This window comes from Rosa chinensis, chromosome 5 (genome assembly GCF_002994745.2).
Source record: "Rosa chinensis cultivar Old Blush chromosome 5, RchiOBHm-V2, whole genome shotgun sequence".
NCBI classification, from domain to species: domain Eukaryota; kingdom Viridiplantae; phylum Streptophyta; class Magnoliopsida; order Rosales; family Rosaceae; genus Rosa; species Rosa chinensis.
The window spans coordinates 87,488,120-87,557,920 of NC_037092.1; the positions used below are offsets into that span (position 1 = coordinate 87,488,120).

Genomic DNA, 69,801 nt, shown 5'->3' on the forward strand with positions numbered 1-69,801 from the left:
GAAGAATCTTGGCCAACACTTATGGAACTGTGTTTCTGATGAAGATGGATTTCAAAAGGAAAATGCTTTCAACGATGAAACTCCAATAAGTAAGTGACTTTTCTTTTCTGGTTATAAAGGCTGTGATATATAATGGAGGATGTCCGGGAGCAGCAAAGTCAATCACTTGGTATTTCATCCTATTTCGTTTTAGGCGTTTTAGGCCTTGCAAGGCTTGCAATCAATTTTTATATGAAAGATGATTTGCTGAGGTATGTGCTATGATCATCTTTGTATTCATATTTATCACTTGTAGTTGATGACAAAGGTAATTCCAGGACATATAATAATGTGATTGATTTTATGATTTAAGTTGCTGCTGAATTGTCATGTACGTTATAGGTACACGTGAAACATTGAACTAAAGGTTGCTAATGAACAATACACTTGTAGAAACCCTTTTTGTTAGTGAACTAATGATTACTTTACATATTGAACCAACTGTTTGCTCTTTTTGTTTACTGGAGTGGATCATTGATCAATACACTTCATGCTGTCAATTGTTGTGAATCTCTGGGTTACATTATCTTACTTGTAAAACCTTTTATTTCAGCAAGAGGAAGCCTGGAACGCATACCCAATATGCAAAACAGGTTTGGCACGCCTTTATCTTGTTATTTTCTGTGTATATCAATTGTTAAACAATCTTAAATAATTTATCTAACAAAGTTTTTGACTCTGGTTTCTCTGCAATGGATGCCCAATCATACAGTAATCAAGGTAACATTTCTTGTCTCTCTTGAAATAATAAGTATTCCATGACTCTGATTTCTTTGCAATGGATGCCCAAGTCATTTTGTTAACTTTGACTCATTGTCGTTTCAGGTTTTAGTTGAGAAGATGGGGCTTCCTGAAGCATCTCGAAGTGTGGGATCAAGTAATATGGATTTACTAGGTAAGCCAAACTCTAGACTTGAAATGGTTCATTTTATTTATGTGGTTACAACTTTGAACATTTAGAATTGACTGCTGCCTCTTTGGTTACTTTTGCTCTATTTGATCATCTATTGGCAGGACAACCCTCTAGGTTTTGGATTTGACACATTCTGGAACCTACATTATTTGCCAAAGTTGTGTGCCTAGATACAGTAACCAACCATGAGAGAATACCAGATTACTCTTCTATACTATATTTTCTAAAACCAAGAACTAATTTTCTCACCTTTACTAACCAAATAGATATATTTTATGACAGGAATCTGATTGATATATGATTTCTTGTTTGAGCAAATGTATGCTTAACTTATGAGAATGAATCTGCTTTGAAGAGGGAAGTACTAATTGGGAAGAAGGATGAGATATATGGTGGCAGGTTAGTAGTAGTACAAACTCCTCTTTCTATAGGCTTTCATGAAAAAGAAACAATTATTTTTTCTTTTCTCTTTCACATTCATACTGCATTGTTTTTTCTTTCTTTATTAGTGTTTTTATCAAATGGTTATAAGTGACTTGAATATTTACTTTACGGATTGGTGTTGATTGATGACTCGTAGTTATATTCCGAGATGGCATACCTAAATATCCAACTACTGGTGCAGTGGAGTGGGTTGATGCAGAGGATCCACTTTTTGTGCTCTATACTAGTGGCCGGGAGCACTGAGAAGCCCAAGGTATATTTGTTCTGTACTTCAATTTCAATTTTTTTTTCTTCTTCTTTTGGATTTTTCTAATTTTAATCTTATTAGCGAGTTCTGCACACAACTGGGGATATATGGTGCAGCTGCTACAACATTTAAATATGCTTTTGATTACAACCATCCGACATCTACTGGTACCCTTCACAACTAGAGGCTTATTATTAATTTGTTAATTTGACTTTTTCATGTTAAACTGCATACCAGAGATCAATGGAAACTTTGATTGATTGGATTAATAGTGAAGTCAACATGAGCAATACTTATGTACGTTTTCGAACTTATGCTCCTGTGCATTTCAGGTATGCTCTATCATTTAAGCTGCTGAGTCTCATTGGTAGATTACGATTTGCTTCTTTGTCTCATTAATTAAATGTGTATAATGTTCAAATGTACCTCTCTATCTTAGCTGATACAATCATCAGTCTGACTTATCTACCGACATTGAATTATTATGACATGTATTGGTAATTTAGTATTTGATTAGTGATGGGAAACCTTGTGCAGGATTTTGAATGGTGAAGATGTAGATATAGAGGAAACGGTTCTTCGCACTCCAATATCCAAATCCTAAAGAACCATTCAGATTTGTTCTACTCAACACCACAAACAAATAGGAACATTCCTTCTGGTGCTGCAATATGTGCTAACTTGTGAAGCTTCACAACAAGTTTGGAGGTGATGCAAATAAGAATATAGTGCACAAGATGCTTGATAAAGTGGCACATGAAGGTTTTGTTGAGGCGAAAAGATATTATATCAGCTTTTGATTCATGTGTAGCTAGTTAGGAATGCTTTTTTTCTTTTATTGTTGGCTTGAAATTTGAACAACTTTGTTTGGAAAATACTGCCTTCTGCAATTTTATGTATAGAATGTTAGATTATGATGGATTGCTTGAAAGATATAGTCACTGTTTATTAGGTAAAATGGACCAAATTAATGCACAAATCAATTCAGAGAATGGATATTTGAAGCAACCATACAACAGATTTTCAAAAATGTCAATCAACGTTGTCTCAACCAAAAAATTTTGGGTATTCACACAACGCATTGATAGGTATCACACAATGGATTTCAATAAGTAACGTCGTCTAGTTTTAAGCTCATACAACAGAAAATACTAGAACACAGTTGTCTTACTCTAAATCACACAATAGACAAACTACAAAACTGTTGTATGAAAATCTTAACCCACAACGGCATAAAAGCAAATTCTGTTATGTGAACTGCTGAGCATGGATGCGTCCGGTATCTGTCGAGTTTTGGGACAACGGTGTAAAGGAATATACGTCCACTGACTTTATATCATACAACATCGAGATAGACGACGGTGAGTCTCCAAATCACACAACGCTTTTTTGCAGTCGTGTGATGTAGTTTTTGGTGTAGTGGGGCGATTTGCCCTAGGAGCGTAGAGAGTTTCTGTGACAGTAATCAAGGTGTCATTTGGAAAGGAGAACTTGGGCTATTCCATGTCCTCGAATTAATACTGATGGCCCAGCCATCGGAGTCACAAAGTAATATGCTCAGAATCAAAATGAAGTCATAATGAAAAGAACCCGAAATTTTATTCATAAGCCAACAGAGTATATCATTGTCTCTTAACCATTAGGAGAATCTAATCCAAATGCTAGCTAATGCAAAACAATGGTAGTGGTCTAACTTCTTTCGGTTATTCCAAAATAAATGTGACCTGGTGAGTAGAGAGATGTCGATGGAGCAAGGCTCGCTTAAGTACCACTAATCTCAAAACCTTCCTAGACATCACACTTACTTTGGGTGAGCCTGCTTTGAAGAAAGACTAAACCATTGGCATTTACTACAAAGTATATGACAATTGCCTATTACATCTCTTGAAAAAATAAAGACTTAAACAGAATTGGCGATCTATTGATCACAGCTAGATTTGTTGTCTTCAACCCTTCACTCTAGATCATCTTCATGATCTTCTTGTTCCACACAGTGAGCTTCTCTTGCTTCACAATATGCTTTGTAGGCGGTGACAATTTCTTCACGAGCTTTACAAATGTGTGCCCAATGACCGGATTCTCCACATCGAGAACATACATTTCGTTGCTCAGACTTCATTGATTGAGGCGCTTTGAAAGCGTCATTTAGATGGCTCTTAGTATTGGTGGCGACACCAACATGGTCAGAGGCGTTGCCTCCCTCTCTCTTTGCACGTTGACCTCTTCGGTTCCGTGTTTGCCTATTTTGGCAGTTACCTTTCCAAGTAGAGCGATTATATGGACGAGAATGTCCAGAAGTATCCTTAAGATTACGGTTTTGCTCTTGGTGCCCTCTCTTAGGGGCGCGACTATAATGAGATTCCGGAATATGCTCTGTTTCCATGGATCTCGAATTATAATTCTTCACAAGGACATTGTCATGCTTTACAGCGACATTTATAGCTCCAATAAGCTCATGAAACCTTGTGATCCATCCTGCAGTAACATCTATTCGATAGTTCTTAGCAACCATCAATGCAGAGATGGGGAAGGTAGAGAGAGTCTTCTCAATCAACATTGCATTTGTGATCTCTTTACCACAAATTCCATTAAGGATTTAATGCGAAGTGCTTCCGAGTTGTAGTCAAGAACTAACTTGAAATCACAGAAGTGGAGGCTATGCCATCTCACTTCTAGGTCAGGAAGCAGGGAGTCACGGACGTTGCCAAATCTTTCTTCGAGTGAGGCCCATAGCCTTCTGGGGTCTTCTTCATTCATACACTCATATTGGAGCGAATTATCCATATGATGAGTCATTAGGATGATGGCTTTCGCCTTATTTGTCTCTAAGGCTGCTCTATTTGCTTCCAAAGCTGGAGTTTGCTCAACAGTTAGCACGTCCTGGCTAGGCTCGAGAATCATATCCATGATTCCATCGGCCTTGAGATGTTGGCGGACATCACGAATTGACCTGTGATATCTAGAGCCAGTTGTTCCCAATAGAGCAAAGTCTAATTTGTTCATGTTACTCATCCTGAAAGAGAACAAGAAAAAGGGTTAGTTTCGGAGCAGAAAAAGCTACCACGAAAACATATAAAATTCCTGAGCGTAATCGCTTCCAAGAAATTAGGAATTTCTGAGTGTAATCGCTTCCAAGAAATTTAATTCCAAGAGGTATTGGATTAGATCGAAACAATGACGTAAGTGGTCGATCCATAAATTCTCTACAAACTCTAAGTTTGGAGATCTCAACAAGCTCCAAGCTTAGAGTAAGCACAAACCCTCACAGTTCGGCTTAATTAGGTTTCCTCTATGATAAAGAAAGGGGGGGGGGGGGGGGGTAGAAGAATGGAATTTGCAAATCCTCGGGAAAAAGAAGAGAAATTGAATAAAAACTAAAAAAAAAAGGGAACTTTTAGTAAAAAAATACATCGAAATAGGTCGCAGGAAAAGTTGACGGGAAAAAGTGGTCGAAAAATGGCCTGAAAAGTCACCGGAAACGGTCAACAGACGTTGACCGTGCTGACGTGGGAGCTGACATGGCCCTGTTGCTGACATGGCAGATGACGTGGCCCTGTTGCTGATGGCGTGCTGATGTCAGCGGCTTGGGTTTCAGCTGCGACTTGGACTCCTGAGCTGCAGCTTGGGCTTTTGGCCTTCGGCTTGGGCTACTGGGCTGCGGCTTGGGCTTCCTTTTTTTTTTTTCTCTCTCTGCTGGTTTTTATGCATAATTTTTAGTCTGTCTGTTCACTGTCTTTTAGACCGGTTTTCACTGTTTTTCTTCCGGTTCCCACATTCTGGGATCAAAGCGCTGCTGGTGGCAAATTTTAGTAGCAATCGGAGGTCCGAAATGTGTTGAACTGGTTGAGTATTTGCTGCGGGTGGTTTGGAACTTCTGGTGGCCGGTTCGGTAGGTTTCTGGTGGTTCTGCCGCAGGTTCTGGACTTCTGCTGTGTAGGGCTTCAAGGTGTGAGGTGGAGGCAGAAAAGGATTCAAGGTTTTGTATTCGAATTTAGGGTTTTTGCTTATTGAATCAGGGTCTGACTATTTGTTTCAGGGTTAGGGCTTCGTGCTGATAACGTGTTTAAGGAAAACTGAAACTTTGAGAGAATTGAGTTGTGCTTTCATTGATATTAGGGGCCTCTTTATATAGAGGATTACAAAACATAGAATCAGAGTTGTACAAGGAAAGATAATCGTACAATTATTCGGATATCTCTGAATATCTCTAATTCCTAACCCTATTACAACTAGATCAAGTAACCTAAAGTTTGGGCCAGACACATATTATGAATTTACTTGAACAAACAATAAATTGTTAAATATACATATTTAATTATTCTAGATTGTTTAGATAAAATTAAAGAGGTGTACTTAGTTTTTTAAATATTTAAAAAAGTATATTAGAGATTTAATAAGAAGAGTGGTTCAAATAATAAGTAAGAGTGATTCAAATATCAAATTTAGAAGTTCAACTAGAACCACCGTCAATCTATTAAGTTATATGCAAGGCCCGACCCAAGTTTGCTTCTTTATTTTTTCTCATCGGAGAAAACCAAGATTTTGACTTGTAAAAATCTAATAACACCTCAAGTTTCCGGTGATTTTCTGGTGTCGTTTTCAACCTCAAACCGAGCTCCTTACTATTCTCTGCACTAATGTGTATCACTCCCTCGCGGGATTCACACAGAGCTTTCAGAACTTAGTGCTGTAATGGTGCCCTGGTTTCCTTAACAAAAGACCCACTTTTTTCTTAAATGGAAAACAATTCAGACTCGGATGAGCCAGAGAAGAAGAGACCTCATTTGAATTCGTTCTCGTCCGCCATGGCCCGAAGCTCCAACCCCTCGCCACCCAATGACCACCATAACGTAATCTATCTCTCTTTCTATTTTGAATTGCTTGGTTGCTCATGAAAACTTGCATTGGAATTGTAGTTTTGGGTTCGTGAAAAGGTTCGTTCTTGTTTGAATTGGTGTGATAGAATGGTGATTGGAGTTGTTGGGTTGTGTTTTCCTGGTTTGGATGTGGTTTTGGGATTGGTAGTATTGGGTTCTGCTAGAGCTGGAATTTTTGGGTTGGAAAAAGGTTTAATTTTTGCTTCAATTACTGTTATAGAATGGTGATTGCAGTCGTTGAGTTCTGTTTTTTTATTTATTTGATGTGGTTCTGTGACTGTTACTATTGGGTTTTGCTGTGTTTGGTTTTGGAAGTGTAGAAAAGGGTTTGAACAAAGGTTCATTCTTGTTTTAGTTGCTTTAGTTGCTGTGATAGAATGGTCATTGGAGTTATTGACTGTTTTTCCATTTTCTGATTTGGATGTGCTTCTGTGATTTTTGCTATCGTGTTTTGTCTGTGTGGTTGAGGAAGTGTAGGAAAAGGGAATAGGACTTGAATTTTTGGTATGTAGGTAAAAAGGGTTTCTTTTCGTTATGTGTGGTAGACCCAATTAGAGCACAGGGAAATGGTGAATTTCTAAGTAGATGAAAGCCTTTTCTGGAACGAACATGAAATTTATAAATATGCATGCAGTTAGGTTAGTGTATTGTTTATAGTTCAATGTACTTCATTTACACTTTAATTATGGTTTGCAATAGTATAAAGATTAAAAAATTTGTGAGATTGTGCATGTATGGGTGTCCAGGTTGATGCCGCAGTTCTCCAGTACCAGAACCAGATGATGCTTCAGCAGATAGACAAACAGAAGCATGAATTGCAAGATCTTGAAGCAAACATCAAAGAACTGAAGGCGAAGCAAGGTTCTTATGATGACATGCTAATTGCGGTGAATCAGCTGTGGAATCAGGTTATCATGAATGTTTTGTTTGGTATCTTTTCGATTCATGGACTCAATTTTCTATATCAGCAACATGTATTCTGATGGGGTTTCATTGTTTGCTATTTAGTTAGTTGGCGATGTAGCCCTTCTTGGAGTATGTGCTGGAGCAGGCCAAAATGCGTTGCAGGTTTTGGATTCTGCTGATTATTCTCGGGGTATATTTAGTTGTTTAATGCATCCCTATTAGTTTTTCTTCATTCTTTCTAATTACAAAATTGAAGTTTTAGTTGTTTTTAGATTGACCTGAAGTGCTTTTCAGGTTCAATTCCGTCATGCCCTGCAGAGGAGATGTTTCTTTGTAGAATCCTACAAAGAGATGCTATAGAAGCTAACAACGTTGATGAAGTTGTTAACTATGTTGAAGAATCTCTCACTTTGCGTCATACATCAACTAGGGAGTTGATGAAACTCTTGGAACATACAATTAATGTTGAGAGGGAAAAAACAGAGAACATAGCCCGAACTTTGAATGGAAAGATATCTTCAGAAGGTTAGAAGATGTGATATTCCATAAATTGATAACTCTACAAACTAATTTGTACAATTATGTTTCGCTTTCCAATCTAAGTTTTGCAGTAGCAAGTGCATCAGGAGACATATAGCTAATTTTTACATTTGTGTGATTCTCAGATGCTATTATCGAATTGTCCAAGATTGATGATATGATTGAAAAGGAGGCCAACAATCTACGTCAAGTGATTGATATCCTTCATTTGAAGCATAAAGAGTATGCTGATGTCATTCACACTCGCGCTAGTAGCGATTCAACAGATCAGTCTGAAATTAGACGAATTACAGGTTCCTGAGATGTTTATTCCCACATATCTGTGTGTTTTATGTGCGTTTAGTACTGTTAGAAATGTCTAGTTTTATACACTTGATAACTGATGCCACATGTTCTAATCGCTTTCTATTACATAGGAAATTGAAGATATGAAGCAAATATGTAGATTCAACACTAACTTTAATACCTGTAGATTTTAGGAATTATGCTGAATTTCTGAAAATATAGAAATTGCCAAATTTTAGTGATTGTAGGTGGGTGTTGTCTGTTGATGTGTACATGTGCTGTTATGGGTGACAGGTGATCTTGATGACAGCATGGCTGAACTAGAGGAGAGTAGGAGAAAACTAGTCAATCTAAAAATGCAAAAGGATGTTGCATCTGGGATGCATAACCTTACTTCTGGCGCCGTGAATGGGACTTTGTCACCTGAAAAATCAACAGAAAGGACAATAAGCTTGCAGGAACTTAAAACTTCAATTGAGGAAACAAAGGTATACATATGTTGCCAAAAACCTCTTTTGCACGGACCTCTCTTCTCTCTCTCTCTAACCAACTCCAGGAGATGTTTTTGTGCATATGTTGCAGATACTTGCAGCCAGCCGTCTTTCTGAATTTCAAGAAGCACAGAAAGAAAATCTAGCATTGTCAAAACAATTGCAAGACTTTCAGGTCTCTAATTTTGATTTTATTTTGATACTTAATAGTTATATTAGTCATGCATTTTCTTATTTAATAAAGCATCCTACTTGTGATATATTTACCGCAGAATGAAGTGAAGGATGAAAAATATGTACACTCATCTAGACTGTACACTATGCTAAATGATCAACTCCAGCATTGGAATGCTGAAGTGGAGAGATACAAAGCATTGACTGGTTCTTTACAGGTTAAGTTGCTTTGTTTTATGTGTAAGCAGATGCTTTGAAGATTTGTCCTGTGAGTTATGTTTTCTAAATGTGTGTTTTCAGGCTGACAGGGCTGTTGTCATGAGAAGGGAGAAGGAGTTAAATCTCAAACTAGAGTCAGCAGAGACATTCAGGACCATAAATGAAAATGACTCTAGGATTGAGGAACTAGAGCTCCAGCTGCAGAAGTGCTTAATTGAAAAAAATGACTTAGAGATAAGCATGGAGGCAGCTGTTCAGGATTCAGGTGAAATTACATAGTTCGATATCATTTCATATTAATTGTGTGTATGAGGCTATTTTTTTTTTTTTTCCTGAAGCTTTTGGTACTTAAAGATGTTCTATGCTGCAGGAAGAAAGGACATTACATCAGAGTTCCATGTGATGTCCTCATCTTTGTCGAAAGAGATGGAAATGATGGAAACTCAGTTGAAGCAGTGGAAGGAAACGGCTCACGGAACACTTTCCTTGCGTGAGAAATCCCAGTCTTTAAAAGCTTCATTAAGTACGAAGGTTTACTTCCATTCCCAGTTACTCTTGCTTGTATCAGTCATATTTTATTAGTTTCTGGTGTACTATTGATTGAGCATGCTCGTACTATTCCCATTCAGAAAGAATAGGGTACGGTGAAGTGTGTGTTTTTTTTAAGTGAATCAAGTTCACACACATGCACATTAAAAAATGCTGGCAAGTTTTGTTCTTTTTGTTGCTTCGTAATTAAGTGCAAGTTTGTATTTACAACTATGGTGTCAGTATACTCTCTGAACTTCAGAGGAAAGAATCTTATGATTAATGTCGTCTGCTTGGATTTTTTATGGTTCTTATCCTTTTAATCTTACTATTGATAAGTTTTGAATGCGGAATATTCTCTGAACTTCTCCAACTTTTTTTTTTTTTTAAGACAAATGAGCGGAACAGCTTAGCAAACAAATGTGCTGAACAGATGACAGAGATCAAGTCTCTCAAGGAATTGGTGAGACTCTCCTCTTGTCTTGATTATAGTTTCCTTTACTTCAGATGCATCATGTTTATGGATTTTTGTTGACCCTTTTAATGCAGGATTATATTTTTCCACTCCTGAGAATGCTCTTTAAATTTATGTGTCAGTTTTTATCAACTACAGTCTACATGCAAGTTCTTCATATATCAATACCTGCTGTTTAATTTTAAGTCTTATCCAATTTAAGAATTTAAGACTCAGTTTGACTTTAGTGTCCAGCTTGTGTTTCCCTGTCAAAGCAAATATGTGTAAATTTCTTTGCCTGTGTAGAGCTTAGTGAAATTATCCATATCCTCAGTGGCAATGCTGTAGAGTGATCTTCATAGCAATAAGGCTAAGCTCACAACAATGTCATGGAGGTCAAAAATATCTTTGAGGGTAGTTAGTTGGGGTCCAATTTAATCATGGTAGTAGTCCAGTAATATCATATGGTTTGGTAATAATGGCTATGTAATAAATTGAATATGTCTGGAGCTAAGAAGATGGGGAGAAAAGGATGTATATTGATATTGGTACTGAAACTGACTCACTAGTACATGTTGACCATTTAAAAAACATTGTGAATTTTAAGGGCGTAGACTTATCTTAACATATTGCAGATTGAGAAGTTGCAGAAGGAGAAACTGGAACTTCAGATCTTCTTGGACTTGTATGCTCAGGAAAGCTACGTAAACAGGTAATTCTGTTTGTTTGGGTGGTTGTACAGGCCTTGTGGTTAGAACATTGGCTACTATGTATAAACTATAAAGATTTGTTTTTAATTATTTAATTAGTTATTTTTTATTGCTCCAAACATTTGGAGGATGCCATTATGGTGTTTTGGGATAGAAGGAGTTGTGAGTAAATGCAGTAACCTATTATATAAAAGTGATATCTATGTCAAATAATCTATAAAATTATGCTCATAGATGCACAAACATTATCTATTTTGATGTAAAACGTGTAGGATCATTTTAAGGAACTGACAACTTACTGTTGTACTTCTGAACAATTTTACCTTGGGGAAAGTATGACTGGGTATTGTTACACAAAATTGTTCTCCTGAACTGCAATTTTTATATGGTTAAATCTTTGGTATCTTCTGGACAAAGACTAATCCCTGAGTCAAACAACTATTGCTTCCTGGACTTGTCTCACACGAATAGTGCATTTGTCACTTTATTTGGGTGTCCACAAAAATGTCGTGGTGGCCTTTAAAATTGGAAGAAATAATCAGCAACATGCTCTAAGATAGGAATAGGATGAATTTAGTTTATTTGCGTTATGGTAACTGACTGCAACAAACTCTGATTTGAATTAATTTAATATTACGAGTTGAGAGTAAATATGCAGCTCCCTGAATGTATAGTGGACTTTGGTTATGTGGTCTGGCATGTAATTAACATATAAAATGAGAATGGTAACCCACTTTGCTTGAAAATGTATAGTATAACATAAGCTGGGGAGTGCTACATTGTGATACATCTCTTTATCTTCTGGTGTTTTAGGATTAAGGATGTTGTTGTTTCTTATTTACTGTTGCATATACTTCATGCATCACATTTTAATAAAGTGAGTGAATGAAATAGCTGTTTTTTACAGTGAGTTGCTGTCTGCAATTCAAGGGTGCAATAAATTTGGCATTCTGAATTTCCAACCTTCATAACTTTGTGCACTGTGTTTGTTTGTCATCTGTACAATAATATTGGAATCCAGAATAAGATGATTTCTTCGTTTATATGATTCGTGGGTTCATCTCAATCTATGAATTTGGATCTAAATGTTTGTTTTCTATTTTTCATTTTATGAGTTTTTCTGTTGTATCTCATATAATTGGGCCTTTGCTATTTTCTCCCAGTACATTTAAGGTTTTCTTTTTGCAATTTAGAGACTTGTTGGAAATCAAAGAATCAGAACGCAGAGCTCACTCCCAAGCCGCTATGTTCAAAAATGCATTAGATGAACATAGTCTAGAGTTGAGGGTAAAAGCAGCCAATGAAGCTGAAGCTGCTTGTCAGCAAAGGCTTGCAGCCACTGAAGCTGAAATAACTGAATCAAGGGCCAAACTTGATGCATCTGAGAGGTGTGTTTTTTCATAGTTCAATTTTGCATATATGTAGCATAAGCATGCAAAACCAACTTAGCTTCTAGAGATCAATTTTATGAAGTATATGCGAAACTTGTGACTCCCTGCTTTCATTTTATTTGCAGGGATGTTCTGGAGCTTACCGAAGCTATTAAAATTAAAGACAAGGAGGCAGAGGCTTATATATCTGAAATTGAGGTCTCTTATTAATGCTCGTCTTCCAACTGATACCTTCAATTTCTGGGTCCTTGATAATTGAACCTATGATTTTTTTCTCACTTTTCTTCTTCTTCGGTTTTTTTTTTTTTTTACTTTTTACCTGCAGACCATTGGTCAGGCATATGAAGATATGCAGACACAAAACCAGCATCTGTTGCAGCAGGTGACTGAGAGGGATGATTATAATATCAAGCTTGTTTCTGAGAGTGTGAAGACAAAGCAAGCACAGAACTTTCTACTTTCAGAGAAGCAGGCATTGGCAAAACAACTTCAACAAGTAAATACATCAGTAGAATCTCTGAAAATGAGAATTTCTCAAGATGAAGAGCAGGTACGGCTTCTCCCATGCAGACAAAGTTACTGTGTATGTTAACATGTTCTCAACTACGATTTGGCCCTGCAGATGAAGGCTGTCTTAACAGAAGCCTTGAAATCTACCGAGGAAGACAGACACCTTTCAGTCAATCTAGAAGCTGGAAAATGGGAACTGGCTGATTCTGAGAAGGAGTTGCAGTGGCTTAAATATGCTGTTGCTTCTTCTGAAAAGGAATATGCACGTATTAAACAGGATATTGAGGATATCCAATTGGAATTAGACAACGAGAGGTAGTGTTTTCTCCTATTTAATTAGAATGGTTTATCTTATTTTTTTTATTTCATTTTCTTGTCATAAGAAAAAATTATTTTTGTTGTATGATTGTGCACTTACAGTTTTACTTATCTGGGATGTAGTATAACTTTCCCAGATGCAATTTATACTGTATACAGCTATCTTGCTAAAACTTTTCTCCAGCTCAATTTGATTTTGCTGGCGCTGAAGATTTCTTTTTTGCTTTATGATCTATTAATTGTAATACTCTGTTTTCTTAAATGTACTTCTGACAAGTTGGCTACTGGGTATGCAGGAGCTTGAGGAAGAATATTGAGGAAGAACTATGGGAATTAAACAGCAGGGTTGTTGAGATGAGTTCTGAAACTGGAGAGGCTGCAATACAGAAACTCCAATCAGAAATCAAATTCTATAAGAATATCTTGCAGTGTAGTGTTTGTACTGACAGACCGAAGGAGGTAAGGAAGAATATTTGTCTATCTTTTTGTTTGATCAGTGTTTGAGATCTTTGTTACCCTGGGCTAAATCTGGACTGATTGATTCTTGTGCTTAAATTCATTGCCAGGTGGTAATTGTGAAGTGCTTTCATCTATTTTGCAATTATTGCGTTCAAAAGAATTTAGAGATCCGTCACCGAAAGTGTCCTGCTTGTGGAACTCCGTTCGGTCAGAGTGACATACGCTTTGTAAAGATATGAAAGCACTATCCTGTATCATGATGCCTTGCCCTCCCCCATTTTTTCCATTGCAAAGCATTATCTTGTAGTGAATAGCACAGTATTGATTGTAGTAGTTGTGACAATAAATCCAAGCTGTGGTTTTGTATAGTGTTGGGGTTGGTTAGTTTGTTTCTTCTTTTGTTGTAAATGACTTTTTTTTATTAGAAAGAGGAAAAAGGAAAAACAATAAGTTAAAGAAAATATATTGACCATGTCTGCCTTGCATGCTGGACATATTCTCCTACCTTTTTGTTCATCTATTTTGGTACCAGTCAGCATCGTATTTATCATGCACCAAAATTTGATGAAAGGTGCCTCTGTCGAAAATTACTGTCTGAATAGACGAGTTTTTTGTTTTGTTTTTGATGACTGACAAGGTGTCATGTTGTGAACTCAGGTTATCCGGTTCAATTGAAATAGGAAGACTAAGTGGTTGATGATATTTGCAAGCAATTTGAGTACTAGTTTGAAAGTGCAAAACTAACTGATGCTTTGCTTGATGATACTCAGTGCAGGCTTCACCTCTGTAATTAAGTAAAGCAATCGCCACCCTGCTCACCTACTTCGTCGGACTCTTCGCTATAGAGTATAGACTGACAACCGCCGATCAGAGACTTCCTCCTCTGGTGATGGACGGTGGTTTTGGATTATTTATTATTTTCAATTTGTTTAGCATATAATCCTAGGTGAAAATCTTCATTTTTTCTTCAGTGTTTCATAAAAAATTAATTCCCAGTTATAAAAAAAAAAAGGAGGAATGACCCGAGCATCTCAAGTCTTAACCCAGCGTGATTCCAAGCATAAGAAGGATTTAAGAATCCTAATTTATATGGATTGGATTCCTGGTGTAGTTGGGAATCCTACTTTAGGATTGATTAGGCTTTCTATACAGCTATATTATCTTCCAATTGAAGATGAACCATTATTCTGTCTGATTTTTCAACAATGGCCGTCAGTGTCAAGAAGCTAGAGTACCTTTCCTTGATTTCAAAAGTCTGTTCGGAACTCGAAACCAATCTAGGGCAGCAGTATGGAGACAAAGCCCTAGCTGAGTTCATAACCGATATGGGACGGAACTCCAAGAACGTGGACGAATTCAATGCCAAGTTGAATGAATTTGGCGCCGAAATCCCTGATTACTTTGTCCGTAATCTTCTCACTATTATTCACGCAGTTCTTGCTCCCAACAAGAACCAGATCTCTTCTAAAGAAGAAAAAGAAGACAAGCCTAGAGATAGAAGTAGAGAAAGCAGAGGTAAGAATAAGGATCAAGAGTACAATTCCGGTGAGCCGGAGTTGTATGGAGTTTATAAGGGCAGGGTTTCGAAAGTGATGGATGCAGGTTGCTTTGTTGAGTTGAGTTGTTTTAGAGGGAAGGAGGGTTTGGTTCATGTTTCGCAGATTGCGAAGAGGCGAATTGGTAATGCTAAAGATGTGGTGAAGAGAGATCAGCAAGTTTATGTGAAGGTGGTTTCGATTTCGGGTCAGAAGTTGAGTCTTTCAATGAAGGATGTTGATCAGAAGACAGGGAAGGATTTACTTCCTTTGAAGAAGAGCTCAGATTATGATGCTACTAGGTCGAACCCGTCAATGTCAAAACATGGTTCTGTGAGTAGGACTAGTCTTTCTGGGATTAGGATTGTGGAGGAGGATAGTTTTGTCCAATCTCGTAGGCCAAGGAAGAGAATGAGCTCCCCAGAGAGGTGGGAAATCAAACAGTTGATTGCTTCAGGTGTTTTGAGTGCTAAAGAGTATCCAATGCTTTATCAAGATGAGGAAGCGGATGGCATAATGATGAAGCAGCTCTATAAAGATGAGGGACCTGAGGAAGAGCTTGAAATCGAGCTCAATGAGGAAGCACCGGTCTTTTTGCAAGGGCACAATATGTATTCTGTGGATATGTCGCCGGTGAAGATCTTTAAGAATCCAGAAGGGTCACTGAGCCGTGCAGCTGCACTTCAATCTGCGCTGATCAAGGAGCGCCGAGAAATGAGAGATCAGCAGCAAAGAGCAGTGCTGGATTCTATCCCGAAGGACCTGAATCGTCCGTGGGAAGATCCAATGGCACAGAATGGTGAGAGGCATCTTGCACAGGAACTTAGAGGTGTTGGTTTGTCAGCTTATGACATGCCTGAGTGGAAGAAGGATACTTATGCGAAAGCTATGAGTTTCGGGAAGAGGTCAAGCCTCTCGATTCAGGAGCAAAGGAAGAGCTTGCCTGTCTACAAGCTGAGGGAAGAACTGATTGAGGCAGTGAATGAGAATCAAGTGCTTATTGTCATTGGTGAGACTGGTTCTGGTAAGACAACTCAGCTAACACAGTATCTTGCAGAAGCCGGTTACACGACAAAGGGTAGGATTGGATGTACACAGCCTCGTAGGGTGGCGGCAATGTCAGTGGCGAAAAGGGTTGCTGAAGAGGTTGGTTGTCGGTTGGGGGAGGAAGTAGGTTATGCCATTCGTTTTGAGGATTGCACTGGACCAGATACTGTCATCAAGTACATGACAGATGGTATGCTTCTTAGGGAGATTTTGATGGATGAGAACCTTTCGCAATACTCTGTGATAATGCTCGATGAAGCTCATGAGAGGACAATCCACACGGATGTTCTTTTTGGATTACTGAAGCAACTTGTGAAGCGGAGACCAGACCTTCGTTTGATTGTTACCTCTGCTACTTTGGATGCAGAGAAGTTTTCAGGTTATTTCTTCAACTGCATGCTCTTCTCTATCCCTGGGAGAACTTTTCCATACAAGGTAAACTATGTCAAGGAGCCAGAAAGTGATTACCTTGATGCGGCTCTAATCACTGTTTTACAGATCCACTTGGAAGAACCTGAGGGTGACATCCTTCTCTTCCTGACTGGACAGGAAGAGATTGATTTTGCATGTCAGATTCTTTATGAGAGGATGAAAGCTCTTGGTAAAGATGTACCCGAGTTGATTATCCTACCAGTTTATAGTGCTCTTCCTAGTGAAATGCAGTCGAGGATATTTGATCCAGCCCCGCCGGGGAAGAGGAAAGTAGTTGTGGCTACTAACATTGCCGAGGCATCTCTGACAATTGATGGAATATTTTATGTCGTTGATCCTGGATTTGCAAAACAAAATGTTTATAACCCAAAGCTGGGGCTAGATTCACTGGTCATAACTCCGATTTCACAAGCATCAGCGAAGCAACGAGCTGGGCGTGCTGGGCGTACAGGCCCTGGGAAATGTTACCGTCTCTACACAGAGAGTGCATTCCGCAATGAGATGCCCCCGACTACAATTCCCGAAATCCAGAGGACAAATCTTGGGTCTACGGTGCTTGCAATGAAAGCAATGGGGATAAATGATCTCCTGTCTTTTGATTTTATGGATCCTCCTGCGCCGCAGGCACTCATTTCAGCAATGGAACAACTGTACAGCTTAGGAGCACTTGATGAAGAGGGTTTCCTAACCAGACTAGGAAGGAAAATGTCAGAGTTTCCTCTGGAGCCACCCCTCTCGAAGATGCTACTCGCCAGTGTGGACCTCGGATGCAGTGATGAGATCCTGACCATCATAGCAATGATTCAGACAGGCAATGTCTTTTACAGGCCTAGGGAGAAACAAGACCGGGCAGATCAGAAGAGAGCAAAGTTTTTCCAGCCAGAAGGAGACCATCTTACTTTACTTGAAGTCTACAAGGCTTGGAAGAGAACAAACTTTTCAGCTCCATGGTGTTTCGACAACTTTCTTCAGTCTCGATCCTTGAGGCGCGCACAGGATGTGAGAAAACAGCTCATGAGCATCATGGATAAGCACAAGCTGGATATTGTCAGTGCCGGAAAAAATTACACAAAGATCAGCAAGGCAATTACGGCCGGCTTTTTCTTCCATGTTGCTAAAAAGGATCCACAAGAAGGTTATAAGACCCTAGTTGAGAGCCAGCCAGTGTACATCCATCCAAGCAGTGCTCTCTTCCAGAAGCAACCAGATTGGGTCATCTACAATGAGCTGGTTATGACTACAAGGGAGTACATGCGCGAGGTGACAGCCATTGATCCCAAATGGCTTGTGGAATTGGCACCAAGGTTCTTCAAAGCTGCAGATCCTAACAAGATGACCAAGCGCAAGCGTCAACAACGTATTGAACCATTGTATGACAGATACAATGAACCCAACTCTTGGCGTCTTACTAGACGCCGTGGTTGATTTTTGTTGCATGTGATCTTACACCATGTATTAATTGATTTTGTACGTGTATTGGTTTGTAGTAAATGCAGTAAAATGTATCATCTTAAGGAAGTCAAATCCAATTTATAGTTGCTTGTTTCCCTGTTTTAGTAATGAAGTTCTGACAACTCGAAACAGAAACCGAACTGTTTCGGTTTACTTCGTTCAACCCCAACATTTTTTTTTCTTCTTCAATCCAACACTTTTACCAACAAAACGTCGTCGTTTGACACCCATAATGCTGGCCATATCATAACACGACGTGCCTAGTTCTGACCTCCCCTTGAACTGATCTCCATCACTGAATCACTTGGTTACTCCCAACACTGACCCAAGAAATGCTTCTTTCTGTTGTGCAGAGCACCATCACTTCCTCACCTTTCCAATCCTCCTCAACCCTCAAGATTCTGAGCCCCACTACTTCTTCTGATCTCCCCAAAAGTCTCTTTCTTGGCTTTGGAATTGAACCCACAACAAATGCCCTCCAAAGATTCCTCCTTTTCACCAAAATCTCACACTTTGCCAAACCCAGAAACCCCCCCTCACTCTCCATCAATGCTTCTCTGATTGAAGCACCAGTCTTATGGGCTGGTAGGCTTTGCATCTTCTATGCTCTCTTGAAGACTGGTTTGGCTGGATCTCAAGCTAACCCACTTGTCTCAGGTCTACTTAGTGTACCCATTTTTCTTTCAATTTGTTTCAAGCTAATCCAATAGTTGTTTTTGTTGATAAAGTTTTGATCTTTATTGGTTTTCAGATTTGGCTGAGAGTGAAGGTGGTGGTGTTGGTATTCAGTCAGATGATTTGGGGTTTTCCAAGTGGTTGAACAGCATACAGGGAAAACCAGGTGTGTTTGTGTTTCTTTGGTTTGTGCTTTTTTGGTTTGTGCTTTCCCATATTGAATATGTCAGCATAACAGCGTTTTTGTGCTTATCTCTACTTGGGCAAAGTTAGTTTGGAATGTTTAGATATGTTGAAATAGTTTATGCTGATTGGAGATAAGGTATTACTAAAGTTAATCCCTAGAGGCAATTGAATTCCATCTTTGGTATTCTTTTGCGCTTGTATGGCAGAATGTTAGAACGCCAAGTGTGTTATCATTATGCAGGTCTGTGTCTTTGCCTAGAATATGGAGCCAATGTTGGTTATTGTCATTATGACTAGAGTGAAGTTCCAATTCTTTGGTATCCTGAGGACTAAGAATTTCCGGGGGACATATGATCTAGTGAATTGACCTTTTAGTGGATGAGATATACTTAGCTTGATCGCCTAGTTTTACATCATTAGATGTATTTGTTTAACTGGGTTGTTGCATAAGTCCCCCATGGCAAGTTTCAGCTTCTGTTCTGTAGACGTTGCTTATTGAAAAAGGAAACAGATGGAATAAATGGAATTGATAGGGTGTTAATTATATTGGTATGTTAAAGGGGTGGTGTACATTTGTGTTTTATTGTGTTCGCATATCAAAGTGCAATGAATAGACAAGATTGATTATAGTGGTTTCTCTCCTCAAAGCTATTGAGGAACAGCAGTAAGAATACTGTTTGCATTTGTCGTGTTGCTATTGATGTTGATCAGTGTCCAAAGTACATCCGAAGAAATTAGTTGTCAATTGAGGTTTGCTGCGGACTCTACCCTTGAAAATATATTTTCTCTTTCTCTGAGGTTAGGACATGATGCAATTGATGGAACAGTTGGTTTGCTTCTATCACCTGCTGAATTCTTACTGGTTAACTTCTTGGCTATAACTCCAAAATCCAAAAGATCAACTACTTGATGGATATTTATGAAACAATTAACAAAACTTTATTGAATGAGGACCTTAAATGTTCTCGTGTTCTACATGTGTGTTAAGATAAAAGGCTTTCACAGATAAAATTATTTTACCATTGTAGTTAGTTGTATTCGCTTCACACATTTTTTCATTAGGGTGGCATTTTCGTTTTCTTTAATCATCATTATCATTATTAAAACCCTGGGTTTTGATTGTCTTATCAGTGAAAGACGCAGCTGATAGAAGGAAATTAGTCAGCAAATGGCATCCTACCACAAAGGGTACACTCAGAAGGAATTACAGGGTACCATCTAAATCTGAAGGGCGGCGTGTTCTAAAAGCCATTGCCTCTTTATTGTCGGATGATGATCACTTTGTAGATGCCAGCTCCCACAAGGTAATTACAACTCTGAGGATTAATTTTGAAGAAACTGTTTCCTTTTGCTTCCCATTTGTTTGATCATGTCTTTCCTCTTAGTTAAACTCTTAATAGCAGTAGTAGACAAGCTGTGTGATCTCACTCGTCAAACTTCTGGCATCAATAGGGTTGTCAGATTAGAAGGGAGACTGCTCATGGAGAAAGTGTGTGTTGCAACAATGTGAGGGCTCTGTTTGATGAGCTCCCAACTCCACACCTAGTTGTGGAAATCACTCCTTTTCCTGCTGGTTCTCTTACAGAAAAGGATTACACCAAAGCTGAGAAATTAGAGAAGGTGCTCAGATCCGGTCCTTCTGTTTGAGTAATGGACTTTTCAAGCTTTCACTTGTTTTGTATTCACTTCGACTTTGTACATAGCAAAATATCAAATGAAGTTTGGTTTCTTCCCTTGTTCTTAGCAATTTAGATGATGTCACAGCTGTCATTCCAAAGATAAGTAGGCAGATGATGTGAACTTGACCAGTTTACGTTTTGCTCTCAATCGGAGTTGATGAACTTAGCCGAGGATCACATAATATAGTCATCAATGCACTCACCAGATAAACGGGTGTAACCAGCACTTTCTTATTGTTGGTTGGAACTTGGAAGTAAAGACTTAAGTCCATGGTGATGATCACCTCGATCAGCCTGTTCCTGTATGCTCAGTATCTGCTTGCCGACACACCAGGCTACCGTTGTGGCCATCGGCGAGCAGATAATGAGCATATGGGAGCAGGACGATAATGCTCCAGAAAGCTCCTCCTTGATCAGCAGTTATATACTACATCAGAAGTGGTCACACGAGACTTGTGTACTAAAAACTAACAGAAAAGAAACACGATTATACCTCACTCTTTTCATGAGACCCTGACACATTTTTGTGGCACTAAATTTCCTCACGAACTTTGTTCACTCTTGACCTACTTTCACCCAAAATCTAATTGCATATGCGCTATACTAAAAGAAGAAAATACGAGAAACACTAACTCGTAGTCAGGTGAAAAAATATGGTTCAAACGAATTTCTATCCATCCAGAATTTAGATTACAGCTAAAGAGTAACAACACGTTAATATATGATTTGTGTACACTTCAAAACTTAAATTCTCGTTTGGGACATTCATGCTGAGACTATATCTGTTTTACAAAATCCTATAGGCTATCTGCTTCCAATACATTGATTAGTATGGATCATTCTCCTGCTTTCCCATCTGTGCTGGATTACCTCCTTGCTGTAGAGTCAGAAGTGGGCGAGAATGGATCATAAAGTTGGTGTCCTCCAGGATTAGACGACTTACCAGATGCAAATGGATTGCTGATGAACTGTTGATTTGGGGCCAATTGAGCAGGATAACTGTGCTGAATTTGAATATGACCTCGTGGCCTTGGAGGCAAAGGACTGGGCAAATTGGGCATTTGGTGAGCTTGATTAAAGTTCCCCTGTCTCATTGGCAGGAGTGACGTTCTAGGTGCAACAGGATTGATGTCCGGAAATGTTGCAAGTCTGGGAGGAACTGAAATGGCAGTTGAATTTCTAGCAAACTGGACAGCATTTATATGAGCTGAAGGTTGACTAATCTGGTCACCAACCTGTGGCCTTGATAACACCTGATTGCCTGGCTGAGGAGTCATCTGTCGCACAGGCAACTGCAAAGATGGTACCTGTGGTCGCACCATTGGTCCAGCTGGGTGAGCATTGTGAACTGAAAACTGATTGCTTTGTTGGGGAACTGCTTGAAAGGTTGGATTTTGTGGTCGGTGAGGCTGGAAAGTGAAATCACCAGGACTTGGAGTTGTCAGTGGTTTTATAGGACTGAAATTTGGTACATTTCCCGAAACAGAACTAGGGACTCTTGGTGGCTGAGGTGGATGTAAAGATGTAACTATGCCCGGTGAAGGAGCTGGAGTGGAACCTGACATAGGGCTCATATATGGTTTGGGTTGAGCAAGTGCTGGCATTGGTAAAGTAGAAGGAAGGCCAACTTGAGGTTGTGGCACAGCAGTAAAAGTTGGAGCTGCATTGAGATGATTTAGAGGATTAGGTGCCATGTGCATATTATTACTGAAACCCGCAGATGCCGGTGGTCTGCTCCATCCAGCAGAGCTTCCAGCAGGTGTCAGTTGCCAGTCAGGTATTGATTCAAGGGGATGATTACTTTGGCCTGTTGGGGGTCGATTTCCCAAGAATGTAACTGGAGCTGAAACATGAGTTTGAACTGATGATGGCTGGGAAGCCATCATAGAGAAGTTTCTTGGTGCGCCAAGAGAACCAGGACTGGTCTGAGGCATATATGTATGCTGCAAAACCGCTGGTGGTAGGTGTTGTGTCTGGGGAAAAAGAGCTGGTGGAGGCCCAAATAATGACGGCAGGTTTGTCGAGTTGAAAGGTGATGTTGATGGATGGGCAGCATTGTTGAGAATAGGCCTTTGAGAATTCATTGGTGTGAAGCCCGGTAGATTCATTGGACTGCCAGGTTGGCCCGTGGAGAAAAATGGACCAGGGTACTGAAACTGCACATGAGGTGGAGTTTGTGTAGGTCCTGTCGCTGGTTGCACCGGTCCTTGGTCTCCCATAGTAGTTGGAACCATATCTGTGGTGGTACTGTCCTGGCCTTGACTAGGAACTTGAGCATTATTATCACCCAAAGCTGTTTTGGCAACAGCCGACAGATTTCCCTATGTGGAAGGTAATGATTATATGAATACAACAATAGTAACTGTAGAAATGGTCACAACATGATACGGGAAATGCATAAGAAATTATATAAGGCTTCAAAATAAATATTGAAACTCACAGATACAGAGGTGACTAGTAGTTCGATTACAGCAACAGCTGCATCTACTTTCTCAAATGTGTCAGCTGATACATGAACATATAACTTTTCATATTCAGCCTGGATTTCACTCCCAGCATATTGTTTTATTTCAGCCTGCAAATAAGTTCAAGAATGAAAAGTCAATGGTAGCGATTTGCTGTATACATCTTGGCGCAACCAAGTCCATGGTAGAGATTTTCTGTATACATTAACATGTATAAGAAAACAATATGATGAAACTGAAATATGTTTTGGTTTTCACTCCTCATTATTTTATACTTGGGGAATAGTTACCTTCTCTCCCGTCTCTGCTTTGGTACCATAGACTTGAATCTTAGCTCCTGTTTCCTGAATTACATTGATCATTTAAAATATTATATACCAATAAACATATAACATCAACACATGGACCTAGTATTCATGAAAGTGGTAGATATTAGCCCACTTGAGCATTACCACAAACTGCTTACCTTCTCTAATTGCTTCTGATTATCACCTTCAGGCCCATATATCAGACCAAGAATATTGTATGTTGGGTATTCATTGACCTGAACAAGCATTTACCACATGTTAGCATCTGACACTAATACTAACTTGGGGGAAATTGTTTTAAAAAACAAGTACATACTATTATTACTACTCACAACAACCGGCCATTGAAACTTATTAATTCTAATCACAACAAAGACCATAAGGTGCTTACTAAACAAACTCATTTATGATGTTAATCTTCACAGGGATGAAACCAGATCCTTACAATTGTTCGATCCATAAATGGTCAGTAACAGAAGCAGCAAGACCTAGAAACTTAAAATGCCGCTCAATCTGTATATCATAATTACGGTTTGAAGTACATACCCAGGTTGCAGTCAGCTATATGACAACTTTTATTAAGGATATAGGTTAGGCCACATATCCATCATGTTAACTCCCAGGGAGTCATGTATCTTGGTGCTTTATATATAAATCCTCGTGTTCTTTGTCAAACCATTAACTAAACTTCCAACCCCAATTGATAAACCAACTATTCACATTTTGAGGTCTAAGACACTCTTATCATCTAAACCCAAACTGTATCACGTAGAAACCTTGGTTTACCAAGATCTATAAGATCCCTGCTCATCCTACAGGTAATCAGTCTAGATAGAACACATGGATAGTTCTTTTCTTGAAATTCTATTTTATCACAATAAAATATTGTATAATCTCTCACCTTTTGTACAGCTTAACCAAAGAACTAAACAGAGAAGTGTGACTTGAAATTGAAGACAAGATGATAAACTTACAGGAATAGGAACTGTTGCCTCTTTCAACAAAGGTTTATAATCAGCTGGAGCCTTGTAATTTGGATTCAACTTTAGTATTTCACCTGAATATACTCAAAAATTAATCAAGCAAGGCATAACATAAGAACCAGGAAGGAATAATCTGAGACAGCCATCAAGCATACCTATGGCTTCCCGCTTTTCCAGTTCCAATTGTTCTGCACCCTAAATCAATGTAATTTATAGTCAGTGCTTAGGAGTTAATAGTTCAAACATTAAAACATCACAACATAAAGCCACAAAATACACTAGTAATCAATGAACCAAATAAAAGGCAAGTTGTATGCAAATATGAAATTGAAGAAAATTGTACCTCCTTGTCAACTTGATATGTAGAGGATATGTGGTCTGGATCCTGAGATGGTGATGGCACGTTCTCATTGTTTCCAAACTCTGATATTCCAGATTTCAGCTGTTGTGTAATTTGATCCACCCGAGTCTGCTCAAAATTGTACCACCAAACAGGGCAGTAATATCACTTAGTGGCACCTGGAATGGGATGATTCTATGTGAACCATTCACACAGAACACACCGACCAACATTTTATTACCCAATGGGAAAAGCGAAAGCTTAAATTGCCACTAGCTGACCAATATTTACTCCCCCACAAACTGGGGCTACGATACAAATGCCTTAAATCCTTACTTTGAATTTCTTAAATCTAATCTAGTGTTTAGGGTAATAATTATAGATGGTTGGAATCATAGAATTATGAGAATAAATTAACATCAGAAGAAAGCTGACAAGAACAGGACTTGCAGAGAATCCATACAATACCTGATAAGCTAATGCTCTTCCCTTTCTAACAGAAGCATCTTGAGTCAGATCAGCACCCCATTTCGTTTTCCTCTGAACCTGTTTCTTACTTTCTCCACCACCATGATCACTGGCTCCAACATTTTTGTCTCCCCGAAAGATGGGCACGAGTGAACCTGATAACTTGTTTTTTGGTATAACAAATCCAGACTTAGCAGCAAACTTGGAGACCTTTTGGCCACCAGTTCCCGATGCAGACGTATCGACCTTTGCACTCATCCTACCATGCATAAATGAATCCACCAAACATAAATATCATTTCAGCTACTAACTTCAAGAATCAAGATTTCGTTTTTTCCACAAACTAAACTTCAAAACTGCACCAAATAGCTCAAATTGGCACATAACTACAAGACTTCCATATCACAAATGGAACTGAAAGACTAAAGCTTTGCTTCATTTTTTCACAAAGTGACTCCAAAAATCACTAACCCAGATAGAAATTCCAGTGCTTCACTAAACACACAAACCCCTCTACCCAATGCCCACTACAATTGAGTGGCCTTAATTCAAAGAACTTCTATAACTCTCAAAAAGGAGAAAGAACACATTTTTGATGCAACCCAAGAAGACCCAATTCTTTATTTTCCTTAAGCTTCCTCTAGAGCTAACTAAACGCAATGAAAAACTGTACGTCTATATAGAAAATGGTAATACCCAAGTCGCCTCAACCTACATATATAAATATATCTATATATATATACAAAGTATGAAGATAAAAGAGAGAACAAAAGAGAGAGAGAGAGAGTACCTGCGTTTGGAGTCAGACTGTTCTTAAGGTTTCTTCTAAACTAAAACCACAAAGAGTAGGCTTTCATGGAGTTTATATACCTTTATGAGAACCTAGTGAAAGTTACAACCGGGCAGATAAACATGGGCCGGGTCTCAGTCCAAGTATCCATTTAACTTTAGTCGGGTCAAGAAATGAAGGCTTTTTGCGTCAAATTGCAATTTTGTGGTGGGTCTTCGTAGTTGACAATGTGTAGATAACTAGATATGTTGTTTTGGGTGATGCACGGTTATCACTTATTATGGTATCAATTTCGTATTTTCTCTCGACTCTTGTAATCGAAAATGAATTTTCTCGTACATTAATCTACTATTTATGTTGTTTTAGACACTAAAGACAAACATGCTATTATCAAACATCAATTTCGCGTTATACCTCAACTTCAATGTCCATTATATCTTGTAACCAAAGATGGATCGTCTCTTCAATTATAATGAATGATGAAAGTAACCTATAAGGTGCAACTATAGAACACATGGATTAATATTGTGGAATGAAAAACACACAACAATCAACATTGCAATATGGCCAAAGCATGGACCAAATCCCTCATACTTTTAACCACTTTGGCATGTTAACTATGTTTCGTAAAATACAATTGTATCTGTCAACTTGTATGAAGTAACAGTTGCATTAGTGGGTTTCTACATTCATTCAGCGGGTAAAAGTGCGTAAATGAAATTAATGCAAAAATTGCTTTACATTAGTTCAGAAAGAGAACAAGGGTACCAAATCCTACATAATATCTCTACTACAACACCATTTGGGTTGATCAACAGTTAGAACAATATGTATATCAACACTAAAACCCTAAAACATCAAAGAGAGACTGTGTGAGTAACCAGTGGAGCTTCCCAACACTAAAACCCTATCTCCAACAAAGTATTTAGCTCCTTCAGCATGTGAACTCAATCTGGGGCAGGAAACGAGGCACAGACCCATCAATGGAAAAGCTCTCGGTTGAGACTGATTGCAAGACATTATCAAGTGAAAGGATAAAAATTTGAAAAGAGCAAACTGCCGAGAAGAATGTACGCAGCAGAGTATGTCCAAATCACATATCCCCATCTCTTATAAGTACCAGGAGATTTCATTATATACGAAGCAAACCAATAGAGAGGAGGGCTGAAAGATAGGAAGCGAGTAGCAACCTGTCAATCGTAAAGCATCAGAACTTGGAACTTTTAAACAATCTTAGAAAGATACATATCTTTCCAATAAGATCATAATGAGAACAGCTAAAACCATTTATTTTCACAGATTACGTTGATGCAATCAAAGAGAATTCCATTTTTTTTGGAAAATCAATCAAAGAGAATAAGTGGTGACCATAACTTCACAAAGCTGACATTTATAAAATATTTCCAACTTAGAAAAAGTTTAGTATGAAACTCAAACCTGCACATGCATGACAAAAAAAGCGGTGGCTGCCATAAATCCCAAATGAAAAATATATGGGAGAGCAGCAACAGACGAGTATCCTTGACTTGCTGGTAATTTAGATTCTTCTGGGGGTAGAGTAGGAGTTTGCTTGATCACTTGCTTTTTTGCTTTGAGATTGCGATTTTCTGCACATTTGCAAACCATTGCTAAATGCAAAATACTGGGAAAAGAACAATACAGTAAAGGAGAGATATTAACAGAGCATCAGAGTATCCTAAATGAATCAATCCTCTCAGCACACTTCAATTAAGCTTTTAGGTTATTAGATTGATACAAACATATGCAGGCCTTTTAGGTTTTTAGATTGATACAAACATATGCAGAACTCAAATAGGCAATAAAATTATAAAATGGTACAGTATGACAGTATGACTTTAGTAAGAGCCATTCATGATTTGAAGCCAGTATGATATGACAGTATAATTGTCAGCTAATGAATCACAAACAAGTGCACGTTTAAAAGTTACCATGACTCAAGGTAAACAGCACAGCAGCAGAATTTTTCTCCTCAGTAGGAGCATGGAAACCTAAAGAGAAGAAGTTTTCGGGATTTGACTTCGCGTAATGGACAATTGAGCAAAGTGCCAAAGACAATATCGGCGATGCCAGTAGAAAGTTTGGCAACTGTTTAACTTGGAAGTATTTCAGAAAACCTACTCCCCTGCATTAAGAGTAACCAGCAAGTGAGCTATTCCAATTACCATACCTTGCAGAATCAGATACATGAATCCCAGTTTCACCAATAAAAGATGGAAAGAAGTAATTGGCTGATGAAAACCATTAATAGTAAAAGATAAAATACCAGTAATGATTTTGAATATAATTATACAGCATAGGCACTCTTGCTTTGCACCAGGGGCTCATTTCATTTGGAAAATGCCCGAGACAGATATTGTGGTATCCGTATGCTTGAAATGCAACAAAAGGAACAAAAATACATATACAACGGAGAGCTCCACCAACAAGAACCTGCATTGCCAACTGGCATAGAAATGAAAACTTATTAAGTAACCATCTTCCTCATAAGAAAACAAGAAATCGCTTATGTTTCTGTTTTTTTTTTTTTTCTTTTTTCTTTTCGTTTTCATTTCAGAGAAAAACAAAAGAAGACCTAAAAATTTTGCATCTAGTATGCTGTCTACTTTTATGGAACTATGTAGATAACACAAATTCCGCTAGAGTAAAGTTGTAATTTTTCTCAGGTACTAATATACAGTAAAAGCACAAGAAAAAAAAAAGAATAAAAATTTGAAACCTACAAAAGCACGCTTTCTCAAGAAAACAGCATCGTAAGCCTGATGCATAGTCTGAAAACAGAAATAACCAGCATTAAGCATTCCATTGGACCTTGAAAATCCAGAGAGGGCAAGCCAAAGAACAGCAATAGCATTCTTTCCGGACATTAGATGGTACAATCCCCCAAGTGAAAATAGGGCGTACAGAGTCTCCGAATATCTGTAACAAGCAGCAGACAAAATAACTCATTTCATTCAATTTCATACTCATCAATTCAAAATTTAAAAGAAACGAAAGACAAATTACATTGATGAATAGAATATGGAAGCTGGATTGAAGCAAAACAAAATTGAAGCCCTCAATGCTGCTTCATGGTCCTTCAAAATAATAACTGAGAGCCTGTTAAAGCCACCAGAGAAACAACAGCAATCACATTTTATACCAAAAGAATCTCAATCAAATATGTTCAGGGCACTCAAATTTTAAGACCTTATTGGAAACAAAGTATATCAACAGAAAATATCAATGCAGTGAAGCAGTCGGCTAGTGCCTCTTTAAATTTCACAACATAGAGACGAGACATGCAAGTGTGATATTAGAGCCCTGACAACCAAACGAACATTAGTAATTCAATGCATCAAACATCAGATGAAACTGGCCAGCTAGTAACAATGCTTCTATCCCATACCCCAAATCGTGGAGCAGCATGAAGTATTAAGAATTGAATTATATCGTTATACCGAAAACCAAAGCCTATATGTATACTGATAAAGACCCTGCCAAGCATCTAAACATTGGAACTGAAAATTTCACAATGGTGCACCACCAGATAGCATGTAAACTCCACTCTTTCTTTTCAATTATCGATGAAAACTCAACTTTGGTGAATCAGGGTCTCAAGAACTAAAATTTCTTTACTTTCCTAACTATAGTGAGGCAAAGCAAAGCTAACAATTACTGAGGAAATAGCATAGTTGAAGCTACCAACTCACCTGTACAAATAAAGAGCCGCAAACACAAAGCCAACGTTATTGATCACATAGCCTGATAAACCCAACACAGCTCTATGCCCAATAACCGGAATCAATGGCGCCAAAACTGAAACATGAACCATCAAAAATTATATATAGCTTAAGAAAAGAACAAAGAATCTAAAATTTACGAATTTGATTGGTGGGAACCGAAACCTTTGCGAGACAACAATGAAATGCAGAGTGGGAGGAGTGGGAAGAAAGCATAGAACTGTTCGTACTCGTATCCACATTGTGCGATTCGAACGTAGTAGACACTGTCCCATACAATGCTGGCCTCGATGGCCAAGCCGAGGCGAGGGAACAGGACATGTTTCTGGGGTTGATCAACAACGTCAGGATGTTGAGATAGGCAAGTGGGGTTGATGGGTGCGGAGGTATCGTAGGGGCTGAGGAGGGTGCGCCATAGGATGATGAGAGAGAGGACTAGGAGTCTGGATCGGATTGCGTATTTGATAACTGTGGATTCGTGGTGGGATTTGGTCGGAGACATTTTCTGGGTTTGGTGTTTCAGAGGTCAAGATTTGAAGGCTTCTGTCGTTTAATGACAACGCAACTGTAAGTAGACCTTTCTTTAGCAATACCCGAGACACTTTAAATATCCGACATAAAAGAGTTCGGGATTTTGGTGTTGGGTTTGTAAGGTGAGAATTAGCTGATTTGTGAGTGTTTTGAGTTTGGGATTTTGGTTTTGGGTTTGAGATGATCAACCAGATCAAGTGTTTGTCTTGGTGAGAATTGGGATTCGCATTGATGTGATGTGTATTGTTGTTTTAAAACCTTTCAGCTTTCTACTTCAAAAAAATGTAAAATTTCAATATCTTTCGATTTCCTTATATTTAGATCTCATTTATGTTTTAGAGGTGAGATTTTAATGAGGACATCATAAGCACTTTTAAATCAACGTTTAGATGACATGTGAGTTGTAGAATTATTATTTCAACTAAAATTGGAACCACTCATCCAACCGTTGATTTAAAAGTCTTCATTGAGTTCTCATTTTAAAGTCTTCATTAGAGCCTCTTCTTACCCATAAACACTTAGAATTTTTTTTTCATTTAATCTAAGCAATAGCAACGTTGAGCCGACAAAAGTAAGTATCGACTCGTCCCTTAGAGTCATATATTACATCCCCAGAAGTTTACGAATTAAGTTATACCACAAAATAATAAGTAAATGCTCATTCAAAGCTTACTACATAGCGGAAGTCTTAACAACAATTAAGCCACAAAATTTGCTTCTTACCCAAACAGCTACAACTACGAGATCTTAGCCTCAGCCATGATTACCTTAACTTGCAGGATTAACCCCTATACCATCAAATAGTGCACTGGGTTGCAACAACAAATACAGAAACCATACAACTCACGCTAATAACGAGGAAACCCTTTCAACTCGAGAAAAAACAACTCATACCATGATTCCTTTCAGAACTCAACAAAGAAAAACAACTCACACCTTCGAAAACTGCACATCCTTTTCCCAAAAGAAACACAAGTCACACTGTGACAAAAAACCATATAAATTATTAACCTAACAATTCAAATATGAAAATCTGGTCCAACCAGGACAATACAAGTCAACACAGTGACAAAAGTATATATTTTGTTAACCTAACAAATCAATATGAGAATACGGTCTAACCTGGACAATAAAAGTCAACACATTGACAAAATCATATATATTATTAACCTGACAAGTCAATATGAAAATTCGGTCCAACTTGGACAATAAAAGAAAGAATACCCCCAAGACTCTCTTTTAAAATGTGTATTAGTGAGTCACTAGTAACCTACTTGGAATCATGAGATACGATGACAGACATACTAGAACTCTAACTGAATCTTAACCAATAACTCGGCCAAGGATATCCCAATATCTTGCCTATGGTCACAACATGCAACCCCGGATTCTCAGGTCAACCTAACACTGGAGTAGCCAAGAAATATTACTTGTCTTTCAAATAAACTACCAGAGGAAGAGACTGGTTTGAAGAAATAAAAAACTTGAAATCACCATATGATTTTGTAGTACCTTTGTATGATCAATTTTGTGGAGATCTCTCAAACATAAATGAAAAGGCCAAAGAAGCGGCCAAATCAAACATTTATGCTATCAAAATCTGTGATATTAGATATTTTGAAGAGTATCTAAATGAATTCCAAGAATACTACTGTACAATAGTTGAACTGGAAAACACTGATCTAGTAAACCTGGTACACAGGAAACTTCCTGAACTATGGAGAACAGCTGTGAGAGAAAGTATAGCTGAAAAACCAATTGAAAGATTTTCAGTTGGAGGAATTGCCGACAGAATCAAGCAATTACTAAAAGAACAATGCAAAACAAATCTTAGAGCCAAAAAACAGCTTAAAGGAGTTGAAAACTTTTGTTATAGAATACAGGATATGCCTACCAACTGGGGATGTCATGAATTCAAATTCCGTAAGAAAAGAAAAGAAAAATATTACTCAAAAAGGTTCAGAAAGAATGAAAACAAAAAAGGTTGAAAGTTTAAGAAAAGCTCCAACTTCAAGAAACAAGATGGAGATCCAAAGACGAAATTCTTCAAGAAAAAGAAGAATCACTTAACCAACCATCAGAATAAACAACCAAGCAAGAAGGCTTGCAGATGCTGGTTATGCAAAGCTGAAGGACATTATGCCAATGAATGTCTAGAGAAAAATAAAAGATCTACATAAGCTCTATTTGAAGATTATGAGCCTATAGTAGAAACAACGAATATGAAAGGTTATGAAACAGCTGATTCTGATGAAGAAGACGATGGCATGACCGTCTACTCTGCCTACTCTGAAGAAGAAGAATCCTCATCTGATTCTGAATTAGATTCTGAAATAGAATATTTAAAATTCAGACAGATGAATGTTCTTAAAGTAAAAAACTGGGAAGAAAGTAAAACAGAAGAAATAATGTCTTCATACCAGATTAATCTTGGTACATTCATTTGTGACTCTTGCCTATGTCGCCAAAGGAGTGGACTTCCTATGTTTTGTGAAGAGTCAAAAAAGACTTATCACAAAGAATGCTTCATAGCTGAAGCAAGAAGAAAAACAAAGAATGGCACTATTAGCCAATTAGTAGAACAAGAATATGAAGAATATTTCTGTGAAAAGAAAGACTCAGGAGTTCTAGAACTGGTATCAACTGTTCTTTCATCTTGAAAAGAAGAAAAGGTAGATGAAAGTATAGAACTAGTTGAATTAGAAAATAATCCAGAAGAATGTAAACCATTCATTCCACAAGAACAAGCTCAAGATGGGCTTCAATAATCGAATATCTTCTCTACTAGTAAATACAACAACTACATAGAGATTGGATTAAAATTCCCTGATCACAGAAAATATCATCTACATGCATTTGTAGATAATGGATCAAGATTCACAGTTGCAAAAAAAAATTGCAAGATAATAAAAGAATAGCTACTAGCGTTCAGTTTGATGGAAGCCATTTAACCATGAAAAAGGTAGCTAGAGATGTTCACATCACCATTGGTGGAGGAACATTTATCATCAATACTCTTTGGCAATTAGAAGGTCAAGCATCAAATTTCTTGTTGGGAAATGATTTCCTTTGCAACAAAGATTTGTTCAAGATGAAGAAGTTATGGGCTTCAGAAAAGGAGACAAAATATTTTGGGCCGATAGACTTACCCAAGCAAAAAGTGTAGTAGGTCCAAACTTTACTACTCAATATCAGAGATCGTAATGAAATAGTGGTGGTCATAAGCCCTACAAGCCCAGATTTGAACCTGTGCTTCAAATCAATCAACGAAAAGAACTGCTTATTGAAGATTCTTCTTCTTCTGAAGAAGAAACTAGTGAATAGTTTCATCCATGAGCATAACCTCAAGCATTTTCAAAATAAGCTTGAATCTCAAAAAATCCCTACTCTTGATAAAATCAAGAAAATACTCAAACAGAATATAGATGTCGACCCTCAGAAATTTTGAGAAAAAGACCCAGTGGTCTATGAATTAAGACTACATGATATGAATGCTATATGTCATGTCAAAACTATTCCTCAATACAAACAAGAAGATCAAAAAGAATTCAGAAAAGATATAGAAGATCTCCTGAACAAGAGATTAATTTGACCATCTACTAGCCATCATCATGCTCCATCTTTCTACGTGAGAAATCATGCAGAAAATGTTGAGGAAAAGCTAGAATGGTGATTGACTATAGAGATGACAATAAAAAGACCGTTAAAGACGGATATCAAATAGCTCAAGCAAGAGTCTTGATCAATTAGCTCAAAGGAGTCAAAGTTTTTTCAAAATTCGATGTGAAGTCGAGTTTTTGGTAAGTCAAGATGCATCTAGATAGTGTTCCTCTCACTGCCTTTGGAACACCACAAGGTCATTATGAATGGTTAGTAATGCCATTTGGCCTAAAACAAACCCCTTCAATTTTCCAAAGAAAGATGGGTGACATCTTTAAACATGTTGCTGAATTCTGTATTGTCTACATTGATGACATCCTCATCTTCTCCAAAAATAGAGAAGAACACATGAAACACCTTTATGAGGTTGTTAAGTTGATAATTCAACATGGAATCATTTTAAGAGAAAAGAAAGTCTTTTTTTATCCTCGATGAAGTTGATTTTCTTGGTATAAATATCAAGAATGGAGTAATAAAGCTTCAACCCCACATCCTTGAGAAAATCTGGAAATTCCCAAATAAAATTTCTGATGCTAAGAGTCTAGAAAGATTCTTAGGAGTCATCAACTATGGAAGAGATTTCATTCCCAAAATCTCGGGATTAACAACAATGTTATCTCCTAAAACAAGTTCTAAAAGAAAATGGAACTTCACAGAAGATGATGAAAAAATTGTGAAGCAGATAAAAGTACTCTGCAAAGAACTCCCTCCTCTCCAACAACTAGAAGAAAATGATGAAATCATTCTCCAAACTGATGCAAGTGATAATTACTAGTCTGGTGTTGTTTAGGCAAAAACATTTGGAACTAACATAGAAAAGATCTGTAAATTTTGTAGCGGCAAGTTCAGCCTTACAGAACAAAATTATCCTATAGGAGAAAAAGAAATTTTGGCTGTCAAGAAAATAATTTTAAATTCTCTAGCTTTTTTAGGAAAATCTTTTACTGTATGCACTGATTGTGGAAGAGTAAAAAAATTTAAAAATTTTAAACTTGATAAAGTTGCTGATAAAGGAAGATTAGCAAATTGGCAATTATTTCTTAACCAATATGATTATAATGTCGAATTAATTGTAGAAAACAAGTACTGTCTTCTAGACGCCTTAACCAGAGAAATGATAATGTTCAGCCGAAGAGAAGGTGATGAAGTCGCAATCCCAAAAACATAAGAACAAGAAAAGAACCTAAAAATGCTGAGGAATCCAAAAAAAAAAAAATCCTCAAAAAGTTTTTGCTAGGTCCAAAAGGACTAGCCATAACTAATCAATCTCAGGGTAAAGGATTGGCTGGTCCGTCTCAAATGATAGACGGTAAAGGCTCATCAAGACCGTTTAAGGCTGTTGTTTTGCCAAAAAGCAAAACAACTCTATATGGGGTTATAAATGTTTTTAATTATGAATTGAAAACCCTCGAAGAACTGATGTGCTCCTATTATCCTATATTTCTATGTCTCGTAATCTTGGTTTTTATGTTCAATTCTCCTTATTTATTATTCATTTACATCTTTTAGTGTTTTTGTAGGTTTGTTCCATAGAAAGAAGAAAAGAAGCTAAAATGAGCTAACTAGGATTGAAAGACGCCCAGGTCCCAGAATCTGTCTGTGCAGAATATCCAACTTCACCGAATTACTGGGAGTTATCCAGATCGAATCAGACAATGAGCCTTATATTCATGGAAAGCTACGGATGTCTAGTTTATGTAGAATTTTACAGATCTCAATTTCGATACTTCTGGAGAAAGTTATGATTATTTGAGTGAAGATAGGTCGGACAGGAAATCTGCTCGGGAATTTACAACTATTCGTCGAGAACTCAAGTTTCGTGGCACAAGATCATCAATCTTAATGTTTCAAGGAAGTTAATTCAGATGAGGATTCAAGAATACATGTATTCCTACTTCTACAAAAGATATTTCAAGGTTTTCCCATTCCAAATCAAGAAAGAAATCCAAATCCAAGTCTTACAAGGAAACATGAAGCCAAAGATGAGCAGAAATCTTCCTTATATAAGGAAGCACGAATTTACATGAGAAGAGAGTCTCGGGAGCACATTGAAGACGCCTAAGGAGCGGAGACGACTCACCCATCTTCCCCTTCTTTTCCCTTTCCCTTCTTTTCCCTTTCCATTCTTTTCATGTTTTTCTTATGTTTTATTTAGTTTTATTTTTCTAAACCTCTTTTCTAGGGCTAGGATGAGGCCCTAGCATGATTGCTTACATGTTTTGATATTCAATTGATGGATTAATAGTTTCTTTTTGATAAATTCTTAATCTCTGCTTGAATTGTTGCTTATGTTAAAGTTCTATTGATTCGCGACCTTTAGGGCTTTGCATCTAGTTATCAGAAGATGAATTTGAGGTGTACCTGCAATATAATTCAAATTAGCTTCATGAGATAAAGAATTGTGAATTACATTATTGTCGTATCTGAAGTAATGGTTTGCATGATTCCCTTGTTTTCTAGAACATAATGATTCCTATATGTTAAATTTATGCAGTACCTAGATAGACTGCATGCTAGGATATACGACCTCAGCCGTACCTGGAGAGAATCATACACTTCAGGAAAACTATGGTCTAAGTGTCGTACCTGAACTTAGATATGGGAATTGTTATCTAAAGAAACGAAAGAATTCATTGGTTGGTTCAAAACGTAGATAAGATTGCTTGTGGTTGATTCCGACACCCTAGGCTCATTATCATCATATTCTTACCTTTAATCATTATAGACTCTTCTCAATTTCAATTTATTTAGATTTACTTTTTAAGTTTATGTTTTCGAATAATTTTCCCATTATCATAAACTCTTTCAAAACCGTGAAAATCATAAGTCCTAGTTTGAGTCATTGTGTTTGTCTTAGTTGATTTGTGTTTCTTGTTTTGTGTGTTCTTTTAGTTTAGTTAACTTAGGTTTTCATATTGTGAAGTGAACTAATATCCTCGTGGGAACGACAACCCCTTTTCTTTCATTACTATACTACATCCACCCTGTATACTTGTAGGAATTCCATCAAGAACCTGTGTTTAGAATTGGCAGGAGATTAGCAAACTACGAAAAGGCTATTTTAGATAATCGTTTATATGTTTTTTAGGAAAGTAATAATGGACTCATGTTCCCAGCCTTGTTTGCCCTACCTGAAGAACTTCATGAAAACGCCAGACCACAGTTCGAAGAAGTTTATGAAAATACACAGCAGAGTGCTGTCCAGAATGAAAAAATTCAATATCTTGAAGATCCTGAAAGTGCTAAAGTTCCTGTTTTAGCACTAAAAGAATTAGATTGGTTCGACTTTCATAATTTTATTGGGAGTCATAACTCTGACTCATGTCTTCCTCCAACCCTCTTCATTGTCTCTAGACCTTATGTTGGAAGATATGAAGTTAATGTTCAGAGTGAACATCCTCAAGAACACAAGCTCTGGCTTGTTGAAAATGGTTTTGTCCATAATCTCTGGACTAAAACCAATGATGATCTCAAAAGACTGCCACCCATTATAGTAAACACAGCCAAGAATGTTAGAAAAAATGACTGCATTCTTAGGTTGAAGTTCATATCTACTCCACCAGAATGGATTCAGAAGAAAAATGGTGAAGTTGATTATATTTTTCCATATCATTATGTGAGGATTATTCAAGGAAGATATCTTTAGCCTGCATGTGTAGGATATAATGGCCAACCAAATTCTAGCATCCCCTGGATGAAGGCTATGTCTTTAGAATACATTAAAAAGATTATCGAAGAAGATACTGAAAATACATTCCTGGCAGCAGGAGAGAAAATCATAGTAATTGCATATGACCATCCTGAGGAGCAGTGACCTTTTTCTATCTCTCAAGAAAATGGAAATCGATTCCACTTTGGCCTGTTTTCAGTGGGTCAAAAAAATTGAAAATGACAACCACTGCAAGATGTATGAAGATACAGATGTAGAGGAAAATAAAACCAAAGCTATGATGGAAAGCAACTCATTTGTCCTTAGTCACAATTCTGAAACAGATGAGAACATGTGAAGCAACAGGTGTGGAAAGCACTGAAAGCAACTTTTTCTTTTATAATTAAAGTAACTTTTGCTTTTCAGAAATATGAAGGCGAAAAACATTTCACCTAAAGAAATCTGCTTTTCGTCAATCGACCTCAATAATTCGGAGCACTCACAAAAGCAGAAAATAATGGAGGTGTCTTGTACATTTTTATGTTTTGAATTTCAGTTTGAGTTCCGCTCCCTATATAAAGAGCCTTAGAGTTAGTTTGTAAGGTATCAGAAAATTGAGCAGAATAATTTTCTCTCAAAGAGTAAGAAAGCCAAAGTCGTAGTAATAGCAGTGTGCTCTTCTCTTCCTGTAACCTCCAGTATGGAGTGTGCCTCTATTCCAAGTAGGTACTTGTAAACTCAGCTATGAATAACTAAATAGCTTTTAGCTGTTTACCTGAGAGTGAGACTATGGGTTTTTAGTCTGTATTTATGTTTAAATAAATAAATTCTAGTGTGTGCCCATTGTATTGTCACAAAAAAATTTGTTCTTTCTTATAAACAAATATTTGTTCTTTTTATAAATTAATCTTTCTATATGCATGATTAAGAAAACCTACAAACATTTTTAAATATCTTGCATTTACCAGAATTTTTCTTCATTAAGGCAGCAGGGATTCCGTCCTGTTAGTAACCGCTTAGACAAGAAGTCGTTAAGTGAATTTGTGGCATGTTGAAGGCTAGTTCTTAGTTGGGACGAGTTTTGTTTATCTGCATGATATATCTTAAATTTTTACAAAATTTCAACAGTAGAACTTACGGTAAACTTAACGGTGTTAACCTGATATATCAGAATGATGTTGAAATGCAAAGTTGGTACACAATTCGGATAGTTTCTAAAGTTCATACACTAAAGTGTAGAATCATCCATATTTCATATCACCTTCTGTGAGGATATCTCTTTTAAGTTTGTTTGATTTCTTGTGTGATGGAAAGACTAAAACCATTAACGAACCATCTAAACCATCATTCAACTAAACAAAAGCACTACATGCATGCATGAATTAATGAACCCAACTAATCAAGCAAATGTAAACCTCGTGGCAGAATCATGCCCTCACTTCCGTAGCTACCGATCGATTTGCATGCATTATAGACCTCAAATTTGTTGGCCTGGGGACGTCTCACAATAAATTCATCGATTAATTAAGTTGCAGGTATGGAGGTCCATGCGCATCATAATTAATACACATAAGGCCCAGAAAATTATCAATCTAGCTATATGCATCCCACCAGTGAGAAACTTTTCCATGCTACCGTCATTCTACTTGACATATGTGATGGGTAATTTTTATTGGTCCACATTATTCCTACTTTTTCTCCTTCGTTAAACCACCCATAACCTCTCTCTCTCTGTTATCTCTTCCTCTCTGTTATCTCTTGTCATGAAGAATAAGAACAGATGTTGAACCTTAAATCCAATTCACAAATTGAATATATGATATCTAAATTGATCTATAATCTCGTCACTTTAGATCGAGTGAGTGGAGAAAATGATATTCCTCCATGTCTATTGTTATATATGGAAAAACTGATATCCAAACAAGAAGGGAGAAAATTGATGTGAAAATCCAAAAGAAGGTGAGAGAACTCTTCATGGAGGACTGAGTTTTGATCTTTTAAATAATTCCAGTGGAATAATCAAACCCCAATTCTAAGACAACCAAGCACCAAAACCAACTTGACTATGGAAGGAGAATCAAGAATGAACTCACTGGAAAATTATATCACTTAGATGTTTAATTGCTCCAAATTGTCAAGTCGTCATCATGCTACAATAAAACTATTACTGGCATGCAGTTGGCCATGAAGTGCTTCGCATAATTGCAAATGGTTTGGGAGGGATGAATTTTCAGATCCAGTTCATAATTCCAGGCATTGTTAATATATATATATTTTTTGAAAATGTTAGTACTGTTCTTGTTTGATGGTGTTAAGTATGGATTAGCAACTGAAAACAACAATGATGTGGACCAATTAGACTCACCAGTCACATATGCTGGGTGGAATGACGGGAGCATGGAAAAATTTCTCCCCACCAGTTGGATTAGCATCTCCAACAGCTTTCCTATAATTAATTTCTCTATTAAAGGAAAGTAAAAATTAAAATCTCTAAAAAAATTTATGCTCCAACTCCAACATATTATCTATTTTACAGATTCCATAATTCTTTCCTAAAATTTTGCAGACTGCTGTAAATATAGGGAATTTTGTTTTCTCTTTCATCACTATCTCTATTTTAGAGATAATTATAGGGAATCTGTTGAAGCAAAACAGCTAAAATTTTCCCTAAAATAGAGAAAAATCAAGATATGTGGAAGTTGTTGGAGTTGCTCTTATATACTGCAACTCGGAGAATATTTAACCCCAACTCGAGGACTTGCAGTTAAACGTACCATTGCATCAATATTGACATACAATTGAACGGCCGGCATGCAAGTTCTCAGTTTATTAGTACGTGTTACGGTTAGGTTTCCATTTATTCGTCTAGGATATGGACGTGCGTGTACAGCTTTACATGCACAAACTGATCGAAAGGGATACAGAACTAATCATGTAATGGAAGATATATGAAATCAAGTTGATATATCATTTCTATTTTGCCCTTGAAGTTTATTACTACGAGGGTCACACTCTGACACGGTACTTCCATGAGAATTCATGAGGTCGTTAGCAATTGTCCCAATCAAAATGGTCATTGTTTGATTTGTTTCTTGTACACGTATAGTATGTAGGTGGAAGCACCACAGGCAGACCTTTTGCTCTCCTGTTCTCCGTTTGGTGTTTTGCACCAATATTTACTTCTAATCAATTTACAGACTGATGGTACATTCGCACCTCTTCTAGTATATCCAGTGGCACTCCCCCAACCAACCCAGCGACGGTCGTTATGAGACTTTTGCAAACGGTACCTTAAGCGGCGGTACTATTTCTTCAGGTTGGAGTTTTGTGGCATAGGATTTTTTCCGGACAAGTCGTTTTGGATACTGTCTCTTTTTGCCGAGCATGCTAGACCAATTGGTCGAGGCTCCACTTGTGTTTGTGATGTTTTGTGGATTCATTTTTTCTCTCGTACGTGTTGGTTTCGGACATCATATCTTTTAACTTCTGTCCCTGCCTTTTGTGTTCTAAAAATGTCTCTGGGCACTATAAGATTGTCAACGTCTCGACTAGTTTAGGCAGTGTCTAGACATAACGGGTTTAAGAAAATAAAAATATTTTTTTAGATCAAATACTTAAAAATTAACTTTTAGATCTCAGCCACCAGATCATAGCCGCTCGTTGGAGAACGACTCGGCTTCGAATTTGAACTCCTTGCCGCCGGCTCGATGATCGGAAGCTCGAGGTTCCTCATCTTCTTGTGCAGCCACCATTCGTTTTAGATGGGAGTGATGATCAGAGCTTTGGGGCCGTTTCAGTTGCAGTTAGACTTGTCAAAGGATTTGAACCAGAATGCCAGCATCGATCGGAGGAGGTCGATTTCATGTCTCCGTTTTGGAATTGAACTCAGAGAGAGAGACAGAGAGAGAGAGAGAGAGAGAGAGAGAGAGAGAGAGAGAGAGAGAGAGAGAGAGAGAGAGAGAGAGAGAGAGAGAGATTGATCGATCTATTTGGTTTCGGTTTTGGTGGTGCAGTTAGTTTCTAGGTAGAAGGGTAAAATTGTCAGAAATGGGAAAATTTGAGGATGCAAGTGGCCTTTATGTGTACAAGAAAAATTAGGTGGCCTTATAACTAATTAAAGTTTCAAACTGATACTTATATGTAATTTATATATATATATATATATATATATATATATAGAGGGCTTCCACTAAGGGATCCCTTTTTTTGGTCTTTTATAGGGATAGGCATTATACCAACTTTTAGATCATATTTTCACGTCTTAACCGTTCAGTTTTTAGGTCCTAATGTATAGATCACTTCTGTAAATTTTCAGCCAAATTGGTGATCGTTAAGGTATCCAAAACTGTAATTTACACGAACGGACCGAATCTGTCGAACCGGAACCGTTCTTGTTTATAATGGTAAATTGAAGTTTTGGATGCCTTAACGATCATCAAATTGGCTGAAAATTTGCAGAAGTGATCTATACATTAGGACCTAAAAACTGAACGGTTAAGATGTGAAAATATGATCTAAAAGTTGGTATAATATCTATCCCTATAAAACACCAAAAATAGGGATCCCTCACTAGGAGGGCCCTGTATATATATATATATATATACACACACTTAACTTTTTTCTCATGTTTTGAATCGACTATTGGTAACTATAGTTTTTGGTAATTAGACACTTATTTACAATAAAATTAAAATAAAATAAAAAATCTGCCTTGGTGTCTGCTTAATTCCCGCCTAAGCAATTAGGCACTTGGCCCCTCCCTCCCTTCTACCCACATATTGTCTAGTGACTTTTAGAATATAGCTTGACTATTACCCGGAGTATGGAGTAATTTTCCTACTCCTGGTGTAACTTTCATTCTTTGTACTATCTTGCATCAATAGAATTGATCTTGTATCTCACAAAATAGCAAAGGTTGATGTGAGGCTGCTGCAAGAGGCTCTCTTTAGAAGGTAAGGGAACGGTTATATGAATAGTCTTGAATAGAATGGTGTGGTTTATAAATAAAACCAATTTTTGTGAACTAGAACCAATTAATGTGCTGGAACCGTTTGATTGACGGTCACCAGCAATATTATTGTATACGCATGCATATTCCTCTCATCATCCACTACTCATGATGACACCTTGGATAAAGAAACTTGTTAAGTTCCCAGCATCCATTTAGCTAAGCAGACCTAGCTAGCTAGAATCAAACAATAACACTGTGCATTTAATTATGCTCATGGATGCATTTAATGATACCAATTTTCTAGCCACGTACGTGTATGATCACAACAAAGTAGTCAATCAATTTACTAGCACTACGTACTGTAGACTAGATCATCTTATAATCATTTAAGCTAGAGAAGGATCCAGTGATAGATCCATTTACCTACCATTCCTTGATTAAGCCGGTCCATTAATCTGATCCATATTTAAAGCATCCCCATTCATAAAGAAAGATCCAATGATCCATTTAGCTAGCATACCCTTGAACTAGAATGAACCATTACTCATTAATTTTATGCAAAAGCGTTTGCTTCTTATTAACTCTAATTGCATAAAGATTATATGGGATTTCTTAATTTTTCATTTTCGCTATTTGTTTGCTTGGTTGTTGTCAATTATCCAATTTCTTGTTTGGAGTGGTAAGGCTATGTGTTCTCCTCATTTGTTGGCTAGTTCAGTTGTTCTTAATGTCTTGAAGGATAAAGTAGATGTACTTCTCTTTATGCAGGACGAAGGGGAGATCTAATCCTCTAACTTCATCAAAGAGCAATATATGCAAATGCATTTAGTTTCACAACTTTTTCTAGCCACATGATCGATAGATACTCTAGATCGATATGACTATCTATATTTCTCTTAGAAATACTGAGTGTTCTCTCAATTATATATCTAGAGATGTTCTACTATAATTTTTTCATGTTTAATTAACAACAGTAAATGTATTACTCAAAATAGATCTCCTATTATAGCCAGATATAAAAGGCTCATGGTCGTGTGACTCATGTCTACTCATGAGCATTTGGAAACGAAGTTGTAGATGGTAGAGGTAGCAGCTTTCTCACATGGGGGAAGAGACGTGCATGTAATTTAATTTCTAAAAGTAGAACTAGTCCAAATGATCTCTATTGGTGACAGGTAACTTTGTCTGCCTCTGAAGTCCAAAGAAAAATAGCTAGTGATAACATAATGAAAGTTCTCTCTTCTGCTTTCTTGTACTCATGTTAATACTTATAACTTTATAAGTATTATCTAATCACGGATATGCATCGAAATGATCACGGGCTTTCCCCAGAAAACTAATCCCAGCTCATCATATCACGAGTTGCCAAAACTTAGTTGAAGATAATGATTTTTGAGTGAAACCGAGATTGTCTTCTTGCGTTTTCTGGTGCTGAATTCCCAGCAAGAAAACTATACACACACACACACATAAGAAAACAATATATGCACCCTTTTGTTTATCCAATTAAGCAACTCACTCTTCTGCCAACTGAAGGATCCCAACTAGCCTTCTACTCTTAATTAAGTAAATATGCTAGAGACTGTATTTTCTTTAATTGACTAACAATCCTGATGTTCATCAGAATACCATCATCCTCTATACTTCCTCCGGATCCGGCCTATAGTGAGGTCGAAATCCACATCACCAACTTATTCTTCGACAGTTTAAGAAGTCCATATATAAAATATTAGTATGCTTAGCCTAATCCTGAATTCTGTATAGTTTTTTTTTTCTCATTTACCGAAAGATGAAAAGTCACCGTAGCGGTGTCTCTTCACTCCGAAAGTCCTTTGTGTGTTGTTTGAGCGAGAGTGAATGAGTTGTGGCTCCTTGACCAAAAAAGCAAAAAAAAGAATGAGTTGTTGCAATGCCAGCTCAGGTCATTTAGAGTTGCGGAAGTGGTAGGGTATTATAGTCCTGGTAATGATCAGTCCATGTTCTCTACTAGTTTTAGATGTAACATTTTTGTGCCTTCGATCTGCGCAAGGACTAGTTTCGTTTGAGGACAAATACATGTCCTTCACACAGTCACATGTGAATAAGCCTCATATATACATTGCATATTAATTATTGCCACCATCCAACCACTTTTCTACTCGAAGTATCTCATCCCCAAAACCCAAAAGGTGAAAAGGGTAGTTGAAAAACCATACATAAAAACCAAAAAGCACCAACACAAATAACATCAACATTCCCTCCAACCCAGTCCAGAGCGCCAGCACTATTACTCTTTCTCTGCATTATTATTGCAATGAGTAACTCAGAGAAGTTCAGTGTGGGGATCTCATGTATATTTGTGGTGGTGATGATGCTAGCTGGTTTTGGAAGCTCAGACATAGACCAAGACAGGGCGCAATGTGCAGACCAGCTAATAGGGCTTGCTCCATGTCTTCCTTATGTTGGTGGTGAAAAAGATGCCAAAACTCCCACAATAGACTGCTGCACTGGCCTGAAACAGGTGGATGCAAAGAGCCACAGATGCCTCTGTGTTCTGATTAAGGACCACAACGATCCTAAACTCGGGCTCAACATCAACGCTACGCTTGCTTTGATGCTCCCTGGTGCCTGCCATGTACCAGTTAACATAACTAGCTGTGTTGGTATGTAATTATATATGTACTGGTTTACATGCATACATAAATGGATCACGTTAATCACTAATTTGATCGTACCTTTTTGATATTGGTCATGGATTTTCAGATCTCTTGCATTTGGATCCAAAATCGGCAGACGGTAAGATGTTCTTGGGATATGCAGAGAAGACTAAAGCTGTTAACAGTACTAGTGCTCCTATTTCCAGTGGTAACAAATCTAATCACTTCCTCTCCATAATCTATACACAGTTTGTGTTAATCAGTATGCATCTGTTTTGTATAGCTGTCTAATTATTCTGGCAATTGGTTTTCTATTATAGGAAACTCTACAAGCAGTGGTACAGTTTCTCAAGAAATGAGTGATGGTTGGAGCCTGGGAAAAGGATTGATGGGAATAGAGATGCTTTTTGTGATCTCAATGTGCTTTTATATTTCTCACCTTGTGTTCTATGTTTAATATAGATGTGATTGCTGCGGTCAGTTTTTAATGTATCTCATTAATTTGCACTTAATTATTTATCCAATTGTATTGGATTTTTTTTGGTATTGGATAATATGGGAGATATATGTATGGATCGGATTAGTTGGAATAATCTAATGAGTGTACCACGTCCTTTTATGTCCAATTGCATAAAAAAAAAAAAGTGGACAAATTCCTAGCAACTGAAATGGTCAGTTTTAGCAGCTATCATGCATTGGAGTACTTCCATCTTCCTGTTGTTGTGATCTATGTTGTCTTAATTATAAGAGGATGCCAACCCCAAAGGGTAGGTTAATTTGCCTGTATTTATGGCCATTGAAGTTAGATTCTAATTAACGACGTAAAAACGGTAAGTTCTCTTGGCGCTAATAAAGTTTGATTGGTTTGACAGTTACAAGTCTTCGGTTGTACGTTTTATATATAGTGTCTAGAATTATCACAACACCCATAAGTTGGTGAAAAGTTGTCATTCAACAGACATCCGGAACAAATGAGAAATATTAATTGTCGTGAAACTGATTAGTTTTAATTAGTAATCCGTTGTTTTTAATATGAAATTCAACGTACAACTTATCATTAATAAACAAAATTATGGTTTAGAATGAAATTTACCTTAAACGTCTTCCATACTGATCGTAAGCGAGCTAAAAGAAACTGTTTATTTTAACTTCTTTTCTTCCTTGCTAAAAACCACTAGCATCCTCCATTTTGTGCAAGCACCATTGTGTACACTTAACCCACCTGGACTTCACCACAAAAGCCCCAACCAAATCCAGCCCTGAAATCTTCACAAACATTAAGAACAAACCCAAATACAGATTAGATAAGAGTCAAAGACCAAAACAAGAGTCAAAGACACCTCTTTATTTCTAAACCAACCCTTCCCCCAAACCCAAAGACTCAGACTTTCTCACTCAAAGGTCTCAATCTCTCGGTCTCTCTCTCTCTCTCCCAACCCGACCCGAACATGGCTCCATTTCCAAAACCCCATCCGGGTCTAATCCCAATCCTCCTCCTCCTCCTCCTCTCCACCGCCGCAAGCCCCTCTCTTTCTCTCTCCTCCGACTCCTCCGCCTCGGTCTTCGAGCTCTTACCCAAATATGGGCTCCCCAGTGGGCTCCTACCCGCCTCGGTTTCCAACTACACGTTGTCCGCCGACGACGGCCGATTCGTCGTCGTTTTGGAGAAGCCGTGCTATATCCAGTTCGAGTACTTGGTGTACTACGAGACCCGCATCACCGGAAAGCTGAGCTACGGCGCGATCACGGAGCTGAAGGGCATTCAGGTCCAAAGATTGTTCTTTTGGTTCGACGTCGACGAGATCAGGGTCGATTTGCCGCCGTCCGATAGTATTTACTTCACCGTTGGGATCATCAACAAGAAGCTCGATGTCGATCAGTTCCAGAGCGTTCATTCTTGCCGCGACGGGCTTTCGGGTTCGGGTTCGGGTTCTTGCCTCGGGTCCTTGAAACGGGTCATTCAGGTAGTCACTGCTTTATTGATTAAAGTTTGAAGCTTTGGATCTTTATCTTTCTGGGTTTGTTGTGATGATATGCTTCTGCATTGTTGTTTTGTTCATGTTAGAGTAGCGGAAATGAATCAAACTTTTCTGTTGTGCAAGTAAATGATGGTGTTTATGAGAGGTTTATTTCAGTTCCTGAATGAGCTTGTTTTGCCTGAAGCTTATTCGGATATCGTGGATGTAATTTGCGCTTTTTATGTGGTTTGTACACTGAATTGAGGCGGATTAGGCAATGCTATTTGTGGAATAAAGCTAATGGTGGGTTTGGTTAAATGGTTGAACTCGAGGAATATGAGAGCATGTATTTTGTACAAAACTCTGGAATCAAACTAAAATGGATTCCTTGGCCTTGTTCTCTTTTTCCATTTACTTCGATAGACTAGTTTAGCCAGTTGCTATATTAAGGAAGCTGTAGGGCTTAGCTGATCAATGAGGCATTTTGCTCGGTTGGGAACCTTGGCAAGATGAAAACCAGGTGTTGAACACCTTGTCTTCATACGCACAGGAAAGACCTATTAGAAACACATTTCACCTTGCCAATTTTTTGTCTAAGGGGAAAGCCTGACAATCGAAAAAGGATATTATTATGAGTGACCGAACTTTGCTTGCTGTGGGGAATATCTTTTTGAGAAGCTGCTCTATGTATTCTATGTAGTAAATGGAAGGGTATCGGTAGGTCAACTACTGATGCATTATTACAATTACCCTCCAAACTTACGATTACTGAAGTTTTCATAGATATAGTGTCCAACTCCTCAAATCCAATGTCAGACATTTCACCTACTCTAGTTCGCACATTTATCATCACATTATCATCATCAGCTTTGTCTTTGTTCCAAATACAGGGGTCAACCACTTAAATCTCACCCTCCTTTCTTGTTTTAAGTATATGCTGCGTCTTATTTTGAATAAAAAATTCAGATTTTCTTCAAATAGTAACTTTGGCTTGTCTTCCTGTGGTTATTGGTGCATGGTCTTTGAGACATACCCATTGCTTATCCTCTATAATGATCTTGTGTCAATTAGTCATGTATAGGATGGCCAAAATTCTGGTTGTCCAACTGTCTATCATTAAGAATGTTCTACTGATACGGTGAATTTTTGCATTACATGAGATTTAGTTAGAATTCTGTTGAAGCTTTCTATGTTGCCTTTAAATTGCGTTGCGTACATGTTGAATTTCTCCCTATTGATATATAACTTGTTTCTGCTCTGTTGTGATTTGCAGCTTCCATCTCCGCTGGAAGAAGAGATAAAGATGCTACTTACTGAGTAGCTGACACCATTAAGTGCTTACGGTGTTCGTAGTGGTTGAGCCTCAGAAACCTACAAAGTCGTACTCGACACTTTTAGATTCAGAAGCCTAGACTCACAAAGCCGTTGAGTTTGGTTGTAGTAAAATTGAGTGTAATGTACCCTACTGGACATGTTTCATAGTTATTTTCCGACATGGGTATTATTACTGGTGTTACTGGTTGCAACTGTGTAGTTTGTATTGAAAGTATTATCATATATGAAGGACTTAAACTTGTATATTAATTTGGATGTTGCATGTACACATCAATGCCCGATCAAGGCTGAAAGGTGAAACTCTGAAAGGGACTTTGATGTTGAATTGCTGCTAGTATCACAATGTTGTTGAAGAGTTGGTGAATCGAAGCCAAAAGGTTTTCCTTCTTTTTCTGGAGCTTACCATATTATATTCAAGTACGGTAAAAGCTGTTGTCATGTTTCTCCAAACCATCAACATTCCTTAAATAGCAACATGTACAACAGTGCAAAGCAAGCAATTTAAAACGACGTTATAAAGAAGGTGAGAAAACCATTTCATCGATTGATAATTGCTTTGAAACCCAAGAAAATGTGTATACTTATGGCCGTGTCAAGACTCAAGATGCAGCTTAAATTATTGGAGCTTTGAATCTTTGATAACCTATTCTTTTGGAAGTCGATGTATGGGAGCTTGATGACTTGAGAAAACTCAGAAGATGAAGCAAAGCTTCACATCGAGTTGTTCCTTCCCTCAGGTAACACTGATTAGTCTCATTATCTTCTTAGATTCAAATTGGTGCCTATTGTTGTTAGTTTCCTGCATCTGTGATTGTTTGCTTTCATTACTTCATGCATGGTGCTAGGTTTGAGCAGAGCTGTGATGATTTGAATGTGTGATGTATTCATAATTGATAATTTGCTTATTCTTCACGCATGTTATTGCTTTCGAGCATGGCTCTGATGCTTCAAGAATTTGCAGTTTTGCACATTACTGGGAATATTTATATAAAAGAAGTACCTGAGCAGAAAGGTGTAAGAATATGCTTTTTTTAGTTCCGTTTTAACTTGGAGAATAGCCTGAAAAGATAATGAAGACAGAATTTTATGCGAACATGTTCCTTACATCAGCCAACAAATTAAATACTGAATTTATTGGAATTCAGATTCACCTTTAGCTTCTTGCTCTTAGGTGACCATACAGGCATTTGACGGGTGAGCTCACAGCGACTCAAATGCGAAAATCAAAGAGTTTGGAATCCATCCAAATCAGCCATGCCAAGATCAGCTGGAACTTCCTGCCTTAGAAAACTAGATGTGAAGGATAGGAAAATGAGACTTTCGCAATGCATCACTATTAGCATTGCCCCTGTGATATTGGTCAATCTATTGAAAAACTAAGCGAAAGGATAAGGATTTCCATGTTAGAATTTCTACTAAAGGCTCATTGGGAAGGTATCAGTGAATAATAGTCAAGTTTACCAAGGTTGAGAAATTTAGTATTCCTGATTTTGTCATATCATTATGTTGTAAGATCAATAGATGGCAGCTATCTGCTAAGCCTTCTCTGTGTATGCATTATTATCATCATGTAGAGCCTATCTTGTACATATTCTAGGAGTTGGAAATGTGCTCATATCTATGAAACATCAAACCTTGGAATTTGATACTCATTGTCCACATTTTGGCTGTTCATAATTTCATATCATCTTCTATCATCTTGATGGTAATGTTGAGTGGTTGCTAAAATCTTGATGATTTTGTCAAAGAATTGTAAGAAATCGACAAAAACCCTCCATTATTAGGGATGTTACCATATCATACTCAAGAATTAAAAGCTGTTGTTTCCATTGTTATAAAATCAAACCAAAGCACCAAAATCACTTCAGTAGTAGAACCTCAGTACAGAGCAAGAAACTTAAACTGACTAGTATGGTGTTAATCTAAAGGCCAGAATTTATTTCCATCAATTGAACTCGATAAGTTGTGTAACAGGTAGTCTTTTGAGTCTTAGTTTGTTGCCTTGATCAGTTACTATAGAAGCTAATAAAGTCAACTCATTTTGCAGAGTCTGGCTTCTCTTCAGGCAATGCTATTCCATCAAATTTTCAACAAGAGAGAGATGAATTACGCGAAGACATTATCATGAAAACTTCTCCTCAGGTACGCAATACTGGTTTTAAAATGTGCTTCTGATTCATGCATGCTATTAGTTTCGAGCATGGCTGTGACGGTTTATAAGTGTTATACTTCTGGCCAGGATGCCTTGGAAGATTATTCCATGAATTAGTTGACTTCATATACCATATACATATGATAAATCAGATACTGTTGTAGTATATATGACTCATGTTGTAGTATGTATGAGTCATAGTATAAATGTCTATATCATGTATAAGATAGGTGCTTGAGTGTATAGATAGGTATAGTGACTTGTGTGACAAGCTTTATACCAAAGGGGAACAAGTATGGCAATCATCATCATCACAAGCCACAATGTGAAGCTACAAATGAAGATGCTATCAAGTTGTATTATTCTTTAAGTACTCACACTTCAAATGTATTCCTATAAATACCCTATTGTATGAGATGAATAAACACACATGAATTCTCATTCTCTCTGCAACATTACTCTCTCTCTCTCTCTGTTAATATGCTTGTCCTTAAACACGTTATCAGCACGAGCTCCTAGCCCTTGCTAGCCATACCGTGCGCTGCCCCTGCGCTCGTTCCTGTGCAGATAAGCCTGCTTGCACACCCCGAAACATCTTGTTCAGGACCTCTGATCAAAATACTTTCTTCATCAAAGTTGTTCATCTCTGTATCTTCTATCTGACCTCAAAATTTCATCTCTGTTGAAGTCCTTTTGAGACCTGTACACCATTCGAAGTGGGATCTGTTCAGCACGCTCATTCCTGTGCAGATCAGCCTGCTTGCACGCCCCGAAACATCTTGATCGGGACCTCAGATCAAAATCCTTCCTTCATCAAAATTGTTCATCTCTGTCTCTTCTATCTGACCTCCGAATTTCAGCCTTATCGGAGTTGTTTTGAGACGTTCACTATTCCGCCAAAAGCAAGCAGCACCTCCGGCCGAGCCTAACTTTTCCGGCTACTTCCGGACACTTTTCCAGCAACTTTTCAGGCGACTTTCCGGACACTTTTCCGGAAGCTTTTTCGGACACTTTTCCAGCGACTTTCTAAGCATTTTTCCGGCGACTTTCCGGACACTTTTCCGGCAACTTTCCGACCATTTTCCGGCGACTTTTCGCCAACTTTTCGGCGATTTTTGGGCAACTTTTCGGTCATTTCCGACAATACTATTTCAAGGTATTCTTTACTAAAGGTTCCCGCTTTTGAGTTTTTATTTATTTTTTCTCCTCCTTTTTCTTTTTCGGGAACTTGCAATTAAAAAGCGGAATTATAGAAATTCACGCTAAACGAACTAAGAGCGTTCGTAATCTATGAACTAAGAGTGTTCATAATATTCGGACTAAGAGCGTCCGCAAGTATCAATTTATCAACTAAAAGCGGAATCGTGGGGATTCAAGCTAAACGGACTAAGAGCGTTCGTAATCTATGAACTAAGAGTGTTCATAATATTCGGACTAAGAGCGTCCGCAAACATCATTGTTTTGGTCTAATCCAAATATTTTTGGAAATTAATTTCTTGGTAGCATAGCTCGGAAATCTTATTATTTTAGTTTTTCGTGGAAGTTTAAACTCCGAAACTAATATATCTTCTCTTCCTACTTTTAGGATGTCGAATGAACCTAGACTCGACTATCCAATGCTTGACTCAACAAGCTCGGAATACCATGGCTGGGTAACCAACGTTGAGAATCATCTCACTGCAAAAGCTCTTCGCCTCAAAGCCATGCTGAGGTTCTGTAAAAAAAAACCTCTCACAGAAGAAGAACTAATTGAGAAAACTCTCTCCACCTTCCTCGTTACAGCACTTGTGATATCAAAGCAATATCGCACTGAAGTCAATGCTGGACGAATTACGAGTTTAATGAAATCATCAATGTTATGTCAGTGGCTGAAAAGCACGACAACATCCTCGTAAAGAATTATAATTCATGGCCCATTAAGAACCAAGAGCGTTCGTGAGGCGAATTATAATGCACCCAAAAGAGGGTACAAGGAGCGGTACCCTAATAACAGGGGATATGAAAGACGAATGGGTCCATATAAACCGCCCCAATAAAGGAAGGAAACCACAAACTTTAGAGCGGAAACACGTGGTGGAAACTCCACACGTGGGAGAGGTGGATATGGCAACACCATGGGCCGTGGAGGTTGCACTATGAGACATGATAGTAACAGCAACCCTACCAGGAAATATCCACAACGTGCACAACCTGCACCTCAAATAAAGGGAGATAACCACAATGACATATGTCATCGATGTGGATCAATTGAGCATTGGTTCAAGCAATGCCATACAAATACCCAAACTAGCTGCAAGCTACAAGGAGTATAGGCAATTGAGAGAGCAAGAAACCAATCTTGCTGAAGATGAAGATGGTGAAGATGTCACTCTCACCACTGAGGACTTCAAAGCTGTAAATGAAGAGCACGAGGATGCCACAGACTTTGATTAGAATAGTCCTTTCTATTTTCCAATAAAACGGCAAATGTGCCTTAGTCAATAAATGACAATTGTATTGACTCTTTCTCATGTGGCGTACCCAAAGAAGTATGATGTCTAGGAAAGTAATTGAGATCGGGGTATTTAAGCGAGCCTCGCTCCACCAACATCTCCCTACTTCCCTGGTCATATTTCAATGGAATTACCAAACGGATTGAGCAATTACAATTTGTATAAATTTGATTTTATTTTGGAACAGACTTTGGAAACTTTGATGTAATCATTGGCTATTAATAAAGTGTCGCATTATTATTCAATGTCATGGACATGTGTTAAATTTCGAACTTTATTACTTGAAAGATATAAGAGCCAATGATTTTTATGTGGAAACACATTGTAAGAATGGACAAGAGTTCCTTTGCATCGCCTCTAATGACTACGGACATAAACGAGTATTAGAGAAACTTATGTGTCGCTCTAGTGGGTTGCATGCAACCACTATTCGAGTCATTGAAATCAAACCATGTCATAAGAGATGACTTATGGGATTCTGACACATATAGGCTTTGGCAAGACCGTTTGGGATATCCAGGTCGTGATATGATGTTCCGTATATTAAAGACTTCACGGACATTCATTCCTCAAAACGAAAAGAAGTACGAACCAAAGATTGGTCCAAAGAGTTACTTCGTTTTGCAAAGCTTGCTCTTTAGCAAAGATAGGATCGAGACCATCCTATGCAAAGGACACTAAAGAAAATATACCATTCTTACAAAGAACCCAAGGTGATATTTATGGACCTATTCAACCAACTTGCGGACGTTTGAATATCTCATGATGTTGGTTGACACGCAAACACACTAATCACGTGTTGTGCCATTGTCCATCTATAAAAGCTGCTTATGCTATACTCATAGCACATATAAATATGACAACGGGCTCACTCCCCGGATCATCCTATTTAGTCAAATGTATTTTGACTATGCTAGTGAGTATACATCGAAGATTTTCAATGGTTATTGCAAAGGGAGTGATGTTGGACATCACATTCCCATATACACACCTAAATGGTCTCGCGGAAAAAACTACGATGGTAGTTAAGACATTGGCAATGCGCACCAATCTCCTTATATCTGCTTGGGGTGATGCAATATCGCATACAACTATGCTAATTCCTCTACGACCTACCGCCACTCAATGTATCCCTGCATTACAGCTAGTGACTGGGTACAAATATTTTGTACTTACGCACATTCGAGTGAGCCATTTATGTGCCAATGTGAGCCATTTATGTGCCAATTGCGCCGCCACAGCGCCTATGGTAGGTCCTTAAAAACAAGTGAGCAACTTGGTTGGATTTGAGACTCCAACAATCGTCCGTCACTTAATGCCCTTGCCAGGCGATCTCCTTACCGTTTGATTTACGGATGTCACTTTGATGAGACAGTCTTCCCGTCGTTAGGGGGAGATAAGAACACGAATGTTCAGCAGGAACGACAGGAAAAGTCGTATCTTGTCCCCACTATGTCTCATCTCAATCCCTACCTATTGAAGTGACGAGATCACACACATTTGCTGCAAAAATGCCTGCAAGGAAGGACGTCTCTACAAGAGGACGTAGCGCCACCCTACACAAAGGTAGGCAAGGCACCAATGCCATAGAAAGTGGCACTCTGGCGTTATAGGCCATGGCCCCAGCTAGAATGCGTGGGAAGCCAGTGGATTTGAAGGAGACTTTGGCATCCTTGGATCATCGACACTCAACATCCGTCTCATGAGTATCTTCCAGATTATGGTTATCGTTGGGGGACGCCTCAACGTCAGAACCTATTCCTGAGAATATAGAGCTCTATGAAATTACACTAGTGTACATGAGACGTGGAAAAGAAACTCCATCATAATTGATGATGTAGTTGCGCATTCTGTTGCACATGAGTTTGTTGAAACCGATGATATCGAACCACACTCCGTTGAAGCATGAATACCAACGTAGAGAAATTTAGCCTAAATGGAAAGATGCGATCCAGATCAAACGAAGAGGAAGGTTTTTGAGCCAGTGATGCCAACACCTCCTTACATAATACCTATTGATTAATGGGTCTTCGTTAGAAAGCGTGTTGAGAAAACGAGATGGCAATCTCGCCTTATGGCGCAAGGCTTCTCACAAAACGCACTGGAATTAACTACGATGAGACATATTCTCTCGTAATGGATGACATTACATCCACTACCCTGTCAGTTTGGTAGTTTCCAAATAACTGAACATGCAGCTTATAAATGTGGTCACTACGTATCTCTATGGGGATCGAGATATGAAATATACATGAAAGTTCATAGTGAAACTTTATTTACCCAAATCAAGTGGCTCTAGGCCACGGAGCGCGTTTGCAATAGAGTTGAAACGCTCACTTAAGTGACTACTTGATTGGGAAGGGATATGCCCGCGCGTTTCCATAACAAGTTTCGGATTCTATCGCGGTTTTCATGTTGGACATGATCTTCATTAGAAGCCCTTAAAGAATTAAGGGAAACCGCTGAACACTTGAAATCCGAGTTTGAGATGAAGGATTTTTGGGGAACACGATTAAGCCTCGTTTTTTGAATTTGAGCACCGTGTTGATAGATGCTTAGGCATTTTGACAAGGTCAAGCCTTCAAGCACCCCATGATCATTCATAGTCTTGATCCTGAAAAGGATCCTCTTCGTCTAAATGGATAATCGGACGAAGATGTGCTAGAGAGGCTGAGGTGCCTTACTCAAGTACAATAAAGCGCATTATTGTACTTAGCTCAATGCACAAGACTGGACATCTCACTTTGCCATGAACTGGTTAGCTAAAGGTATAGCTCTGCGCCAACGCGACGCCATTAGATTGGTGTAAAAGATATCTTTCGATAACTTGAGATGTACGATCGATATGGGCTTATTCTATCCCTATAGAAAGATGATGGATTCGGACCCATCACACACTAGAAACGCCGCCAAACGCTGGCCTGCGTTTTCTATCTCTACCCCAAAACGACATTAGTGTTTTGGAAGGTTATGCTGATATTGGGTATCTCTTGACCCATACAAAGGTCTTCCCAAACTGGTAAAGTGTTCACCATGGGTAAGATCGTGATATCTTGGAGGTCTACAGAATAGACCTTAGTCGCTATATCTTCGAACAATGCAGAGATTATTGCTCTTCACGAAGAAGATCGTGAATGTATATGTTACGCATGTTCGAACAGTTGTGGTTAATTTGAAGTCTACCACAGATGAGCCTACAAGCATTTAGGATAATGCTGCTTATTTTGAACAAATGAAGCATGGCTACATCAAAAGCGACAACACCAAGCATAAATCAGCAAACAACTGACTCTCCTCAAAAGATCAATCAGAGGGGGAGATGTCTACATATATGGTCTCGAAACATGAAGAGTGTGTTGTGCTCTTTTTCCTTTCGACCGAGGTAATTTTTGTCCCACTGGGTTTTTGTTACTCGACAAGCTTTTTTAATGAGGCAACAAGAGAAGCACCATGTTTGGGAGACACAATAAGGAGTCTAAATCAACGGAAGTTGAAATCAGGGGGAGTATCCAGAAGCATACTCACTTAACCATCGTGTACTCTTTTGTCCTTCGACCAGGATTATTTTGTCCCACTGGGTTTTGTTACCTGGCAAGGTTTTAACGAGGCACATCTTTAGCATGGTCGCCCCACTTATAATACATCCTGAAGATGTTTTGATTCAACATATATGCATTTGCTCATCTTTTCCCTTTGACCACGGGTTTTTCCCAATGGGTTTACCGGGCAAGGTTTTGGTGTAGCAACTCTAAATGCATCCCTCTCGTAGACATATATACTACCTACTTATGATGCTGATAAGAAGACTCCACTTATCTCCGAAGCTATGATATTGCATACTCCACACTCAACGCGCGTTGTGCTATTTTTCTCCTTCAACCAAGGTTGTTTTTCCCACAGGGTTTTATTACTTGACAAGGTTTTTAACGAGGCAACTTCGAAGCGCACGGCCTAGACAATACTATTAACATGAAATATCCAAGGGGGAGTGTTGTAGTATATATGACTCATGTTGTAGTATGTATGAGTCATAGTATAAATGTCTATATCATGTATAAGATAGGTGCTTGAGTGTATAGATAGGTATAGTGACTTGTGTGACAAGCTTTATACCAAAGGGGAACAAGTATGGCAATCATCATCATCACAAGCCACAATGTGAAGCTACAAATGAAGATGAATCATCATCATCACAAGCCACAATGTGAAGCTACAAATGAAGATGCTATCAAGTTGTATTATTCTTTAAGCACTCACACTTCAAATGTATTCCTATAAATACCCTATTGTATGAGATGAATAAACACACATGAATTCTCATTCTCTCTGCAACATTACTCTCTCTCTCTCTCTGTTAATATGCTTGTCCTTAAACAAGTTTTGATTTTTACGTAGAAGAAGACGTACTGCAGGAGAATTTTGAGACAAACAACTTTGCCAACCTTACATTACATATTTATATTACCTGAAGCAAACAAAAACACAATATACAAATACAAAATGTGGATATAGAAGTATAGAACAACTGGAAATGATACATATACTGCAAAAGAACTTTCAGTCTAGCTTCCATTAACCCTTCTCTACATCCTTTTGATCCCCACAGCTATCATCACATAGAGGCTATCGTATGCATTATCGAGGAATCGGAAATAAGCATATCTCCACGTCTTGATAAATATCAAAGAACCACATACTGCCCAAAATCCTACAACAAACCCAGGCACAGCAGAAACTAAAATCCATGGAACTTGATGCTCACTGTTGACATCTCTACTGTTGTTATCATCTCCATCAATTGGAGGTGGTTGGCACTTATTTGGAAGTGGAGAACCACAAAGGTTGGGATTCCCCTCAAATGCAGATGCACTGAAGCTTTGGAACTGAGTGCCTGTTGGTATCTGGCCTTCCAGATTATTGAACGAGACATTAAAATCTGCCAAGAAATTAAGGCTTGTTAATGATGCTGGTATATTTCCAGAGAAATGATTCATGGAGAGATCCAAATATGCCAACTGTTTGAGGTTGGATATTTGGTTTGGAATCTTGCCGGTGAAGAAATTGTTTTCAAGGAACAACTCACGGAGAAGCTGCAATTGGCCAATCTCAATCGGTATATTTCCAGTTAAGCTATTGCTGGCTAGGTCTATTGTCCGTGGATAGTACAACAAATTAGAATTGTATTGTACACCTGTCTTGCCACCATCTTTTGTGGAGTAGATAGGCAATTCAAGATCATCAGTGGACAAGTTGTTGTTTTGAGATACCAGCATTGGCAGGCTGCAAAGTTCCTTTGGAAATTCACCAGAAATGAGGTTGAATCCCAAGTTTACGAAAAAGAGCCTAGGAAGAGTCCATAGCAGACTTGGAATTGGCCCTGTGAATTTATTTGAATTCAGATTTAAGACCTCCAGCTTCTTGAGCTTAAATAACCATATAGGTATTTGACCGGTGACCTCGTTGTGACTCAAATCCAAAAATACAAGATTTTGGAATCCATCAAAATCAGCCATGCCAAAATCAGCTGGAACTTCCTCCTCTTCAAAACTAGATGCTAAGGATAGGAATCTGAGACTTTTGCAATGCATGAGTATCTTGATTGCCCCTGTGATATTGGTCAATCTATTGAGAGCAAGCGAGAGGAAGGACAAGGATTTCAATGATAGAATTTCAGGTTGTATTTGTCCCACAATATCATTTGCACTAAGTCGAATTGCTTTGAGAAACTTGCATGAGTATAGGCTTGTGGGGAAGGTACCTGTGAACTGATTCTTCAACAGGTCCAGTTTACGAAGCCTACTAAGTTTGGAGAAATTATACATGGACAAATCCCCTTCGAAGTGATTGGTTCCTAAATTTAGTTCTATAAGGCTTGTGCAATTCATCAAAGATGGGGGCAGAGAGCCTCTTAGATTGTTGATCTGAAGAAGCAACAGTTTCAACTTGGAGAGCTTCCCAAAATGGAGAGGGAGCACACCGCTAAATTGATTAAACTGGAGGTCAAGGATTGCCAGGTTTGTGAGGTTGAGAATGCGACCACTAAGGACTCCGTAAAGTGAATTGAGAGGTAATGAAATTTGTTCAAGAGTGGTAACATTATACATATCTTCTGGAAGTATTCCGGAGAGGTTATTATTCCCAGCACGAAACACCTTAAGCTTGGAACAATCCCCTAGTCCGGGAGATATACTGCCGTTGAATTTATTGAAAGAAAAATCCAACACCCTGATCAATGAAGAAGAAGTGAAACAGAGGGAGGATGGGATGGATCCTTTAAAGGTATTATTGCTTATATTGAAACTAGTCAAATTCCAAGCTCTTTGGAAGAAAGAAGAAGGAACCTCACCATTGAAAGAATTGCTGGACAAATCCAGCATCCGGATACTCCCGGATAGTGGGAAAATTGGTAGTTCTCCAGATAGAAAGTTATAGCTCAAATCAAGAATCTCAAGATGATTCAATGACAAGAACAATCTGGTTTGACCTGATGAACCGTAAAGGGAATTGCGAGAGAGATTGAGGTAAGTGAGATGTGTGAGATTTTCCAGAGATGATAAGGGAGAGATACTTTCATTGTGTCTGAGGCCTTTTGAGGGTAAGCTCAATTGGGTGACCGAATCATCTTGGTTGCAAGTGATGCCTTCCCAATGACAACAATTACTGGAAGTCCAATTCAAGGAAGGAGAAGAGAGAGTGAGGGCGAAGGCCAAGAGAGAAGTGCGTTCTGTTTGGCTGCATGCATGAATATGTGTAGAGAAGAAGATTAGAATGAGAAGGAAACTTAAGCATTGAGCCATTGGATGATTTGCAGGCTGCACTAGAATTGTCTTAGTGGTAGATTTAGATTAGTTGCTCATATATATATATATATATATATATATATATATATATATAAACGCACACACACATTCTATTAGATTGGAGAGAAGGACCGCCGGCTTAATTATATATGAGAAACGTTTGTTGAGTTAAATAGAAGCAGCACCAGCCGCCTGAAATTGTTAGGCAACACATAATAAAATACTTGCTTGACATCAGGCGACATATATAAAATGCCGCCGGGGTAAACATGTAACTCATGATCCTTTTTCATACACATCTGAGTGCTTTACAGAAGCACACAGTCAATGACTGGAAATAATTACAAATATAGAAAGGATTTAACAACTATAACAAATAAAACTCAAGTTAGTGATTTTATCATTGTTCAACAGATCACTGAGATCTGATGTAGCTTCTCTGAGTTTTAGGCCTCTTTAGGTAAAGTGCGGATGCTTTTCTCAAGAACCATTGTTAAGTGCAGAACTGCAGATGGTCATGATTACTGTAATTGCTCAGCGGTTTTGAATTTTTACATTGGAGTAAAACTTTAGAACTGTTAGAAATGTCAATTGAAGAAACATAAAAGAGCTAGAGATCGAGTTAAGTTATATAAAGCTCGAGTCGATCATGTTCTTTCACCTTTGTTTTTCTTTTCTAAAAGTCCAGGCCACTTGTACTAGAAGCCTTTCTTTGGTTTTCATAGAGTACAAGATGAGGAATCCTCACTCAAAACTTTCAGTTATTCTCTTATAGTTACAATACACTGCACGCTACACGACTTGAAGCAATTCTTTCATTCGTCCTGAACTTCAAAGTCTTTTGCATCATATAGGGTTAATGTTAATCACTTGGAAGTGCAAGTTATAAGTATATGAATTTATAATAAACAAGCATTTATGACGATGACTACCTGAATTGTGATATGTTTAAAAACTAAAAAACAAAACCTAAAATTAGTAGCTTTTCTACAAACAATAGTGACCAATTCTTTCAGAAACCAAGTGCCACACATTGGCAATGAAAAAAAGTAATCCATACGTGCGCCTGATCGACTTTAGAAAACATTTAACATATAGGATAAAGTAATTACTTGAACGGATGCTACCATTAAGCCTTCTCTAAATCATGTAGAGGCATGAGAGCCTATCAAGTTACGTGGTTACTTCAATGTACAGCTGCACCATGTTGACTTAATTAGTTGGATACAACGGTAAATTATTTCGATACAAATATAAAATAGTCTTGAACTAGTCTATCAATGTATGGAGTCAGTCTACCTTTAAATCGAAATAGTTGACTTGATGTATCGATATATTAATGTACCATAAAATGAACCTCCTCCTTGCATGACTTCCCCCAAGAAATATTACACTTATTTAAGGCTTTACTTCCGCAATCCATGGAGATGTTAAATTATAATCTCAATTTTGCATTTTTTTTTTTGAATGGCAGATATGTTATGCCGCTGACTTGAGAAAAATATTAATTTGCAATGCCCAAACAAGAACCAAAGCCGTAATCTCAAACAAAGACTCAGTATCTATACTTTTAAAAGAAGAGTGTTGTCATCCATAACTGATTTTTTCTAGAGAAATTCTATACATACTTTCTAAATTGATAGTTGGACCTCCAATAATTTTTGAGAGATTTTTATTCCAATTCTACCATTAAAAAAATAAATCAGTGTAGCCACGCCATAACAACGTCTTATAATACCATGTCTTCTCCTAACTCCTCTTGCTTTCCCTCCTTCATTCCACTGTGACCTAAACAACATACTGGTGAACCATCCAAAACTCCAGCAAATACACTAATGGTGCTGGAAGGGAACATGAGCTGATACAAAGAATTATGCATGGTTGTGTTTAATTTGTTGACTTTATACAAAGGTTTTCATCTCATTGTTTGGTTTGGTGGTAGTGAGAGAACTTGGGAATTATTGGGTTCATTTTCAATTCTCTCTCTCTCTCTCTCTCTCTCTCTCTCTCTCTCTCAGTTGATGGTAATGTGGTGTGGATTGGAGGTGAGGATGGGAGGGAAAAAAAAACACAAAGACAAAAAAGGAAGTTACATGTCAAAGTTTAGAATGAGAGGTAAAATTTGATAGCTAAATTAATAGTAAACTATTTATTTATTTATTTATTTATCGAAAGAGGTCATCCCATTAATAAGATTTAGCAAGTCGTACAAAAACGAAACACTCCTGAGAGGTTGACATAAAGAATCGTTTCTTAGAGAACCCTAAAACCTAACTTGACAATAACAATAAGACCAGGGCACCCCCAATACGTACACCCACCTTTTAGAAAGTCTACGCAAAATTATTCCTCACAAAAACCTAGTAACTCCAAAGCAGAAAAGTAAAATGACACTAAAAGCTACTGGTCTTTGTGACCAAGATAAAAAATCAAGCAACAATTGGAGTACATGATGATGTGTCATCATCCACTCCATCGTCATTCGTCAGAAGCGCCCAAATTGAGAAGGTCCAATCATCTTCAATCCAAAGTCGAGCTCAAAAGCTCCAACTATAAGCAAAAGTCCAATCCAGTGAAACCCTATCAAACCTGGCCCAAGTCCAAAATAGCCCATAATCAACAAGAGCCCCCAGAGTAAACCCTAGCAGCACAATGCCAATCTTCCACACGTCCGCCGCTACCATTGACCAGCCGCCGTCGCTATCGTCGTCTGCAATCCTGATAGTTTTCTCACAACAGTTGTCACCACCACCACCAATTTGGATGCCAACCTCTGCCATCGTCTGCCCGAGAATCAGGCCTGCAACTCTGTCCTCGAAATGTGCAGATCTGCCTCCGTCGGAAGCCAACAAGGAAGAGAAAGAGAGCCCCGCCACCAAGCCTTGCGCCGACAACCTCCCCTCCACAAAAGGCCGAGTCCCTCCAGTTCGCACAACCCTAGAACCATCACCCGGAAATCCTGGACGGAAAACCGATCTCTAGCCCCTCCATCCCAGACGTCAATATTACTACCAGCGTAGAAACCCTATTAAGCAAGCTCGCCAGCGCTCCCAATAAATTGATGAGAGAGGAATGGAAGACCACCCTTCCCTATCATAGATGCAAAACCGCCGCCCTCCTGGGTTGGCTGCAATTGAGAAGCCTCTCGCGAAAGAGTCAAAGAAGAAGCCATTAAAAAAAAAAAAAATTGCTCCCCATAATTGAATTGGTATACGAATAACTAACATCGAATAGAGATAAATGCTAGATAGCCAACTATTTTTCTTATCTTAGCTTAAGATTGTCAATTGTAGCAAAAAGAAATAAGGGTCTTTTTTGCAGAGGACGTACTAAGAGCAAGTCTACCCGTAGTCAAGAAATGTTAAGGTCGAAAAGTCAAGGGGTCGACTAGTGAAGAAACTGTTCACTGCCACTGGACATGGGTTTCCACCAGTTTTGTTTCTTGACTAGTTAGATTTACTGTGCACTGATTTTTTTTTTTTGGGAAAATTGAAATAGATTTGATGTAAATAGATGGTAATAATGGAGATTTATGGATAATTAATGTCAGAATTGTGATTGCTATAGCTTTTCGGAAAGGGAACGATGCTAGGAAGCCAACTCGTCGCTTCGCCACGACGTGTGGGGTTTTTTGGGCTTTAATAAGAGGAATTTTCAAATACAACTTTTATTTCATAAAATTTATGCTTACATAAATGAAAAACTAGGAATAAGAACAATACAATTACACAACATGCATAATCACTTAATTATTCAAATCATGATCCTCATCCTCTTTAGAAATCCAATTTGTGTTTGAAGGGTCATCATTAGGGTTAGGGTTGGTGGAATCACCTGTAGAAAAAGGTGAAAATTGTGGTTCTGTAGGATATCCCCTGGGGTAAAGTGGATGCGGATAGTATCCACCGGGGTAAGGGAGTTGTGGGAATCCACTGGTGAAGGGAGGTGGTGGGAATCCACCGGTGAAGGGAGATTGTGGGAATCCATCGGGGTAAGGTGGTTGTGGGTATGCACCGGGGTAAGGTGGTTGTGGGAATGGACCACAAAAATTTAATTGTGGAAATGCACCACCAAAATTGGGTTGCGGATAGTATCCACCCATAGAAGGTGGCGTTTGCTCGCCAAGATCTTCTCTCTCCGCTATCTTCTTTTGCCTTCTTGACCAATAGCGCTTTTTAGTTGGCGTCATCTGACTTGTATCAATCTCCATAATACGCTATTCCCTCTCTTTAATTCGCTCTTCCCTCTTTTGTAATAGCAATGTCTCTTTTCGCATATCCATTTGCAATCGGATACAATCTCGTTGATTTTCCTCTTGGAGACTTCGAGCGAATTCCTCATCTAGTTTTTTCTTGCCAGCGGTTGCCTCTATTTGGTTGTTCGCTATACTCTCGACAACGCTTTCACTGCCTTCTTTCCTTTCCGAATTGCTTCTTTCGCAGCCTTCCTTCCTTTAGGCCTCACATTAGGATATGCAGTTTCACCTGCAATTACCTTATCTACATCTATGTCCAAGTTGAGGGGAGAATTTTCAGCAATTGGTTATGTGTCGTATGTTGACTTCCTTCATTTGATGTTCCTCCAGATGAATGGCTAGGGATGTCTTTAAATTGTGCAAAGCCCCCCACAACAGCGTAACTATCAAAACTCTGAAACAAGTGTCTTTTGGTCTTTCCTTTTCTCTTCATCCCGACATGCCACAATTTCTGTGCTTCATCTTGCTACGTAATTAAAAAAATTAATAAAAAATACAATTAGTACAAATTTAAACGCTAATATGGAGGGTCATATATTATAAAAGTCATAATTTTAATAAGAAAGTATCTCACCATTTTACAATAAAAATTAATAAGTACAAATATATACATCGTTATAATTACATCATTATTTATCAACTAATTATTTTAATTATAACGAAAAGCAATTACTACAATTAAAACGATATTATAATTACCACATTATTTATCAAGTAATATTTTACTATAATGTATCAATTGTTCAAGTAAATCCAGAATATGTGTCTGGCCCAAACTCGAGGTTACTTGCTCTAGTTGAAAGGGTTTATATTAGAGATATTCTTGGAGAATCTTAGGAGATATCCAATCAATGTACGATTATGTTTCCATGTACAACTCTATCTCTATGCTTCCTCTATATAAAGAGACCCCTATTATCAATGAAAACATGACTCAATTCTCTCCCAATTCAGTTTTCCTTAAACACGTTATCAGCACGAATCTCTGACCCTGATTCCAAAAGCCAAAACCTTAAAAAAAATTCAGCCGCGTTAGCCTCGCTAGCGCCTGCTCTTCCTGCCACGCGTCAACAGGTCAGCTAGCCTTGCTAGCTTTCACCCGGATTAGCCACACCTACCTCTCGTTGCTGCCTGTAGATGCTAGCCTCGCTGGCACACTCCAGCGCTAGCACAGCCCTCCCGCGTCGTTGCTAGGCCGCTTGCACAAGCCTACCGCACTAGCCTCACCCAGCGCAGCAGCACCTGCCCTGCCTTCTGCACAGCGCCCCCGCGCCCAAACGCATGCCTTCTGCTTGCCGCCGCCACCGCACGCATCTGTTTTCTGGTTAGTCTCACCAGCAGAAAAAGAAGAAAAAGACCCAGAAGAAGAAGACGAGAAAGAAGAGGAAAGAAAGAAGAAAGAGATGTGGGCCCCAGAGAAGAAAGAGAACAAGAAGAAGAAGGGGAAGCCCACGTGCTGGGCACAAGAAGAAGAAAAAGAAAAAAGAAAGGGGGAGGCCTACGAAGAAGTAAAGAAAGAGAAGAAAAAAGGAGAGGGCCCCGTGGCCACTCTTTGGTCAAAAGCACCAGAAAAAAAAATGGGAGAAAAGAAATAAAAAGGCCTGCAGCGGCCCAAGTCAAGAAAAAAAAAATGAGAAGAAGGAAGCGGCCCATTTTGATCAAAGGATTCCCAACCTTCGGCCCATTTTTGTCAAAAGGACTTTTCAACCACCCGCAACTAATATTTCGACCAATCTCTCGATGACTTCAAAAAGAGGTATTTTTTATTAAACGTTCCTGCTTTCTGTACTTTCAATTTCTCGGGGACTTGCAATCTCCCTTCTTCTACCCCCCCTTTCTTCTTCATAGGGGAGACCAAAAGCCGAACTCTGGGGGTTCGTGCTCACTCCAAGTTTGGAGCTTGTAGAGTCCTCCAAACTTAGAGTTTGTTGAGAATTTATGATCGACCACTTACATCATTGTTTCGATCTAATCCAACCCCTCTTGGAATCGTTTCTTGGAAGCGACTACGCTCAGAAATTTTATTTGTTTTCATGGTAGCCTTTTTCGCTCCGAAACTAACCATAATTTCTTGTTCTATTTCAGGATGAGTAACCTGAACAAATTGGACTTTGCTCCATTGGGAATAACTGGCTTTGAATATCACAGGTGGGTTCGTGATATCCGCCAGCATCTCAAGGCCGATGGAATCCTGGATACGATTCTCGAGCCTAGCCAGGACGTGCTAACTGTTGAGTAAGCTCAACCTTTGGAAGCAACTAGAGCAGCCTTAGAGGCAAATAAGGTGAAAACCATCATCCTAATAACTCGTCATATGGATGATTCGCTCCAGTACTAGTGTATGAATAAAGAAGACCCAGAAGGCTGTGGGTCTCACTCGAAGATAGATTTAGCAACATCCGTGACTCCCTGCTTCCTGACCTAGAAGTGAGATGTCATAGCCTCCGCTTATGTGATTTTAAGTCAGTTTGACAACAACTTCGAAGCACTTCGCATTAAATCCTTAATGGAATTTTGTGGTAAAGAGATCACAGATGCGATGTTGATTGAAAAGACTCTTTCTACCTTCCCCGTCTCTGCATTGATGGTTGCTAAGAACTATCGAATCGATGTTGCTACAGGACGGATCACAAGGTTTCATGAGCTCATTGGAGCTATGAATGTCACTGAAAAGCATGACAACATCCTTGTGAAGAACTATAATTCGAGATCTGTGGAAATAGAGCATATTCCGGAATCCAATTATAGTCGTGCCCCTAAGAGAAGGCACCAAGAGCGAAACCCTAACCTTAGGGATACTTCTGGACATTCTGGTCCATATAATCGCTCTACTGGGGAAGGTAACCGCCAATATAGGCGAACATGGAACCGAAGAGGTCAACGTGGAAAGAGAGAGGGAGGCAACGCCTCTGGCCATGTTAGTGGCGCCACCAACACTAAGAGCCATCTAAATGACGCTTTCAAAGCGCCTCAATCAATGAAGTTTGAGCAAAGAGATGTATGTTCTCGATGTGGAGTGTCTAATCATTAGGCACACATTTGTAGAGCTTGTGAAGAAATCGTCACCGCCTACAAATCATATTGTGAAGCAAGAGAAGCTCACTATATGGAACAAGAAGATCAAGAAGATGATCTAGAGTGAAGGGTTGAAGACTACAAATCTGGCTGGGATCAATAGATCGCCAATTCTGTTTAAGTCTTTATTTTTCCAAGAGATGTAATAGGTAATTAATTGCCATATATTTTTGTAGTAAATGCCAATGGTTTAGTTTTTCTTCAAAGTAGGCTCACCCAAAGTAAGTGTGATGTCTAGGAAGGTTATGAGATTAGTGGTACTTAAGCGAGCCTTGCTCTACCAACATCTCTCTACTCACCTGGTCACATTTATTTTGGAATTACCGAAAGAAGTTAGACGACTACCATTGTTTTGCATTAGCTATCATTTTGGATTAGATTTTGTTTAGTCAAAGAGACAATGATGTAACTCCGTTGGCTTATGAATAAAATTTCAAGTTCTTTATGACTCCATTTTGATTCTGAGCATATGACTTTTGTGACTACGATGGCTGAGCCATCAGTATTAATTCAAGGACATGGAATAGCCCATGTTCAACTTGCCAAATGGCACCTTAATTACTGTCACAGAAACTCTCTATGCTCCTAAGGCCAATCGCACCTATGAATAACCAACGGATTCTATGAGAAAACGCATGTAGAGAACGGAAATGAGTTCCTTTGAAAAACCTCTAACGATTGAGAACAAAGGCGCATTTTAGAGAAGTTTATGTGTCTCTCTAGTGGACTCTATGTCACTATTCGAGCTATAAAATCCAATAAAGTTATGAGAGAAGATCTCTTGGATTTAGACACATATTGGCTTTGTCACGACAGGATAGATCATCCTAGTCATGATATGATGATCCGTCTACTAAAGACTTCACATGGACATAATTTCTTTCGAGCGAAACGAATCATGAATCAAAAGTTGATTTCTGGACTAAGTGTGACTAACGTAGTTGTCTAGGGCACCGCCTTCATCCACCACCAGCCTAGGGCTGGCACAGTCCCTATCCATGACGCCAAGGATGGCGTCCATCATGGCGCCCTAGGTGATGCTGCAATCACCAACTTGCTTCAAATAGCGTTTCAGACGCTCAGGCCCAACCAAAATTCCCATTGGTTGCTTCTAAAGCCTCTCGCTCATTTTACAAAGCCCGTTCCTTCGGGAAATTAGGACTGAGACCGTCCTATGCAAAGGATATGAAAATACTCATTATGTTCTTACATAGAATCCATGGGGATTCTATGGACTGATTCAACCAACTTGCGGACGTTTAAATATCTCATGATATTGGTTGATACGCAAACATGCTGGTCACGTGTTGTGCCATTGTCCACCTGTAAATGCTGCTTATGCTACACTCCTAGCAAATATCATATGACAACGGGCTCACTCCCTGGATCATCCTAATTCCGTCAATTGGACTTACGATGCTAGAGAGTTTACATCGAAGACTTTCGAGGGTTATTGCATTGGGACTAATGTTGGACATTATATTCCCCTAAAAACACGCAATTGGTCTCGCGGAAATGACTACGATGGTAGTCCGGACATTGGTAATGCGCACTAATTTCCTTATATCCGCTTGGGTTGATGCAAAATCACATGCAGCTATGTTAATTCATCTACGACCCACCGCCACTCAACCTACCTCTGCGTTACAGCTAGTGACTGGGTACAAGTATCGTACTTACGCATATTTGAGTGTGCCTTTATGTGCCAACTCCGCCACCACAGCGCCTTATAATGGGTCATCCCAGACGAATGGGCAACTACGTTGGATTTGAGACTCCAACAATCGTCCGCCACTTCATGCCCTCACTAGGCGATCTCCTTACCGCTAGATTTGCAGATGTCACTTTAATGAGACAGTCTTCCTATTGTTAGGGGAAATAAGAACACAGATGTTCAGCAGGAACGACAGGAATTGCTGTGGTCTGTCCCCACTGTGTCTCATCTCGATCCCTACTAAAGTGACGAGATCACACAAATATGCTGCAAACATGCCTGCAAGGAAGGACGTCCCTACAAGAAGACGTAGCGCCACCCTACACGGAGGTAGGCATGGCACCAATGCCAAAGAGAGTGGCACTCTGGCGTTATAGGCCATGGCCCCAGCTAGGATGCGTGGGAGGCACGTGAGTTCGAAGGATACTTTGGCACATTCCAATCCTTTGATCATCGACACTCAAAATCCGTCTCATGAGTATCTTCCGGGTTATGGTTATCGTTGGGGGACGCCTCAACGTCAGAACCTATTCTTGAGAATATAGAGCTCTATGAAACTTACACTAGTGTACATGAGATATGGATAGAAACTCCATCATAATTGATGATGTAGTTGCTCATTTCATTGCGCATGCGTTTGTTGAGTCCGATGATATCGAACCACGCTCCGTTGATGAATGAATGCCAACGTAGAGAGATTTGGCCTAAATGGAAAGATGCGATCCAGGTTAAGTTGGATTCTCTAACGAAGAGGAAGGTTTTCGAGCCAGTAATGCCAACACCTCCTAACATAAAACCTATTAACTAATGGGTCTTCGTTAGAAAGCGTGATGAGAAAAAGAGATAGCAATCTCGCCTTATGGCCCAAGGTTTCTCACAAAACGCCCCCTGGAATCGACTACGATGAGACATATTCTCTCGTAATGGATGTCATTGCACTCCACTACCTTGTCAGTTTGGTAGTTTCCGAATAACTGAACATGCAGCT

The 69,801-nt window shown here is 38.5% G+C and overlaps 8 protein-coding genes across 8 annotated transcripts; 5 read left to right on the top strand and 3 right to left on the bottom strand.

The window, feature by feature from the left end:
* Window positions 1–6,155: 6,155 nt before the first annotated feature.
* LOC112168284 (E3 ubiquitin-protein ligase BRE1-like 2) lies at window positions 6,156–13,977 on the top strand. Its single transcript, XM_024305403.2, has 18 exons — window positions 6,156–6,493; window positions 7,267–7,428; window positions 7,529–7,616; window positions 7,721–7,951; window positions 8,092–8,259; window positions 8,546–8,739; window positions 8,834–8,917; window positions 9,015–9,134; window positions 9,217–9,400; window positions 9,506–9,666; window positions 10,055–10,126; window positions 10,753–10,829; window positions 12,021–12,215; window positions 12,344–12,416; window positions 12,544–12,768; window positions 12,841–13,043; window positions 13,343–13,505; window positions 13,613–13,977. Exons 1-18 carry the CDS (start codon window positions 6,380–6,382, stop codon window positions 13,742–13,744), a joined length of 2,646 nt encoding a protein of 881 aa, XP_024161171.1. The 5' UTR covers window positions 6,156–6,379; the 3' UTR covers window positions 13,745–13,977.
* A 733-nt stretch (window positions 13,978–14,710) lies between these two features.
* On the top strand, window positions 14,711–18,086 carry LOC112168283 (probable pre-mRNA-splicing factor ATP-dependent RNA helicase DEAH5). Its single transcript, XM_024305402.2, has one exon. The coding sequence runs from the start codon at window positions 14,711–14,713 to the stop codon at window positions 17,942–17,944; it is 3,234 nt and encodes a 1,077-aa protein (XP_024161170.1). The 3' UTR covers window positions 17,945–18,086.
* Window positions 18,087–18,226: 140 nt separating this feature from the next.
* LOC112168287 lies at window positions 18,227–20,571 on the top strand. Its single transcript, XM_024305405.2, has 4 exons — window positions 18,227–18,628; window positions 18,723–18,812; window positions 19,964–20,136; window positions 20,285–20,571. Exons 1-4 carry the CDS (start codon window positions 18,304–18,306, stop codon window positions 20,477–20,479), a joined length of 783 nt encoding a protein of 260 aa, XP_024161173.1. The 5' UTR covers window positions 18,227–18,303; the 3' UTR covers window positions 20,480–20,571.
* Window positions 20,572–21,155: 584 nt separating this feature from the next.
* Window positions 21,156–25,925, bottom strand: LOC112168285 (splicing factor 1). Its single transcript, XM_024305404.2, has 9 exons — window positions 25,866–25,925; window positions 25,076–25,334; window positions 24,611–24,736; window positions 24,423–24,462; window positions 24,259–24,341; window positions 23,443–23,520; window positions 23,267–23,320; window positions 22,952–23,086; window positions 21,156–22,832 (listed from the first exon to the last, which is right to left on the bottom strand). The coding sequence occupies exons 2-9, from the start codon at window positions 25,331–25,333 to the stop codon at window positions 21,378–21,380; spliced, it is 2,229 nt and encodes a 742-aa protein (XP_024161172.1). The 5' UTR covers window position 25,334; window positions 25,866–25,925; the 3' UTR covers window positions 21,156–21,377.
* A 632-nt stretch (window positions 25,926–26,557) lies between these two features.
* On the bottom strand, window positions 26,558–30,372 carry LOC112202063 (GPI mannosyltransferase 2). Its single transcript, XM_024342964.2, has 8 exons — window positions 29,771–30,372; window positions 29,576–29,681; window positions 28,890–28,982; window positions 28,607–28,802; window positions 28,150–28,328; window positions 27,815–28,008; window positions 27,303–27,472; window positions 26,558–27,055 (listed from the first exon to the last, which is right to left on the bottom strand). The coding sequence occupies exons 1-8, from the start codon at window positions 30,105–30,107 to the stop codon at window positions 26,888–26,890; spliced, it is 1,443 nt and encodes a 480-aa protein (XP_024198732.1). The 5' UTR covers window positions 30,108–30,372; the 3' UTR covers window positions 26,558–26,887.
* A 14,073-nt stretch (window positions 30,373–44,445) lies between these two features.
* LOC112166213 (non-specific lipid transfer protein GPI-anchored 6) lies at window positions 44,446–45,625 on the top strand. Its single transcript, XM_024302999.2, has 3 exons — window positions 44,446–45,038; window positions 45,139–45,240; window positions 45,353–45,625. Exons 1-3 carry the CDS (start codon window positions 44,690–44,692, stop codon window positions 45,487–45,489), a joined length of 588 nt encoding a protein of 195 aa, XP_024158767.1. The 5' UTR covers window positions 44,446–44,689; the 3' UTR covers window positions 45,490–45,625.
* A 745-nt stretch (window positions 45,626–46,370) lies between these two features.
* LOC112164929 lies at window positions 46,371–48,694 on the top strand. The gene is made up of 2 exons (XM_024301287.2): window positions 46,371–46,996; window positions 48,264–48,694. Exons 1-2 carry the CDS (start codon window positions 46,481–46,483, stop codon window positions 48,309–48,311), a joined length of 564 nt encoding a protein of 187 aa, XP_024157055.1. The 5' UTR covers window positions 46,371–46,480; the 3' UTR covers window positions 48,312–48,694.
* Window positions 48,695–57,552: 8,858 nt separating this feature from the next.
* LOC121049307 (tyrosine-sulfated glycopeptide receptor 1-like) lies at window positions 57,553–59,346 on the bottom strand. The gene has a single exon (XM_040506055.1). It carries the CDS (start codon window positions 59,344–59,346, stop codon window positions 57,553–57,555), a length of 1,794 nt encoding a protein of 597 aa, XP_040361989.1.
* Between the last annotated feature and the right edge of the window lie 10,455 nt (window positions 59,347–69,801).

What these genes read in the sequence shown, in the direction of transcription:
- LOC112168285 (XM_024305404.2), bottom strand. Translation starts at nt 25,333, where the DNA reads ATGAGTGCAAAGGTCGATACGTCTGCATCGGGAACTGGTGGCCAAAAG. An exon ending in CATATCAAGTTGACAAGGAG is followed by an intron (nt 24,463 to 24,610) that starts GTACAATTTTCT and finishes ACATTGATTTAG; the next exon opens with GGTGCAGAACAATTGGAACT. An exon ending in ATCAGAAGCAATTAGAGAAG is followed by an intron (nt 23,321 to 23,442) that starts GTAAGCAGTTTG and finishes AATGTAATTCAG; the next exon opens with GAAACAGGAGCTAAGATTCA.
- LOC112168284 (XM_024305403.2), top strand. Translation starts at nt 6,380, where the DNA reads ATGGAAAACAATTCAGACTCGGATGAGCCAGAGAAGAAGAGACCTCAT. An exon ending in AACAATTGCAAGACTTTCAG is followed by an intron (nt 8,918 to 9,014) that starts GTCTCTAATTTT and finishes TATTTACCGCAG; the next exon opens with AATGAAGTGAAGGATGAAAA. An exon ending in TCAAGTCTCTCAAGGAATTG is followed by an intron (nt 10,127 to 10,752) that starts GTGAGACTCTCC and finishes AACATATTGCAG; the next exon opens with ATTGAGAAGTTGCAGAAGGA.
- LOC112168287 (XM_024305405.2), top strand. Translation starts at nt 18,304, where the DNA reads ATGCTTCTTTCTGTTGTGCAGAGCACCATCACTTCCTCACCTTTCCAA. An exon ending in CAGCATACAGGGAAAACCAG is followed by an intron (nt 18,813 to 19,963) that starts GTGTGTTTGTGT and finishes TTGTCTTATCAG; the next exon opens with TGAAAGACGCAGCTGATAGA. An exon ending in TAGATGCCAGCTCCCACAAG is followed by an intron (nt 20,137 to 20,284) that starts GTAATTACAACT and finishes TGGCATCAATAG; the next exon opens with GGTTGTCAGATTAGAAGGGA.
- LOC112168283 (XM_024305402.2), top strand. Translation starts at nt 14,711, where the DNA reads ATGGCCGTCAGTGTCAAGAAGCTAGAGTACCTTTCCTTGATTTCAAAA.
- LOC112164929 (XM_024301287.2), top strand. Translation starts at nt 46,481, where the DNA reads ATGGCTCCATTTCCAAAACCCCATCCGGGTCTAATCCCAATCCTCCTC. An exon ending in CCTTGAAACGGGTCATTCAG is followed by an intron (nt 46,997 to 48,263) that starts GTAGTCACTGCT and finishes TGTGATTTGCAG; the next exon opens with CTTCCATCTCCGCTGGAAGA.
- LOC112202063 (XM_024342964.2), bottom strand. Translation starts at nt 30,107, where the DNA reads ATGTCTCCGACCAAATCCCACCACGAATCCACAGTTATCAAATACGCA. An exon ending in TTCATTGTTGTCTCGCAAAG is followed by an intron (nt 29,682 to 29,770) that starts GTTTCGGTTCCC and finishes TTCATGTTTCAG; the next exon opens with TTTTGGCGCCATTGATTCCG. An exon ending in TCCATATTCTATTCATCAAT is followed by an intron (nt 28,803 to 28,889) that starts GTAATTTGTCTT and finishes TGCTTGTTACAG; the next exon opens with ATATTCGGAGACTCTGTACG.
- LOC112166213 (XM_024302999.2), top strand. Translation starts at nt 44,690, where the DNA reads ATGAGTAACTCAGAGAAGTTCAGTGTGGGGATCTCATGTATATTTGTG. An exon ending in TAACATAACTAGCTGTGTTG is followed by an intron (nt 45,039 to 45,138) that starts GTATGTAATTAT and finishes ATGGATTTTCAG; the next exon opens with ATCTCTTGCATTTGGATCCA. An exon ending in TAGTGCTCCTATTTCCAGTG is followed by an intron (nt 45,241 to 45,352) that starts GTAACAAATCTA and finishes TTTCTATTATAG; the next exon opens with GAAACTCTACAAGCAGTGGT.
- LOC121049307 (XM_040506055.1), bottom strand. Translation starts at nt 59,346, where the DNA reads ATGCTGGATTTGTCCAGCAATTCTTTCAATGGTGAGGTTCCTTCTTCT.